Source organism: Aphis gossypii, unplaced genomic scaffold, assembly GCF_020184175.1.
Source record: "Aphis gossypii isolate Hap1 unplaced genomic scaffold, ASM2018417v2 Contig00357, whole genome shotgun sequence".
In the NCBI taxonomy this organism is placed as follows: Eukaryota; Metazoa; Arthropoda; class Insecta; order Hemiptera; family Aphididae; genus Aphis; species Aphis gossypii.
In genome coordinates this window covers 28255-100343 of record NW_026083077.1, presented here as the reverse complement: position 1 = coordinate 100343, position 72089 = coordinate 28255, and the positions used below count along the sequence as shown (strand labels likewise).

The window sequence follows — 72089 nt, the reverse complement described above, 5'->3', positions numbered from 1 at the left end:
ATTACACTTACAATCGAATTACTATCGATTGTTTTACATTTTTCTATTACTACGTTAAATTTACAGTTTATAGACACTATGACACTATGATTATTATGTAATTGTTATTTTAACCCGATTAATAAATTATTAAGCAAATTTATTTACATTTCTTATTATTATATCTTGCTTACTATGCTAACTGTAATATAAAGTTTACTGACACTGAATTGCACAATTGTTATTTTAACCTATTTGTGTGAATAATTAAGTATTGCTTAACTTATTGAATTTTGATGTTTTACTTATTATCTATAGTTTTTCTTAACTTATTTCTTACGTACTAACATCTCTTATAAAATATTCATACATATAATACAACACTATAGAGCCTATATATTTGCTACATCGTCAAGCCGGTCCTAATATTTTATCACGCCCGTGAACAGTGTCGACTCGGATCGACCCGCTACCGGAATCAGGTCTATTTTTGTTTATATATTGTATTTCATCTGATGACATAATGTTTATAGGTATTAGTTATAATTTGGTAATATTATTATTTGTATTATTTCACTTATTTATTTATACTAAATTATTATTATTATTCCGGGGCCCTGTGTTATTAGTTATTATATATTATATTTGTAACCTTGTGTGACAGTGTCATATTAATATATATATATACTAAAACATAATATATTATTATAATTATTTTGGTCACCAAATTATCTGTCCACGCGAGTCGCGGCAAACAACTGCCCTATATTGTAAGATTTGTCGCGGCGACAAAACAATATTAATTATAAATAATGTATATATGTTATTGCACAATTTATATTATAATATTTAAAAAAAAAATATTAATAATTAATCAACACGAATGTATAAATAATCGTACCTACTTAGTATTTAATATTTTAATAATATTAACTTTGTACTTTTGTAGTTAAAAGTGACTACCTCGGTGACTACTGATTGACTAGAGAATAGAGATGTATTTTTAAATATTTTAATCTTTTTTTTAATAAAATAATTTGTGATAATTTATTATCCCTATTAAAATCAGTAACCACACGTTGAAAAGTTGAATATATTCAACTTCACGGTATACGAGGTTATCTCATGGTAATCGTAGTTGAAATCGTAAAAATGGTAGTATACACCACATAATACCGCATGGTTGAACCAATCAGAGAATGGCAACATTTCACGACACGGCACGACACGGTGTAGTGTGAACCCGGTTTTACACTAAAAGACTTAATGTTAATTATGATAATTAATAACAATAACGTTTTCTATTTTTCATAGTTTCGTACAATATAATATAAATTAGATTATCGGAACAACGCAGTCAAGTGGTCAGTCTAATTGCAGTGTTCTATGCAAGATAAGGTCGAGAGTCAACGATTTTTGTACAACTCTGGAGTGTATCGTAATTTCAAAATTCATCGGGCAATTACCAACTCAGTTTCCTACAACGCCATTAAAAATACCGAAGGACATACAGCTAGCTGATCCTCAATTTTGGGCTCCTGATCGCGTGGAAATATTAAATGGTGCAGGAACATTCTACAAACGGATTTGCCCAGGCCAACTTCGACAAATTTCAATTCCGCCTCTACTATTTCAAGAAACGGTTCTCGGCTGGGTCGCATCAGGAAAGGGCAACGACTTCAATGTTAAGGGATCAACGGCTGCATCAACACCAGCTCATGTCGATAATCGCTTGGAACAGACTATCCAGAGTTTGGGAACTGGAAGAAGTAAACCCAGCTCAAAACCTACTCGGAATCGGATCACGGTGCGAAGAAGAATATACAACGCATACAAGGTGCAGTCCGGACGAGCGCTACACCCGCATCAACCTTTAAGGATTTTCACATTGCAAACGGTCACCTACGGCAACTCTTCAGCCTCATACTTAGCAACTCGGACTCTCGCTCAGCTCACCCAGGATGACGGAATCAAGTATCCATTAGCCGCCGAAGTCATCAACAAGGATTCCTATGTGGACAATGTGCTAACCGGTGCTGATACTTCAACTGGAACTCTGGAACCGTGTAATCAATTAATCCAATTAGGTAATGGTGGCAAGTTCAAACTCTGCAAATGGTGCGCCAACCATCTGGCTCTTCTCAACAATCTTCCACCGGAGGATCTTGGAGAAATCCACAAGTACACGCACGAAGGGAACAACGGCTTAACAAAAATATTGGGAACATATTGGCAACCCCGCGATGATTTCACCGAGCGACCATTCAATATCACCAACACTAGGACTAAACCTAGCATGGTATCTGAAGGGAAGACCATCAACCATCACTGACGTGGCACTTGGACAGGATTATCCAGCTACATCAGGGATCTTATGGATTAGTTCGAGTTGTTACCATCAAAACAAGGAGTGGTACCATAAAGCGACCAAGTACGAAACTCGTAATGCTGCCTACCCAAGGGGAACCGCAGTCCTAAAGCATTTGCCGGGGGGGAATATGTTCGCGCCACACGTCGACGTATTCTCCGATTATTATTATGTTTTTCTACAAATAAAAAGGTATATTTTCTGTTTAACATTTATATTATTTTGTACGGGGCCGTTGGCCAAAATACGTTGCACAACAGCATGAGATTCGGAATACAGTCGGTCGGCACACTGTGGTCGATCGTCGCGAATAAAACGCTGCAACGGGCACGTTTGACGTCGGGAGGCGTACAGGTGAGCTACTAACCTCCCGCCGACTGTAAATGGCCGAATCTATGTACTGTGTCATAAATGTTCATTACACCAGTAACGGCATAAGGGCTCATGGGCGAGCAAGGACAAAGCGTTCGGCGACCCGCGCGCTCTGCGCCGGAGGAGCCCGGGTCTGCACGCTGGCTACGGTGTCACACGTTACAAAACGGCCGGTCCCGCGTTCTATGATAAAACGGAGACGCGCCCACGCGCTTTAGCCAATCACAAGCCAGAGCACGCGTATCAAGCCAGATTACGCGTATCTCACGCGCTTTAGCCAATCATAGACCAGAGTACGCGTATCTCACGCGCTTTAGCCAATCACAGGCCGGGGATTGCGTATCTTCAGGTGTCAACGAATCACAGGCCACGGAGGGCGTAGTTACGACCACAATCGAAGACAAGCTCGGGTGACTTCGGCAGCTTCAGCGATTACACAGCGCCGCCGTCTATAAATACCAGTGCGGAGCACAAAATCATTCAGTATTCAGCCTACCTCAACCGTAGCAAGACCTACCCAGGCAGTCTTGCGCGGTTTTGGGAACTCTGAAAATACACGGCACCTAGCTGTGGCAAGACCCACCCAGGGCAGACTTGCGCAGCTCAGGAACCATTGCCTACGTGACGACTGTAGTAAGACCCACCAAGGGCAGACTTGCGCAGTCGGACCGTAGGCAATAACACGGCCGAACCAACAAGAGCGAACGCACGGCAACTAATAGGATACAGTCCACTCAACCACTTGGCACGGTACACAACAAAAACTGTTGATGAAGAAAATTCTAAGAAAAGTGTAGGTACCGTTAATATATCTAGCCAAATTTAAAATCTTCAACAATTGAAAAAAAACACAACAGTTTTAATTTGTTAACATCAGTTAAATTTTTAAAAAGCCTTCTGCCTTTGTTTTATTATCTTTATCATGTTTTTTTAAAATAAAGTATTTAACAAGGATTCTCCAATTCCTTAATATGTTCAGTAATAAATATAAGTAAACTCTGTCCACCTGACATCAAAATACTTAGGAAGTGTGTACATAGTTTTTTGTTCATCAAGAGCAACTTGTTTCAATTCATAAGTTCTTAGTCCCGATTGGTGAAAGTAGGATGAAATCGAAGAGCATATTTGAATAATTTTATTTAATTCATCTACTTCAGAAGTTAGTTATTCCCAAACTAATGCACTCCTATGAACTGCACACCAAATTTTGATAAATGGACCAGTATTATTAAACATTTTGTTTCTTTCTTGTTCAAAAATAGATCATAAGCCATTTTTCTTACCTATATTAACGCTATTAACGCTAGCTCCATCGGTTACAATAGATGAAACTAATGGTAAAACTCTTTTGTTGGAATTTGCATCATTGTCCAATCTCCATTATTCTTTGTCATATTTTAATAAAATATAGTACTTAATACTTTGTAGTATTTGAATTGTATATTTTATTTTGCACTTGTAATTTGTTATGGTTAATAGTACAGTGAAATAAAGTACATTTATATTAAATTATTTAAATTACATTTACTACATAAATTATATTATTTACATTACATTTGTTGCATAAATTAAAATATTTATTTGCCAAAATTATGGTTCGAAAGTGTAGTGTACCTGGTTGCAACCAAAAATATTTTAAGGCCTGGGTTTGTTCAAGTAAGTACTTCAATTAAATATTTTTTATTATTATGTTTTTTTTTTTTTTATTATTATTTTTATTTATTAAGAGATTTTAACTTAAAATTATTATATCTCGACAATTATGTACATGAGACTAAAATAAATATAATTTAGTAAAGCTCACACTTTTAAACGGTATTATGTGCTTATATAAAATTATTTAGAGTTCCATTTCATGATGTTATACGGTCAGAACAATGGTTAAATGTTATTGGCATCAATGAAACTAGTAATAAAAATTACTTTGTTTGCGAAAAACATTTTAAAAGTTGTGATTTTGATCACAACGGAATTAATGTTAATGTAAGGAAATTGAAATTGTCTGCTGTGCCCAGTTTGTTTTTGCCGGTACTAAACAATTTATTTAAAAATGTATAACAACAATTATTTTAATAATATTACCTACATAAAAAAATAAAAAACAAAAACACTTAGCGAAGCAGTCTAAACTCTTATAATTGTATACATAACATTGTTAAAACATATAACTATACCGTGTGTCCCAAGAAACAGGGTACACTTTATCACTCATTACCCTTTTAATATTTTTCAATTCTGTTTGCGAGATATTAAATTAGACTTATAGATCCTACATTTCTATGATTTAAAATTTTTTTAACTTAAGTATTTTACGCATGCGCAACAAAACTTTATTTTTTTTTTAATGGCAACCCCTATTTTAAATATAATTTTTGGATTGTACTATTTTTTTTAAGTAATTTTGATGTATCAACTTGTATTGTAAACTAAAAATTGGCTAAATTAGAGTTAAAAATATAATTTAAAAAAAATCTTATTAAATTTGATTTTTTTTTTTTTTTTAAGCATATTCTTCTAACCCTATTATATTTAAACGCTTTTAAGGTTATTATTATTATTATTATAATTATACGCTTTATACATATAAAAATTGTTAATATAATTCTTATAAGATATTATATTTTAATTACTACCTACAAAATGTTGTATAAATTTCAAATAATGTATTATATTTCGTAAAATTAACAGTTATAAACGTAAAAAATAACGATAACGAATGTTTCAAGTATTCAATACTAAGTAAGTACGATAATCGTTTGAATAAATCTCGGTTTAACAAAAAATATATTGGTATGTTAGAACAAAAAAGTGGGTTTAATTTTAAATGCATCAATTTTCCAACACCTATAACTCAGTTTAAAAAAATTGAAAAAATAAACAATGTATCAATAAATATTTACAGCTTAGATGATAAAAATGTAATTTACCCAGTACATATAACCAATATTGAAAAAAAAATCATTTTGACCTTTTTCTATTTGATGATAATAATACAGCTCATTATTGTTATAATTGTTGTATTAACAACTTCTCAAGGTTCATTAGAAGCCAAAGAACTAAAAATTGTTCAAAATTGATTATATGTAAGAAATGTTTTACAAGTTTTGGAAATAAACCGTGTAAAAGCAAACTTTGGGGTGAAACAGGATTAATTAGACATAAAGAAATGTGTATTAAAAATAAATTAGGAAGACCTATAATGTTTGAAAAAGGAGATGACGATTTCATATACCATTTCAAAAACTATAAAAATACTCAACGAATCCCAATTGTTATATACGCTGACTTCAAATGTATTTTAAACCCTAAATAACCTGATAAATTCTTTCAAAATGGTGTTATATGCCCACCACTATAGACTATTGAGACGCTTGTACTAGGTACAGAATATAATAACACCTGTATGTAGGCGTCTTATCTTAGATATTTTTGCTTATGCGCGACAAGACTATAGTATCGGTCTTGTCGACAAGTTAGTCTTGAACCCGACTCATTCGAGTTAAGTAATGTGCTTATAGAATAAATTATATTATTTTAATAACTAATTAAGTGTAATATTCTTATTTAAATCCAAAAACGTCTATTCTTTTAATAATAATTATTCCGCAACATTTAATTAACACCCGCTACACAGAAAACGGTTTCAACAAATTGTCGTCTTCGGATACAACCAGAGACACAATATAAAAATATAACAGAACATCACAGGCTCACGCGATGGCGTTCATAACAATGGTAAAAAAAAAAAACCATAAACTCTTTTACACATTTACATAAACTTATAAGTTACGGGTTTTATGTAAAAGTTGACTATAATATTATTCCGAAAAAATTAATAAAAAAGTTTGAAATTCCTAGAAAAGTAGTAATATACAGAGGTAAAAACGCCGCAAAAAATGTATGAATAGTATGATAACTGTAGGCAATAAAATTAATGATATTTATAAAACTAATTTACCAATTAACAAATTAACTTTAAAAGAAGAAAAACATTTTCAAAAAGCTAAGGTTTGTGAAAAATGTTTATTAACTTTTAAAGATAATAATTTGTTAAAAGTTCGAGATCACTGCCATCCCACATATAGCAATATTATATTTTTGTAACATTATTAAAATGTTTTAAAAATATTCATTCATAATCGTCAAAAAGTTTTAAAATATTGTCACAATATTGTTAGATCATCATTTGTCCAATGATTATTTAATTATGAACATATCTAACAACAATATTTACTAAAAATATTGATGATATTATTTTGCATACAATATTTAGCAAATATATTGATGATATTATTTTGGGAATATTTCACTACCATATTAATCAAATATTATTAATAATATTTTGAAAATAATTTTCCAACAGCATTGATCAAATATTAGTTTTCAAATATTTTCAAAATATTTGTATAATAAAATCATAAAAACAATTATACAAATTTACTTATTATAATAAATTAAATAATTTAAAGCAATATAGTAAAAAAAAAAAATAACAAAAATATCTTTTTGAATCCTTCTTTTAAATTTATTTATTATAACATCATGAAAAAATTATACAAATTTATTTATTTTAAATAATTTTAAAAAACACAATAAAAAAAAATTAACAAAAACATCTCTTTGAGTCCTTCTTTTTTTCAGGTGTATAAATATATTAAAATGAAAAAATAAAAGTTATATAATAATAGAATAATCATACTAGAAATAATAAAAAAAAATTTTAAGTATACAATTTTTAATTTAACATTTTTTTTTATTCTTGAAGGAGCTTGTGCCATCCAACTTTTAAATGGTTTTTCAATTTCTTTGATTGTTACATCTTTAAATTTTTTCATTTTTAAAATCGCTTCTGAAAGAAAAATATGAGAATACAATATACATAGAATAAGTGCATAATATAATATTATTCCCATACATTTTCTGATATATAATGATTTTTTTTTAGTTATTTTTATACAAAAATGAATTTTTATTAAAACTGTTTACACTTATGTATATTACTATCAATTTATGTAATTTACAATCTAAAGATTGTACAATTGTAAATATTAACATCAAACATTTTATTATACTTACTGGAAACAAAAATTAGGTATTATAAGATATTAATTATATAATACTAGTACCTACATACATTATACACATAATTAAATAGGTACATAAAAAAAAAAAATACTTGCCTATTATAACTGTACAATGTTGAAGATTTGAAAATGTTAGTTTGCCTTTAAAACCTATGAAGAAGTAGTAGGTATGCCAAAAAATTATCTGTAAATAATTTGCACATGTTTTTCTCAGTCTCCCATCAACCGTGTTAATAGAACAATCTAGAAGATAAACTTAATTAATAAAATAAATATAACTTGCAGTATATTATAATTTAGATTAAATCAAGGTGATTTAATTTAAGACCTATATTTAAGGTTTTCTTGCAAAGTCATTTGTAATACACGACTTTATTTTTAAAAGATTGGTTGTAATTTTTTTTGATTTCCAACTTGGTAAGCGGACATTATTTGTCCCTTTATTTAACCATAAGGTAATCAGCCGTTTTGTGACACCCAGACACACCAAGTGTATAGGTTACCGTAAATGCCCGATCACTAGGTAAAAACCTAGGTTTTACTGTTTGTACTCAGTAAATGCTGAAATTCTTAATTTTATTCGGGCTTTTAATAAACACGTTGTGTACATCCTAGGATATACAAATTGACTTAGTAAAAGCTGATCAATACACGACACATAACATTTAAGCTGCGTAAAAATTATAATTATATATTATTAAAACAAATTACTGACAGTTATTTAAATTCTTTATACAAAATAAAAATAATTTAAAAACAGAATTATTATTTATTCTTCATAAAAATTAGTAAAACTGGCGGGTAGTTAGAAATAATTATTTAAAAATTTTATTTAATTGCACATGTTGTGCTATTATGGCACCTGCTATTACATAATACATTTGACTGGCGGCATTTGCATTTTTTAGTTGTACATTTTTTCTGGCAATCACCTCAAAAATCCTTGCCCACCTGATAGTGAAAGTTGAGCAACAGCTTGGCGTATGCTTGTTGTTGTATTTGGAACATCGGATATTGAAATAAATTTTTCTTCGCATAAAGTAAATTGATTTCTAGTGAATAATTGATTCAATGTACCAGCTTTAGATCCTAATCGATAAAATTCTTCGTCAATAATTTCAACAACTATAGCCAATAATGTGCAAGAATCAATTTTACATCGGTCGAAATCTGGAATTTTCACTCGCACTGTTTGACCAATTAATGCAGCAGGAAATTTTTTATTAAATATTTTTTTCATTTTTTTTGCTTGTTTTTCCAGAGATTGAAGTGACTCTACTCGTTGTCGTTTAATTTGAGTAGAACGTTCAAGTAATATTTTTTCATTAACTTTTTCATTTTTATCTTTCTTTGATAAAATTGTTTTTTCATCGTTGTCTATATTTGTTTCTATATCTACCCCTGTATTTTTATTGATCTCAATATCGATTTTTTTTCCTCGGTTATGATCAATATCTATGTCCTTATTGATTTTTTCAGTATTATTCTTCTCTTCATTCTCATTGGAAATAGTAATTTTAGAGTCTTCAAGGACAGATATAAGGTCATCTTCATTAATGAGTTCTTTTTTTTTTTTTTTTTTTTTTTTTTATTAGAAGAACAAAAGACCGCGGCAGCTATGGCCATTGGTCAGACAGTGACTAAAATAAATTACAAAATAAATTACATAGCTACATATTTACATACATTTTTACAATATACAGGTTATATTTCTATGAATAAGGTAGATTTTTTTAGAAAAATAAATAATTTTTGAGTTGCGGTTGGTTCCGGGCTGAGGATTTCGTGTAAGTGGGTTGCTCCAAGGGTTTCCATACGTTCTTGTTGGTTATTTCTGCATTCTGTGAAGATGTGCTTGATGGTGAGTTGGACACCACAGGTAGTACAGTTGGGGGGGTCCTCTCTTGTCATAAGATAGCGGTGGGTGAGTAATGTATGGCCTATTCTTAGGCGGTTTAGAATTGTTTCTTGTCTTCTGGAACAACCGGGGGGAGGAGGCCATGGGAGTATTGATTTTTTTACTTCATTGAGTTTGGTTGATTGATTTGACCAATATTGTTGCCACTTTACGGCATAAAAGTTTTTTATGTATTTTTTTGCATCGCAGTAGGTAAAACCTGGTACATTGATAGCTTTAAGTGATGTGTATGAAAGTTTTGCGACCTCGTCAGCTTTTTCATTACCTGTTATATTACAATGTCCTGGAATCCACATGAAGGATATGTGTTTCCCGGCAGAATGTGCAATGTGACAAAGGTTGTGGATGTTTCTAGCTATATCGGTAGGGTTATTTATATTTTTGAGGCTTGTTATTGCACTGAGTGAATCGCTTAGTATAATACAGCGTTTGTCGTCGACGGATTGTATGAAATATTTGATTGCTTCTAGTATAGCCATGGCTTCAGCGGTATATATTGAGCATTTGTCAGATAGTTTAAGTTGGATTTCGGTGTCACCACATATGATTGCAGCCCCAACTCTTTGATTTGTTATAGATGCGTCTGTGTATATCTGTATATGAGGTTCGGCATTGGCTATGATTTCATTAAAATGATATTTATATATTTTAGGATTTGTGTCCTTTTTGGGGAGCTGATGTAGTTCGAGGTTGATATCTAGGGTGATTGTCCAAGTTGGCTGAAGGCTAGTAGTTGATGGTAAGATCTGATCTAGGTTCAATTTGTCTTGTAAATTTGTGAATAGATTATTGGGAGATGTGGAGATTCCTTGTGGAGATCTATGGATTCTGGCTGCCAGTAGTGATTTTTGTTCGGCCCATCTTAGTGATAGGGAGGGTATTCCTGCTATATTGGATATGCTATCTATTGGGCTGGATCGGAAAGCGCCTATTGCCAGGCGCATTCCTGAGTTGTGAATATTTTCGAGCTTTTTTAGGTGAGATTGGATTGCTGACGAGAATAGAGGAGATCCATAATCTATTTTGGAAAGAATTAGGGATTTGTGGATCTTGAGAAGTACAGATGAATGGGCTCCCCATGAGGTATAAGAAAGCATTTTGATTATATTGAGACGATTGGTGCAGGCTTGTTTTAGTTGTCGGATGTGAGGTGCTCATGAACATTTTGAATCAAAAGTTATACCGAGGATTTTAATATATTTGTCATTTTTAATTATATAGTTGCCCAAGCTAATTGACATTTTATTTTTGTTTTTGTTGTTGAATATAATGAGTTTAGTTTTTTCAGCTGAAAATCTAAACCCAGCTGAATTTGACCAATTTCTTAGTAAGTCAGTGGCATCTTGTAGGATATGTTTTATTGTTATTAGACTGCTGCTATGACATAAAATGGAGAAGTCATCAGCATACAGTATGGGGATGATTGGTTTTGGTATTAGCTTGGATATGTCATTAATGGCTAGCAGAAAAAGGGTTACGGAAATTGATGAACCCTGAGGAACTCCGTTTTCTTGTATGTATGTATCCGACAGGCAGTTTGATGATTTAACTTGGAATGAACGTTCAAGTAGTAGGTTTTGGATGAAGTTAAGTAGGTTCCCTTTACAAACTATTTTGTTAAGTATGTACAATATTCTTGGTCTCCAAGTGGTGTCGTAGGCCTTGGCAATATCGAAGCTGATCATGCCTAAACTTTGTTTGTTGTTATTAGCTATCTCGATTTCTCTTTTGATACTTAGGAGATTGTTTAGAGTGCTTCTATTTTGTCTGAAGCCATTTTGTTCGGGAGTTATATATTTAATTTTTTCAAGGAACCAGATGAGTCGACGATTAATGATTTTTTCTAGTAGCTTACATAGTGTGTTAAGTAAAGTTATAGGGCGATAGCTTTCGGTGAGATATTTATTCTTATTGGGCTTGAGAATTGGGATCACAAAACCATGTCTCCAGTATTTTGGAAATACGTTATTTGCCCATATAGTGTTATAGATGTCAAGTAGGTGTTTTATACCGTTGAAAGGTAGATTTTGGATAAAAATATAAGGGATACCATCTGGTCCAGGGCTTTTACTTTTGTTGGTTTTCAATACCATTTCCAATTCTTCAATGGTTATATGGGAGTTGATTAGGATTTGTGTAGTATTATTGGGATCGATTGTGTTTGGTGGAGAGTAGTATCGATGGCGATTTATGAGGAATTCGTTTTCATAGTTGGAATTGCTTGAATTTTTTTGAAAATATTCTCCAATAGAATTGACCACTTCTTTTGGTGTCGATATGAGTTTTGAGTTGTATAAAAGTTGAATATTGCTGTGTCGGTTGGTTCCTTTGAGGGATTTAATTTTGCTCCACACTACTGAGGGATCGGTCTGGTTATCTAAGCTGGATGTGGAGGTTTTCCAGGATGTGGCTTTACTGAGTTTAACTAAAAATCTAGTGCGCGCTCTATTTCGTTTTAATTCTAAGAAGTCATTTGGGTTGTGTGTGTTTTGGTATTTTTTAAGGGATTTGTTTTTATTTATAATAGATGTTTTTATTTCGTTGTTCCACCATGGAACCCGCGGTCGTTTTGGTTTGTTGTTGGCTATTCCTATGGAAATTTTTGCAGTGTCAGTGATGAGTTTTGAGAATTGGTTTACATCATCATCGATATTTTCTTTAGTAGGGGGTTCAAGTGTAGATATACTGTTTTCGATTAATGAGTAGAAGAGGTTCCAATTAGCTTCTTTAACTTTCCATCTTGGCGGATAGAATAAGTCTTTTTTGTTTGACGAGTAAGTGAATGTTATTTGGATGGGAATGTGGTCGCTGCTGAAGATATCAGGTAGTACTTTCCATTCGAGATTGTGTGCAAGGGAGGTATTGGATATAGAAAGGTCGATAGTGGAAAATTTCCCGTCAGAGGGATTTATTCTGGTGGGCTGTCCGGTGTTTAATAATACTAGATTGTCTTGAGTTAGGAGCTCTTCAATTATTTTCCCTCTTGTGTCAGTTTTATGTGATCCCCAGATTGGGCTGTGGCTGTTGAAGTCCCCGACTATTATGAACGGCTGTTGGAGTTGATGGATGATATTTTCTATATCGGTGAGTGTGAAATTTTTTTGATTGGGGAGGTAAAGGTTGCAGATAGTTATTTTATTGTGGGGTAGAGTTATGGATACCGCAACTGCTTCTATGTCAGTAGTTAAATGAATTTCTTCACTAGGGTATTCTTGGCTGGCAAAAATTGCTACCCCGCCGCTGGCTCGGTTGCACGTATTGCGGTTTTTTTTATAAATGTTGTATTGATATAACGAAGGATTGTTCTTGTCTGTGAGGTTTGTCTCTTGTAGGCATATTATGGTAGGCATGTAATCTTTAGTAAGTAATTGGAGTTCTGCATATTTTGAGTAGAACCCGTTCATATTCCATTGTATAATGTTTATCATAATGTATTAGGTGTATTATAGATGTTAGTAATAATGCTAAACTAAGGTTGTTTATTCTATTATAGTGTATTTGTTAGGTGGAGGTTTAGCTTGATAGAGACGGTTGGGCTTGGAAGAGGAGGTTTGACAGTTTAGTGAGACGGCTTTTTATTGATCGATCAGAAACAAGGGGTCTGATTTGATCTATTAAATCCATTAGAGGAGGTATACCAATATTAACTTCTTCGGTAAGTGAATGGATGTTGATAGATTTATTAGTAAAATTTTCTAGTATGTATAAAAATTGTAGATAAGAGATAGGTAGATTGTCATTTTCTGTAAAGAATTTTTCTATAGGTTTTTTATGTTCATCCAAGTTTGAGTTGTATGATCTGTTGGATGAATTTGATCTGGAACGAATTTTTGCTTTTTTTATTGTTTTTTCTTTTTTTACCGTGGTGTTTGCCGATATTTGATTATTAGGGGAGTCTGGTAATTTTAGAGACGATGAGTCGGAGATTGGCCTTTTGTGTGTATCGTCTTGTGTTTGTGTTGATAGGGGTTCTTCATTATGTTCGGATAAATGAGATGTATCTAATGACCAATCCGTGGTTGTAGGTACCTGTTTTTCATCAGGTTGGGAGTTGGAGGCAGGGAGGTGAGGATCATCTTCTGTAGACGTGGGTTGTATTTCGTTGGTGTTGTTGTGACCGTTGGTTGAATTTGTGTTAATTATGGGTTCGATTGAAACGTAGGTTTCAGGGTTTTTTTTGCAGTTATTGGACGTGTGGCCGACAGCTTTACATAGGAAACAAATTAACGTATCATCCGTGAGGAATATTCTAAATTGCTTATCGTTATGTGTGATTAGCATTGAGTTGGGCAGTTTTGGAATATCTTCATGTGTAATGTACACTTGCCTGCGAAAGCTCATGATATGCCCGTAGCCTTCCATGTTGATACCGGCTTTTAGATGGTTAATTTGTGAAGTGGGATTTATATTTATATGTTTTAATGCGTCAAGTATTGCTCGGTTTGGGATTGACGGACATACATTAGATATAACAATGCGTTTAGTCGGGTTAACAAGTCTACGTATTTGAATTAATTGATCATTAATTTTAATAGTCTGTGTTTGTTGCATTAAATTATCGAGAACTTGTTTACTGGATAAAAATACACAGAAACGGTGGTTGGAAATACCTGATACAAAGATAATGTTGATAGGTTTGACTATTTTGCCGATAGCGATTATGTACTCAATTTGAGATATTCCGTCGATAGAATTAAACACTATCGCTTGCTCTCTGCTCGGAGTGTTTTCCGTGGCAGTCGCCGTAGCGAAGTTCATGTTGGTGTTTGTGTAGATAGATGCGGGTTGAGTAGAGTGTTCCGTTAACGATAGAGAGTCATTAGTTAATTGGTTTGCGATAGCGGAGGAGACTAATGTGTTATCGATGGGACGGGAAGGTGTAGTCTGGTGTGTATTCACTGGCGGCGTGACGGGAGGGGAATGGTTGATAGACGAGTTCGACAGTCGCAAATTTTTATCGTACGGAGACAGGTTTGTTTTTGAGCTGGCTTTGTTGTGTTGATATTGGTTCGTAGATGGTAAATTGCGGCTTTTTTTTGTAGGTAAAGCACTTGGTTTATTTGACATGTTGGTGGTGGAGGATTTAGTTTGTAGAGTAGTTTTGGTGTTGGGCGAGACGCCCGAGGAGTTTTTATTCATTTTAAATGAATATGGTGACCGCGTTATATAACGTGATTAAATGGGTGAATAATCATATTACCTGATAACGCCAGCCGTGGAGTATGTACGTGATATCGAGAGCTATAAAACGTAGTCAGAGAGCACACGTGTTGTACGATCGGTGGTAGAACACGAACTGATTAATGAGTTCTGTTATCACATTTTTCGGTATACTCGAAGTAGCAAGTCCCATTTTCATTGTACATCCAAACATTGCCTCATAGGGAGATCGTTTTATACCCAATTCAAAAAATAGTAATCATTTATAGCTATTTTTTTATTATATTATACTTTATTTCAAAACTTATATTAAAATTGTAGGATTATTTTAATACAAATAATAATTCTTCAATGTTATATTATACATGGGTGTACCACGAAAATCTGTGTTTGTTCTGTTGTATATTTTTTCTTGTTTTTATAATAATTACTAAATACTTTTTAACCTAAAACTGTATGATATAATTAAATTGATAAAAATACCTTTTAAATATACAACAGAACAAAAGTTAATAATAATTATAACTAACCTGAATGAAATGCTGAATTTTTCATTGCTTGAACAAATCGTAAAGATTCAGACCATTTTGCATTGTGATTAGTTTCCATCCAAGTTGCTATCATACTTTCGATGTCTTGATTAGCTCGTTCAACCGATCCTTGAGATTGGCTGTGACGAGCTTTGCCATGAACTATTTTAACTTGAGGCCACATTTCACATACACTGGTAACAATTTTATTTACAAATTCTCGCCCATTATCAGAGTGTACTAGGAGCTCCAAAAAGAGTGAATATATCTAGAAGTTGATATGCAATTTCTTCTGCGCGTTTACACCGTAGAGGCCGTATAATCACAAATTTTGTCAGGTGATCTTGATAAAACATAATGTATTTAAAACCATTATCTGGGTTTGATTGCATACCAATCAAATCAATTTGACATTGAGAATTCATTTCATTGTGCAATATCGGTTTAACAACGAGTCCTTTTTTTGGCATACTATGCTTTTCTGGCATGTTTTACACATTTTCAAGTACACATTTATAGCTTCCACATTAATATTTTTGAATTTTTTTTTTAGCATATGATTTATCCGATCCCTACCACCATGTCCTATTTCAATATGCGCTGCGTGTATAATATCAAAAAGTTCGTCATTACATACGTAGTATCGAATATCTTCAGATCCACTTTCCACTGGAACAATAAGTTTGTCTTCATTCCCAATATAAAGAACATCGAAGCGTTTTAATCTCCGATAGTGAATTGATTTTTTGACAGCGATTGTTTTTGCTTTCTTCACTTCTTGTAAATACGTATTGTACATTTCACGTGTTAAATAAAAAGTGTTACTAGAATATTTTTTTTTAATTATTGGATTTAAAACGTCATAAAACCTTTCTTTATTAGCCATATTTAAATCAAATCAACAATGAAAATTAATATAACTACGCTCACAACACAAATTACACTATTATACAAATGGATCTGTCTATCACGGAAAATCCAAACAGACAGAACATGTACCTAATAAAACCATATCTAACCTTTAAGCGATAAAGTATCCGTTAGTGATTTATATCAGCTATTACTAAGCTATATCATGATATAAGTTGTATAATATTAATCTTAAACCCGATAAAATGCAAGTCCTAAGGTAAATTATTAATATCTACACATATAATGTTGTAACAACACATTGCAATCGTAAATTTATCTTCGCCAAATAATTGTTATTAACCGTTGCAAGCAAAAATTTTTGAGGTGTGACATACATTTTTAAATAATTATTTCTAACTATCCGCCAGTTTTACTAATTTTTATGAAGAATAAATAATAATTCTGTTTTGAAATGATTTTTATTTTGTATAAAGAATTTAAATAACTGTCAGTAATTTGTTTTAATAATATATAATTATAATTTTTACGCAGCTTAGGTAAATGTTATGTGTCGTGTATTGATCAGCTTTTACTAAGTCAATTTGTATATCCTAGGATGTACACAACGTGTTTATTAAAGCCCGAATAAAATTAAGAATTTCAGCATTTACTGAGTACAAACAGTAAAACCTAACATTAACTAGTAAAACCTAGGTTTACCTAGTGATCTGGCATTTACGGTAACATATATAATCCAATGGAAACAGATCAACAATATTAACATTGGGAATCAATACAAGAACGTACATGTCCCCGGCCCCACCCAATAGAAAATTTAAAATTTTTTTCAACTCAACATTTAGCAGTCAATTAGCAACAATTTGCAAGACTGGTTTCACAATTTGCAAGCCATTAGTTGAATCATAAAATAAAAAAAACTAAGGGTGGGGCTGGAGACATGTGTCTCCAGCCCCACCCATCTCATCGAAAACACTTTTTTTAATTTTTCTTGAACCATCATTTAGCAGCCAATTAGCAACGATTTGCAAGGTAGTTGTCGAAATTTGCAAACCAATATTTCGTCTGTTATAAGCATTTTAGAAATTTGCACATGTCCCCAGCCCCACACCGTACCGATATAATGCGATTTTCGAGTTGCGATTCATGTCAACATTTAGCAGCCAATTAGCAACGATTTGCAAGGTAGTTGTCGAAATTTGCAAACCAATATTTCGTCTGTTATAAGCATTTCAGAAATTTGCACATGTCCCCAGCCCCACCCATATCATAAAAAAAAAACATTTTGAAAATTTTCTTGAACCATAATTTAGCAGTCAATTAGCAACAATTTGCAATGTAGTCGTGGAAATTTGCAAACAAATATTTCGTCCGTAAAAGAGGTTTCCGAAATTTGCACATGTCCCCAGCCCCACCCCGTATTTAAAAAATGCGAATTTCGACTTGAGTTTCATGTCAACATTTAGCAGCCAATTAGCAACAATTTGCAATGTAGTAATTTTCTTATTTTATTCTAATTCACAAACGAATATTTGTGGATATTTGAAATGTTCATCATATATGTATATGTTTATTACACCACTTACATACTTGATAAAGTTTTCAAAATAATTTTACTCCTTTTTAGCTGTTTATTGATATTTTCAATTTTTAATTTTTTAAATTTGTTTTGTCTCTTTACATCAGTAAAATGTTATTCGTTCTGCCATTAAGCTTAAAAATGTAATACAAGGGTGCCGATGTGTTTGTAAACAAGTGTTTTAAAAATATTAAAAATACAAATTCACTATTTTTTTTTTTATAAGTATTTAAAGTTCTAACGATTTTAGTTTTTTTTTTAATTTAAAAATATTATTTATTGGTACTCGAAATTTCTTAAGTATATTGTTGTATTATACAAATATGATAATACCTATGCAAATAATATTAAATCGACCTACTGGCTATCGTATTAATGCAAACAGTATTTAAAAATATAATATTAAATATTCAATTCCCTACAAACCGTCTCCGCTCAAAATCGTTTTTCTTATACAATGATATAAGTAATATCATTGAATTCAAATTTAAGTAATACCTTCCATTACAGCGACTCACTGGTCACTTGTGACTTATTGTACAGCTGAGAGTCACCCATTTGCCCGCTCTCATCCCAAAGCAGTGGTGACGGGAACTTAATGTAGGTATACTTTATAACTACTAACTAGCCTAAATTTATACATCCAATAACTACGACCTTTTATTCATTTTTTTTTTTAAGAAATTTATACCTTATTGGATATTACTAGGATTGCTAATTTTTTTACTTTCCGTTATTTTTCATGATAAGTATTGTTAATAGTCGTCAACCTGTAAATCAATTTAGATTTAGTATATGTTTTATATTATATATAATAAAATTGTATGTATAATATAATTTAACTAATAAAAAAAATGTACACTTAAATGTGACAATGAATGATAAGAGTCAAATAAGATTAAAAGAGATCTTGTCTTTTCAACTAATTTAACATATAAATCTTATAATAATTTTTAATATTAAGTAATTATACAGTATAAACTAAAAATTCACAATTTACAGTTGTCGTTTCTTTGACAGGTATTGGTTTTTTTTTTAAGTCGTCAAACAACTCCCAGTTTCGGCCATATCTTTTTGTGTATGCCGTATAGTGTCCCACTGAGCTTCTTAAACCACCTTTTCCTTTGTGAAAACATAGTACACCCCTCAGTTCATATTTTTTCGTACCGTGTGTAAGTATTTGAGGAATATCACACAGTTTCAATTTCATTAGTGTAGCAGCTTCACTGCTTCGCTGACTTGAAATCATGTCTTCTCCTAAAATTAAAAATGTTAAAAAAAAGTTAGGTGTGTACCATGAATAAATATATATTTACAATAATAAATTATTACCTTCCCAAAATAAAACGTCAACGAATAGGTGCATTGGTGAAATTAAAAATTTTGTTTTTTTTATTCCATCACACTTTTCATTTGAACATTGTTGGTGTTCTTTAATACTCGTGCGGTCATTTAAATACTGCTGAAGTTGACTTATGTTTGTTTCTATGTCAGTTTGAAATGTTATAAAATTATAATTCATGTAAGATTTATTAAGGCACACGTTAGATGAACACTCAGTAATTTCTTTAAGTGATGGAAAATCAATAAATAATTTATCTATCACATAACCAGCAGTAGCGTCACAAATAGCCAGTGTGGTGTCATATTCTAATGAGCGAGTTTCTGGATTTAAATAGTGCATGATTATCTCAGATCGTGTCGAGTACGTTGCAGATGTTATGCCATTTTTAACGATACTCGAAATGAAACAAAAATAATCCGAATCTATTAAATCAATAATTTTGGAATAGTTTTGGCTATCACAATAAGATACCTATAAAAATATTTAGGTTATAATAAACGGAAATGGTTTTAATCGATCTAATTTTGAAATCAACATATTCAAGAAATGACTTAAATAAATGTATAAATTACTATAGGTTTTTTTGTACGTTATATATATAAGTTAATATTTAGTAACAGTTTACAGTAGTTAATAGTATTTTATTTTATTGTAGTACTATTACTTATCATTCATTAAAATAATATTAGTACAATGATATGAATGATCATAAAAACTAATATTTTTATTCAATGTCAATAATTACCATAAGAATTGATGTAATAGAATCAATTGCACAGGTGTTGCTGAAAATAACTTTTCCCTGAATATTTTTTGTTTTACTGCTTTTTAATTCTTCAAATCGAGACCCATTTTTTAAAATTGGTAAGGACTTCATACTTCGTGAATTACTTATGTCCAGGTATCGTAAATGAGGATTGGGCACCAGGTATGATTTTGATTTTCTAGGTTTTTTACGGTTCCAATTTTCAAGGGCCAAGCTCTCTTCATTTAAATCACTTTTTTCTAATATAAAAAAAAAATAAAAAAATAACCAAAAATAAAATAGAAAGTCAATATAATAAATACTTATTTATTTTTATTACACGATTAAAACAATTGCTAAGATAATGAATACATTATACTTTTAATATTTCAATATAGTTTAAGGATATTTTTTTATATTTTGTTTTTTCTACTTTAAAGTTAAATTTTATAAATGTATACATAATTTTTTTAGCTTGTTATAATGTAAATATAAGTAAATATGTGAAATCAATAGAATAAGATTAGCTTGGCGTAGTGCGGTTGCTGCAATTAATGACGGGGCGAGAGTGAAAGTAAGATCTGCCCGCTGCCACTAGTTCCCGGATGGGTGACTATCTGGGTTTTTAGTGACAAAAACCTTGCCACACATACACGTGTTGCTAACCAACCTCTACAAAAACTTATGGCCATAGGTAACCGGGTTCAAAATCAAATAAAAAAAAATTAATAAGATATTTGTTTAATTATAGAACAAATATTAATTTTGGCAACCGGGCGGCATTATTCTTCGGGCAAGTCACGGTGTCCGGAGAATAAGTGCCACCATCCCCCACCCGGGCATGGCAGATACCTACGGGTGCCCACTTGAAAATTCTACCAAACCAACACACACGTGTTACCAACTTTCAATACCAACCATACAAATCAATCCACCGTACCACCCATACCCCCATAACAGTACATAATCCTACGATAGCTAATGGCCTAGTCGCCGGGCTTAATTTCAATAAAAAAAAAAAAAAATATATTAATTTGTATAATTTTACATAAGGTATACGCTATTTGTATTATTATTAACTATGCCTACATAATAATTAGTGTCAAATAATTGTTTAATAATTGTTTTCTATCCTTATCCTGATCGCGGCAGGTATTAATGAATAATAAATTTAAAAACATTTTTTGGATAGGATTATCATTCTCTGATTGTTACCTGTGATAATTGTATTGCTACTAAAATGATTTATTGTTTCAAAATTTGTGTTAGATTATTAAGTGTTAAAAACAAACAATTTAAAATTTAAAGTACATTTATCAATCGTTTATGATTTTCAAAATAAATATTGTACCTACCTACGTTACATAGCGGATAAGTTGTATGCTTAATATTTCTTTCTTCTGCTATTTCATCATTCAATGTTGCTATCAAAGTGTCATCAACCATAATATTTTCAGAATCATCACTTTTATGACTATATATGTTGACTTTACGACTTTCAATTCCATTACAGGACCTCTCTTCACTATTTATTCCACTAGCACCTTCTTCTAAAACTCCACACATCGTTTGAGGCGTAGAGTTGTTGTCGTTATTTACAGATGGTAAATGATGAATTTCATTTTTTGCATAACGTATCAGTGAGTATCCTTTGAGCGCTTGAATGTGGTTTTCCAAAAATATTTCGATGTTCGTTGGTAAATTTATGTGTTTCATGGTAATATTTTTAAGTTTCTTGAAACTTGATTCTACAGCAGCAGAACTAGAAATGTCTTCTCCATAATCAAAAATTGGTATCATTACGGCAGACCATAAAGGTATATTTTTCGTTGTTTTTATAAGAACAGAAACCAATTCAGGGCAATAGAATGGATTGATACCTGTTCCATCTTTAATTAATGTTTTACTTTCTAACAAAATGGCATCAGCCCATGCTTGAAATGGATTCTCGTATAAATCCAAAGCTTCGTTCTGGCGTTCGTACTCATTTTCTATCAATATTCGAGCATCATCTTCAGTTTCAGCTAATGATACTATATCATCAAACTCTATTTGTAAATCAACAAAACCGGTTGATGTGGCTTCAGTTAAAAAACGTTTTTGTTGTTCGCAGGGAGTTTCTTCACCATTCTCAATATCTGTTCCATTTGTTTCATTAGTCAGCAATACAAATAAAGATAATAGCAACACACGAATTTCATTCATTGTTTTGCACTTGATTAACAACCCAATCGCACGAAGTATCATTTCTCTAGCCAATCGCGTGATTGATTTTAACGGTGTCCATTTGCTAGCTATTTTGATGAAATGCGCGACGTCGATTCTAACAAAACAGCGAGGAAGTGCTTGATAGTCAAATACAGTCTCCTTAAGTAATCCAGCACAAGCTCTCCGATAGTCTTGTAGAGTTGAGTACTGGGTGAAACTCTTAACAATAGCTGATAATAGGGCTATAGAATGGTCACACACTGCCTCTCTTGGTTTCGGAACATCACAATTTAACCAATTTTGTAACCAATTCGATATTGAAATATTTGAATGACTCTCACTTATCATATTGGTTACCGTAAAATTTTGGTGTTTTTGAGCATCATATAATAGAGCTTCATACAATAAAAGGGATTTAGTTTTGTTTTCTTCTATGCCACATTTTGAAAAACTTTTTACCACTGAACCTGTTGCATCAATAACTATCTTAGGATATTTAGTGGTCTGACAGTAACTCCTATAAATAGCTATTTGTTCAGCAGCATGATAATGAATGTAAAAAGGTTCATATCCCATATCATGTAAAATGTTTTTAAAGTAAGATTCTTTTATCATTATTGCCAATGAAATAAACGTATCTTCATTTCTACGATTAGAAGCTAATTTCCGAGACTTTAAAAGTCGTAATGAATTCGATGATGGAATTATTGCAGGTTCAGTGTCCCCTAATACAAACAGAGTAACCAAGATTTACTGATATTCCATATCAAAATGTCAAATAAATAAAATGTTGGATTCTGATGGAGCATTGTATGTATTTAATTTAAATATAATATATGTTATTTTGTGTGTGTGTGTGTGTGTGTGTGTGTGTGTGTGTGTGTGTGTGTGTGTGTGTGTGTGTGTGTGTATGCGAATTTTGATAGGAACAACAACGAATCATAGAGCTCAAGAAATGTATAAATTATAATAAGTGAAGCATACCTAATTTCATTAGACGATGTGCTTCCTTTTCCCTGTAAGTTTCGCAAGCAATATTGTTGTCAATAATTGACGTTAAAGCCTTTTCTCTCGCTGGACCAATCAATCTTCTTTTTTTATTGCATTTACTATGGGGCTCATTGAAATTACCGATGTACAAACAGTGCATTAAAACTCTGTTAAATAATTAAAAGTAATTATATGACATGAAAATATCACTTTCAAGGTTATTAATGAAGCTAATTCCATATATTATATATTATACCTATATAAGTTTTTTATAGGGCTGTAAAACGATCAACAGCGGATATAATGGTCATGTAGTTAACCCCCTCTTTCATAGAAATTATCTAAACTAGTGCAAATAATTTCAAAGTGATTTTTAGAATTTTGAAATCAAAATTATAATTTGACGAATTCTTCAAAAATTTTTGTCAGCTCTCCCCTATCCCATTTTTACAACCATGTCAAAGCGTTGCATATTATATTAAGTAAATTAATCGTTATAAAAAATAGTTCAATATTTATATATTTATTAGATTTCTAAAAATAATAATCAAAGTTGTGTCTATTAATAATTAATAAAATAGGTCCATGTCGATGGCAACCCCCATTTCGAATTTCGGGTCCAATCAAATTGTATTCGTTAGTGCTTCGTTAATGCACGTTAGTAATTTATCCTTTCCAAAGTTATTAGCATTTGGACAGGAGATAGTTAAGTGTAATTTTAATAAAAAATGTATTTTGAATTACAAAGGGTAGTCAAAGACAAAAAAAAAAAAATTAAACAAACAAATACTACTTGACTAAAAAATGTAATTTGAATAAAAATCTAATTAGAACCATAATATAAAAAACTCCATTATAGGTAGGTACTAACTCTATTACTTCATACTATTTAATTGTAACTATATGTACCTTGAATTTTCTAGTGGCATATCCCTTACAAATCCTGAAAATTTCGAATTGCATGATGTACATCGACCAACAACATTAATATAGTTGTTCCGCTAGGATTAACTTTTGCTCTACGAAAAGACAAGGTACAAGGAAGCTGAGTGTGAATCCAAAAATGCTCAGCAAGCACAGGACTCCATGAGTTTTTAGGTAAAGCCATGTAAGATTTGGAACTTGATAGCGGTCGATTTTTATCGTTCATTCTATAAACGTATTCTCGTGGTTGTATTTCTTTCCATTCTTCGGGAGAAAATGTAAAAACTATTTTTTTTTTTTGGTAAATTTTCTTCATCACTTGTACTAAAAGAAGTATCTAATAAACAAATATAAATTAATATTATTATAACAATTTGTACAGATGGATTGAATATAATATTTGCTTAAAATAAATAGGTACAAACCGGACTCATAGTTAGTAACATGAGGTTCCCATACCTCAGGTGTTTCTACAGTAACATTTTTAATTACCAATCCAAGCTTTTCTTTTATTTGATGTCGTCCTTTAAAAACTAGAGTATAAATGTCCATTTTACTCATGGCATCATTCAAATAAGAACTTATATCGGACCAAACAATGTCTGAAGGTGCAGCAATTCCTTAAAATAAATGTAGGAAATAAAGTCTTAATTTAATAACATTTTCAAAATATTTTGACTCATGTTGAACTAATAATTATACCCATACGACATTTTCGATAAAATAATTTTGGCTAGGTCAAAACACTTAAGAAATTAATACAAGGTTCTTGGTAAGTTTTTATTAATTTACATTAAAAAAAAAGTTAATCGTAAATCAAAAATAATTTTTTATGAGCGTTTAACTTCAAATTTTGACAAAATACGTAAAAATCGCGAAAATTTAAAAACTATTTTTAATTCATACAATTTTACTTTTTATATCTATGATTTTAAAATTTAATAAATGATTTCTTAAAAGTTTGTATACTTTTATCAAAAAAAAAAAAAAAAATGCACACCAGAAAGTCAAATCAAACTGTTTAAGTGTTTTAAGTTAAATTTTTTACAACATTGGTTATTCTTTCGATTTCCTTATTTTGCTGTAATTCAAAAAAATACATTAAATTTTTGAAATTTACACTGAATGACTATTTTATCATGTACGTGTCCCCAACCCCCAATACAAAGAAAATTTCGAAAATTTTTATCCAAATATAATTATACGTCATTTGTATGAATTTGTATGACCCTTTTTGGAATTTCTATGCGAACGTTTATTAAATCGAACATTACAAATTAATTTTGAATCATTTCAATTATTATGTTTAATATACATATATCTTTAGTCATTTTAATTTTTAGTTTTTATTAGGTAATATAGATATTTTTATTAAATATACATTTTTTATTACAGATTTTTTTTTTAATATAGATCTTTTCATCAAGTATACATTTTTTACTTTATACAGATTTTTAATTAAATACTGAATTTTTTTTAATTTAAATAGTTTTATCAAATATTGATTTTTTATTTAATACACATTTTTTCTTCAAACAGAAATTTTATTAGTATTTTCTCAACTATGGTTTTTTAAATTATGAATTTTTTGATACAATAGATTTTATTCAATTACCATTTTTTAAAATGTACGAATTTTGAAATGCGTGAAATGTAAGAAATATAGATATGTTTTAATGATTTTATATTTAATTATAAGTTTCTTATTGATTTTTATCGAATAGAATTTTTTTAAGAATTTAATTAAAAACATATTTTATAAAAAATCTTTACATTGAAATCTTAAAAAATTCTGTATTATAAAATTACAATAAAAAATATGTAATGAAAATCACAAAATTTATAAAAAAAAAAAAAAATGGAAATTGAATTAAAATCTAAATGGCCAAAAATTCATAATTTAAAAAATCTAGTTTAATAAATTAGTATTTATTAAAAAATATTAATCGAACATTTTTTTTTAAAAACTATTAATTTACAATCATAAAAAATGATGGTTCATACAAAATCAATAAAAAAAAGCGGGCAAGTGAGTACCGCTCTGCTGTACATTAGGTGCCGTATGGATCATTATTATATATTATAGGAGTGTTAAATTTGAATCAAATGATAGTTATCATTGTATACAAAAAACGATTCTGAACGAAGATGATTTGTCAGCCTAGGATATAATTTATAGTGGTTGGTGAAAAAGGTGGTTTATGTTTTAATGGCCTGAATACAACAAAATTTAAGTTCTTTTATAATAATTGTAAGCTAAACTAATGAAAAACCTTGTATTAAATTTTCAACTCTTAGCTACTTATACAAAAATATTTATGAAATATATCTACAAAATAATTTCCAAGTATTCATAGTTTTAACGAATTTTTGTTAATATTTGAACTTCAAATGCTAATAAAAAAAAATTGTGCTATGTATTCTTATAATTTTTTAATCACTATAATAATAACTTATGAGGAACTTTGCATTAAATTTTCAAGTATTTTGATAGGGCTAGAAATATTTTATCGACACATAAAAAAAAAATTTTCAGAAAAATTGAAAATTTCAGTTGTCTATAAATAGCTCAAAAAAAGTCAAAATATTTTGAAAATTAAATCACGTAAAGAAAACGCGAATTTTAATAACTGGTAAAATTTTCAAGTATCTACGACTTATACTTTTTGAATAATAACAAATATTTAAAATCGTTTGAGGATAAACTGTTATTTAACGCGGTTTTATAAAAATTTAAATTTCAAACACTCATAAAAATTTTTTGTCTGAATTCGGTAGAGTTTTTTTTACAGATATTTGAAGAAAAATTTATGGAGAACCTTGTACCAAATTTTCAAAACTTAGTTATAAAAGAAAAAAATTTTATGATTTTTCAACTTTAAAATTACTTGCAAATTTTCGCGTTTTCGACAGATTTCGTAAAAATTTGAACTAAAAACGCTTATAAAAAAAAATTGTGACTAACGATTTTTAATTTTTCTTAGCTACATTAAAAACAACTCATAAGGAACCTTGTATTAAATTTTCAAAACTTTTTGGTCATCCAAAAATTTTTTATCGACACTTTAAAAAAAATTTCTCAAAAAAATCGAAAATTTCAGTGGTCTATAAATAACTCAAAAAAAGTCAAAAATTTTTGAAAATTTAACTATATACGGATACCACTGACATTAACATTTGGTGAAAATTTCAAGTATTTTCAGTGATTAGTTTTTGAATTACAACCATAAAAAAAAAATCGATTTGGTCGAAAACTGGTTTTGCGTAAAAATTGCCGTTTTTCCGTAATTTTTTTTTTGTTTTTCTCGATTTTTTGAAAACTGTTGGAAAATGTTAACTTTTTACCTCTATAATAAGGATATTCACTTTTACATCGGAAACCACCCCCATTATTTGAAATTGGAGCATTAATTCGACTAGTTATGCTGTACACAGAAACAAAAAAAACAAAAAAAAAAAAAAAAACACACATCATTGTAAAATCAATACATTCATCACTTCGTTCAGAATCTAATATGTATATTGGGAAAAATTAATAAAAAAAATCGATTTTTGATAAAAAATAATTCGTACATTTTAAAAAAAATTGATTTTTGTCGATTTCTTTAACAGATTTTTTGTCAACCACAATTTTTATTCTACTTGGCTTTTTTGTATTTAAATACAAATTATGAAAAAAATGTATATTTGATAAAAAAAAACCTTGATTGAAAATATAGAAATAGAAATATAAATAATAAAAACTTAATAAAAAATCTATGTTCATTGAATAACCTAACCCATTTATAAATAAATTCATATAAATAGATAATTCCGTCTAGATTCGTTAGAAACACCGAGGCGATAAAACCCGTTCGGACCTGTAAGGCGACAATATCTCAATGTGGCGTAAATTAAAAAGACACAATTGCTTGACACACCATAGGCGGAGATTTGATCAAATTTGAGGGGGGGCTTAAATGTTGCTTAGCAAAGTAAGCCGTGGGGGCTTCGCCCCCACACCCCCACTCTATTATCTATCATACCTTCACTCTTCAGTACACATCAACTACTAAATTACTTTATTACACAACTACTAAATATGAATTACTAACTATATAATAATATAATGCACTTTAAAAATTATTAATTTATAATATAATAAATATTTTATTATTTTAATACAATAAATCTATTTTTATTAGCAAATATATCAATGACTTTCTCAATATTGATATTGATATCTTTTTCAATGTACAATATTGAAGAGTTATTGAATTTTTCTTGCAGCATACTCGTGCGTAGCCATGTCTTGACTTTGCGCATTGCAGAAAAGCTTCTCTCACATGTAGCCGAGCTGATTGGAATAGTTATGGCTATCTGTAGTAGCTTGTATAAGTTGGGAAACACATTTTTAGAAATATTTTGTTTCATTGTATTATAATTTATTTCATTTCCTGATTGCAAGATGCTGTTTTTAGCTACGGTCATCTCTGATTGAATATTGGACTTGGAAAAATTTAATAATCCCTGAAAACAGTTAAAATGTACTAATGATTTTTATCATAAAACTAAAAACTGAAGATTTACTTGATAATGATCAATAAAAAATTGACTTTCTTCAAATTTTAGTTGAAAAAAATTATCAACAGATATGCCCATTTGTAAACTATCATTCGAAAATCTTTCTTTCAACTTTGTAACTAGTGTGTCAATAATCACATAGTACGCATTTATTCTGTAGAAATCTTCAGTTGTCTGTACGTTACTTTGTGTAGATTCTGTGTACTGTGCACTAGTGCTAGCAGTGACAATGAAATTTTTAAGATCATTTGGTTCTTTCCTTTTTCTTTTATTTCCTAAATTTTAAATTAAAATATAATTAATACATTAATCATTTTTATTAATAACGTAGTTAAATAATCAATCAATTAAAGTATACCTTGGAATGGATTTTCAATAGATATATTATTGGCTGTTGCAAATTTATTTATATCCGACCAAATTTCAGCAAAACATTCAATGGTTTTATAATCCTCTAAGGATTTGATTATAGATTTAATAATAACTGCTGAATTTCCAAGAGTTGAAGATTTTTCTTGCAATTTGCATGTTAAAATATTAATTATTGTTAAAAATTTATGTAAAAGAAACAAATATACATAAAATTGTCCTTTCCTCATATTGGTTAAAATTCCTGAAAAATAATAATGAAGAGGTACACATTAACTTCAAATTAACAAAATGTATCAATAATCTATATATTAAAACATTAAATACAATAATCAAAATATTTACCTATTGCTTCATTTACATCTTTATCAGATTCATTTTCAATCTCATTTATTAATGTATCTACTATTGCTTTAAAACTTGACATTACAGCTTCACAATTTCTGTAACGGCAATTCCACCTGGTGTTGCTTAACCTTGTAATTGACTTTTTTTTAACACCCAACTTATTTTGAATATCGATTAATTTTTTATTATTAGTCGGATATGAAAAGTGAATATGAATGGCCTCTAATGTGTTAAAAACGTTTCTGGTTTCCTGTAATTTAATATTTTAAATATTATTAAATTGGTTTTTATTTTAAAACAAAACACATTTATTTAAAAATAAAAATATAAAAAAGCAATTTAAAATAATTAATTCATACCTTTACTATTTTACACATGTCTAGAACTACTAAATTAACTTTGTGTGCCATGCAGTGTGTAAAAATCGCATACGGATGTTTTTCTTTAATCTTTGCTTGGACACCATTAAATCGTCCAGACATAACGCTGGCCCCATCGTACGACTGGGCTACAATTGCCAATTGAGGGTTTAAATTACATTGCTTGAGGTAATCTAACATAGTTTTACTTAAAGTCTCTGCATCTTGTTTATATGAACAATCAATGAAACCAATTAATCTTTCTTTGATTTCTAACCCTTTGCAGTATCTCAAACATAAAGCCATTTGCTCATCTTTAAAACACCTTAAAAATTCAAATTAAATTTTAATTAATCAAATTTCCAAATAAAATTTTTAATTTATTACCTAGCTTCATCGCACATTATTCCAAATATGCCCACATCTTCAACTTCTTGTATTATGGTATCAATTGATAAACCTGCACAAATATTAATAAGCTCATCTTGAACTCCATGGCTAGTATAATTTGTTTTCTCTTTATATTTCTGGGCAAATTCAGGATATAATTTAGATATCATATTACAGGCTTCTTTAAAATTTCCTAAATACAATTATAAATTTAATTTAATTATTAATAAAAAAAATTACTTTCCACTTCATACCTTGATTCATGGAGCTGGGAGCTTCATTATGGCCTCTAAATGCTAGGCCTTGTCTGCACAGAAACAGTGTCACTTCACACAAAGTTCTTATATATCTACGATTACTTTCAATAAGTAGCTTATGTTGAGAAGAAACTTGTGACATTACACTACCAGTTTTTTCAATGTCTTTATGTGACTGCCATTTTTCCATATTAGTCAGATGATATTTTGTTGTTGCATGAGAATGAAGTCTACTTTGATGGCCTTTTTTAGATCCTCTTGAACCACTTAGCTGTATTAAATTTAAACATAATAAATAAAACAAATGTATTCAATAAGATTGTTTAATTGTTAAAATGTTTACTTTATTCCATTTTTTAAAACCAATTTTGGTGAATGTATCTTCAGTATTGTTCCCAGAACCATAAATACGACAAGCAAAACAGTACAAAGCGTCATTGATGATACTATATTCAAGCCATTCAAAGTATTCGTAATATGATGCATTAAAACTACGGTTTTGTTGACCAAATTTTGTCATTGGATAAGACTGGAACATAATTTAAAAGTAGTAGTCACTATAGTCACTCCATACATTTTTGCATGCTAATAACTTTAATAAAAAATAAGCTACCTAAGCAATATTGCTAATATTTATCTCAAATACATAATATCTACCTTCATAATTGGACGTGATGGACCAGAGTTAATATTACCCAAATCATTTACATCACTAATTTGAAGCCGCGGAGAATCAAAATCAATATTCGATGATGAGTTGCCGTCGGAGTGTACTGTAGTTTTTTCAGGAATTTCCGGCAACACGTTTTCAGATTTTACAATTTCTTTAGGTTTTTTTTTAATATTAAATAATTCAAAATATTTCGACATTTTAATAAATAAATAAAACACTTATAAAATTACTGAAGTACTACAGGTTACAGTAATACACAGTTATACAAAGTTATACACAGTTTTACAAAATACAAATAGGTATATAACAACAACGAAAAGTACAACGTGACACGTGTAGCCGTGTATTTACAATATAATATTACACTCGAGTATTCGACCGAAATTACGATTTATAACAACAGTGAACAACGCAACACGCAAAACGAAAGACAAAACGGTCGAAAAAGCAATCGGCACATTAATATTTAATAATGTTCATCAGTCTGATTATTGGAAATTTCTATTTTTGTCATTGCGATAATGCAACAATACATCGCGACGGTCAGCCGGTGCGTACCGATGACGATTAGGTATAATATGATATAATAATTATTAATATATTGACAATTATTTTGACAACATTTCGGGAAAAAAAATATTTTGTAAAGTTCCAAGATTTTGTTAATCGTTGTAAAATAAGTACCTATTTTAATATTATATACTATGAAAAATGTTTGATAATTTTGGGGGGGCTAAGCCCCCCCAAGCACCCCCCAATCTCCGCCTATGTGACACACACTAGTACACTAGTCCAGTGTTGTAAAAAATACTTTTATTAAGTATTTAAAATACCATCCAAATACTATCTATTATAAAATATTTGAAATAATCTTCAAATACAAAAATAAATTCAATTTATTTCAAATAGTGTACAACACTGTACAGTGTACCTACACTACACACACAAATATTTATTATTTTCGATGAGCTCTCCCTACGTACGGTCTGATGTCAAATAATATATAAACTATATAACAAGTAACAGCCAACGGGTAATCAATATTCATATATTTTGTTTAGTAAATTTGTACATAATATTTTGGTTTCTTATTTGCGCTACTACGTTTGATTTTAATTAATTAATTAAAAAAAAAACAAACCAAATAGGAAAACAAAATTAATTACTAGTGAGGTATGTAGTACGTACGAGTATAGTAAATTAAATTATTTAAAATAATACTTTTCACTTACTTTTTTCACCATTGTCGGTAATGACGACTCTGTCTTTGAACTGGAGCACTGTTTCTACAACAACATGAGGAGGAATAGCTGGCTTTCGTCCTTTCATGTTGCACAAAATATGCACACCGCACAGATAATTAAAATTAAAATATAATTGCAAGAAAAAAATATTCTTGTAATCACTGAACGGAATTAAAACGGACTTAAAACGGAATTAAAACGGACGAAAACGAATTAATCACAAGTGACAATTCCTAAATAATTGTTTACAAAAAATCGAAAACATCACTGATAACTCTAAAGTGATTGTTTCAACAAAATGATTATTCTACAAACATCGATATATAATTAATATTGATAACAGTAATATATATATATAGCAGTTATTATTATCTAGTCCGTTTATGGCAATATTTTATTTTTAGAATCAGTAAAAGAAACAACATTTACCAAAATAACATTTGATTACACACAAGGCGTACTTATACAGTAGTGTACGAGTACGACATTAATAAATAATTATTATGGTTATAAATTTATAATAAACGTATAGGTAACTTAAAAATATATACGACATACGTATTTAGATTAAGAAATGAAATATTATTTGATTGGTATATCTACATACAATACAAAAAAAACAAGGTTGTCTGAATAATATAATCATGAAAACGTTTATTAAATCTTAATTGATTTATAGATAGACTCTTAATAATATTTATAATTAAAACCAACAGGAAGTAAAAAAAATAACGATCTAAGCGTATTATCTAATATATTGGTTTGCAAATTGCGACAACTACCTTGTAAATCGTTGCTAATTGGCTGCTAAATGTTGACATGAATCGCAACTCGAAAATCGCATTATATCGGTACGGTGTGGGGCTGGGGACATGTGCAAATTTCTGAAATGCTTATAACAGACGAAATATTGGTTTGCAAATGTCGACAACTACCTTGCAAATCGTTGCTAATTGGCTGCTAAATGTTGACATGAATCGCAACTCGAAAATCGCATTATATCGGTACGGTGTGGGGCTGGGGACATGTGCAAATTTCTGAAATGCTTATAACAGACGAAATATTGGTTTGCAAATGTCGACAACTACCTTGCAAATCGTTGCTAATTGGCTGCTAAATGTTGACATGAATCGCAACTCGAAAATCGCATTATATCGGTACGGTGTGGGGCTGGGGACATGTGCAAATTTCTGAAATGCTTATACAGACGAAATATTGGTTTGCAAATGTCGACAACTACCTTGCAAATCGTTGCTAATTGGCTGCTAAATGTTGACATGAATCGCAACTCGAAAATCGCATTATATCGGTACGGTGTGGGGCTGGGGACATGTGCAAATTTCTGAAATGCTTATAACAGACGAAATATTGGTTTGCAAATTTCGACAACTACCTTGCAAATCGTTGCTAATTGGCTGCTAAATGATGGTTCAAGAAAAATTAAAAAAAGTGTTTTCGATGAGATGGGTGGGGCTGGAGACACATGTCTCCAGCCCCACCCTTAGTTTTTTTTATTTTATGATTCAACTAATGGCTTGCAAATTGTGAAACCAGTCTTGCAAATTGTTGCTAATTGACTGCTAAATGTTGAGTTGAAAAAAATTTCAAATTTCAGAATGGGTGGGGTTGGGGACATGTACGTAATGCAAGACATGATATTGCTAATTTTTCATCAAAATATAATCTTCATGACTTCTTTTTTCATTGCCTTTTCCTTGTAGGGAAAACAAACATTATTTAGGTAATATTTACCTTCATGTGAACATTTAGTGCAAGAAAAGTAACCTGAATGTCCTTTTACTCTTAATATAAAGGCTTTGGCAGGGGAATATCACAACAAATAATTTTAATTTCAATTTTTTTAAGCTTAATGGTCACCCACAATCTACTCCTACTTAGTTCTAACACTTCAGCAATAAAATCAGAAAGATAATTATTACTATCTGATGGTTTTTTATGGCCATGAAATATTCCAACAGGAAAAACATATTTATGATAGGGCATAATATAGGCTAAAATAGGCTAAAATTGACTGGAGCTGCTTTTCAATATTGGTAACCCATCAATCCCAATTGCAATTTGAATACACTCTTACAAAGGTAAAATTGTTGAAAACCTTAGTATTCCATTACGTAAGTCAAAATTATAATATAAACCATCTGGGTCTACTTTTTTTAAATTTAATAATTTTGTAGAGTTAGAATGAAGAAGTGTTCGACTATCTTTAGGTATAAATGAAAGTTTAGCTTTATACTTCAAAATTTCTAATAGTTTATTAATTGTATTTTGAGGGACATTGTAATCTACAGCCCAATGAGCCAATGATTGTAAAATATCTTCTTGTTTATTATATTTACTTTTGTAAATATTTATAAATTCATCATTGCTGGATTCTAATAGGTACATTTTCAATAGCTAGATTTGAAATTAGAATATTATTATGTTTTACTATTTGCTGATCAGACTGGTCTATATCAGAACCAACAGTGTTTAATAGACTATTAACAGTACTTGAAATAGAAGTTGTATAGGATTAGGTAATGTTTCTTATACAGGTAAAATGGCATGAGTACTATTTGAAACATCTGGTAAACAACCTACATACCAATCACCTAAAGCATCCAACTCCCTTTGCACTTTTCTTTTTTTTGTTCGATTACAAAATACCTTTTTCATCTTATCCAACCTAAAACCATTAATTTTAGAATACTTAATATAAAAATCAAATGTGTGAATAACACTTAGTTATGTACATATATATATTTTGATTGGGCCAAAAAATTTTTATCGACACTTCAAAAAAAAATTTTCAGAAAAATTGAAAATTTCAGTTGTCTATAAATAACTCAAAAAAACTCAAATATTTTGAATGTAAAGGCAATGCCAATCTAAATAACTGGTAAAATTTTCAAGTATCTACAACTTATACTTTTTGAATAATAACAAATATTTATAATCGTTCGAGGATAAATCGTTATCGTTACACGATTTCGTAAAAATTTAAAATTCAACGCACTTAAAATTTTTTCTATGATGATGCTTCGAGTTTTCTCTATAACTACTTGAAGAAAAACCTATGGAAAACTTTTTTGGAAAAGTTTTTGAGGACATTGTAGCTGTTGAACCAACGTAAGTAATTTACCTTGTTTATTTTTTCATAGGTAAATTATATTAAATGTAAATTACAGCCAGGTGCGGATTCAGTAGGGGGTGGAGGGGGCGGCCGCCCCCCCCGTAAACTGTGTTTTGTTTAGGAAAAATGCCCAGTAAAAAGATTTAAAACTAATTTTAATACGTTAAGTGCCGCAGTCGACGGGTAGTAGACAATTGTCAATTTGTATAGGCTTATTTTTGGCCTTATAATTTACTCGGTTATCAGAGCAATTCTTCCGTTTATATACGTGGTTATTCAGTGAAACGTCTTCTTTTCAACGATGGATTCGGATTTTATTTTCGTTCATTTTTAACAAGTAATCGTTATTTTTTCCCAGAAAACTGTCGATGACGGCGATCACGACAATCATTGTATACATAAATATATTATATTTATGTATTATTCTTATAATATACAGTTGTAATCTTGTAAAGTTATAGTATAGTTTTATTTCAAATACTAAATAATAATAATAAGAATTAGGTATGTTGACGTAATACGTTCAGAGCTATTCTTGGAATTAGCGATAACGATAGTCGATGGACAACGCCATAGCATTACCACGGTGCGGGCGGTACGGCAAATAGCTATCAGTAATGAACAAAACATCATCGCGTCGTGATATTTTCTTAAATATTTTTTCGTAATTTTATCTCATAATTTTTACAGTCTCGTCTAATTACCGACTTGATTTATTTATCAAGTTTTGAATATTTTTTCAATTAAGTTTACGCTTCGCCTGTATTTAATTCAAATAATATTACCATGTCCAAAAGAAGTACGGATTCCATGTTAAATTATTTAAAAAAAAATAAAAGTGACCCCAACAAAATTATTGAAAATGATGTAGCGAGTAAACCAAGTAAAGGTAATCAATCATCATCAAATAATGAGTATGAAAAAATATCTGCCGATGTTGACAATAGTTCTATCATAGATACTTTAATTAGTGTGGAACTGCAACCACGTGAGTTAAAACAAGACGTTAATTATGTTTATGATGTACTAGATATAGGCTTTGTTTTAAAATCAAAAACAATTATTACGGATTTAGTAAAAAAAGAATTATTAGAAAATCATTGGAAACCACCAAGTTGTTATAACTATCCTTTTTCTACACATAAAAAAAATGGTTGTATTGAAAAAAGATATGTGAAAAAAGAGCATTTAGATAAATATGAATGGCTTGTTTTATCAAAATCAGAAGGAGGTTTATTTTGTATTTACTGTGCAATTTTTAATCACACGAAAACTGGCACTGGGTCAAATAACGTAATGCCCTTAAAATGTCTTGTATCTAATCCTTTAATCAAATTCGCAAAATTACTTGGGAAAGATGGGTACCTCGAAACACATAATAAAAATATTTATCATAAGAACTCCATTCAAGATGGAAAAGCATTTTTAAATAATTATTACAATCCTAAAAATGAAGTAATTAATATACTTAATAGTGCACGTCATCAACAAGTTCTAGAAAATAGGGCTAGATTAAACCCTATTATTGAAACCATAGCATTTCTTGGTCGACAGAATATTGCTATTAGGGGGCATCGTGATGATGGTAGTTTATTTGACGATTCTGATACTCCGTCGGAAAATAAAGGAAATTTCAGAGAGTTGTTAAATTTCAGAATATCAGCTGGAGACGAAACTTTAAAAAATCATCTTTTAACTACTCAATCTAGAGCTACATATATAAGTAAAACTACACAAAATGAACTAATATTTATCATGGGAAATTTGATTTTGAAAAAAGTTTTAGACAGAGTGAAACAATCTAAGTGTTACAGCGTTATTTTCGATGAAACAACCGATTTGTCAAAAATTTCTCAACTAGTTACAGTTATTCGGTATGTTTATGAAAATGAAGTATTTGAGGATTTTATTGGTTTTTTAGATTGCCACCAGGATAATTATAGTAATACTGGAAGAGAAGTTGAACCAAAAATCACCGGTGAATTAATTAGTAAATCAGTAATAAATATTTTAGATAAATTTGGTTTACCTCTTGATAAATGTGTTGGAATAGCAACAGACGGTTGTTCTGTCATGCTATCAGAAAAATGTGGAGCTGTAAATATGTTAAGAGTAAAAATGAAAAACGCAATAAAATGTTCATGTTATAGTCATGCGCTAAATTTATCGATTATGAAAGGATGTAAAATCAAATTCATAAGAAACGCTTTTGGTTTGATAAAAGAAGTTATACATTTTTTCAGTTCTTCAGCTAAAAAAAATTTTGTTTTGAAAAAAACTTTGAATTCCTCATTGCAATCTTTATGTGAAACTAGGTGGGTAGAAAAACACGATTGTATATTACAGTTCTCTTCAGGACTAGGTTCAATAATTGATGCTTTAGATGAAATATCAGACTGGGATGATATTAGCACCGCATCTAAGGCATCTTGTTTATCTAAGTCAGTAACTACTCCTGAGTTTCTTTTAACGCTAAATATTGTTTCTGAAATGTTTATAATAACATCACCAATTGCTAAATTGTTACAATCTAAAAGTCAAGATAAATTATCAGCTACGACATTAATTAAATCTGTAATTTCCGTTTTGAAAAAGAAGCGTTTGAACAGTGATGAATGTTTCAATAAAATATTTGAAAACACAAAACAAAAGCTAGTCAATTTAGGACTATCAGACATAAATATGCCAAGATTAACAAGCTCGATGAAAAATAGAGAAAATCCTCAAGTAGAAACAGCTGAAAAATACTATAAAATTGTCCTTTTTATTCCTTTTTTGGATGAATTATTAGCTGATTTAGAATCAAGATTTGACGAAGCTTCACTATCAGTATATGATCTTGATGTAGTCCTGCCAAATATAATTGAGAAAAAAGATATTTTTAACGATAAGACTAAAATAGAAAATAAGATTTTAAACGTGGTTAATCAATTTGGTGATGTAGTATCAAATTATTTAAATATATCTCATGATATATTTGAAAAACGCATAACTGGAGAATTAACCCTTTGGCACGAATATTGGCTCAACGAAAAGCAACTACCTGTGACTCATATTGATGCTTTAAAACGTTGTGACTACGACTGTTTTCCTGAAATCAATATTCTATTAAATTTACTTGTGACATTACCAGCGACCACTGCATCAGCAGAACGCAATTTTTCATCTCTGAGGCGGATAAAGACATGGATGAGAACAAGAATTTCGGAAGATCGATTGAATGGACTGGCTTTACTACATGCTCATCGTGATATAACAATAAACTCTGAGGATGTGATTGATGTATTTGCAAAATCTAATAGAAGACTTGATTTTGTAATTTAAATTTAGTGACTATGTATGTTTTTTATCTTTTTAATATTTATATTCATGGCTCATGTTTTAGTTTTAAGTTCACTATTTGGAATTTATCAATTGATTAAAAAGTTGTATTAACGATAACTGTTTCGTGTAAGTTATTTTTGAACACAAATATGTGCGCTTGCCCACATATTATATTTTACTAGATATTTTATTTTGTATGTAAAATATTCGCCCCCTCCCTAATCTCGGGCTGGATCCGCGCCTGCGTGGGTATTGAAAATTTAAGTAAATTTAATGTTTTAAAAATTATATAGAATTTTCTGAAAAAAAAGATGACATATCGACTATCGAAAGAATTAATGAAACAGGTACTTAAAATGGTATATCCTTACATTGAACCTCCAGCAACATCAAGAGGCATAACAATTGAACGAAAAGTTTGTTAATTCATATTTTTATAGCATATAGGTACATAAACTGAATTTACCACAATAACAATTATAATATAGGTATTGACTGCTATTCGATTTTTTGCGTCAGGAAGCTATCAGAACGATATAGGCGTATGTAGGTACTCTGAATTAAGTCAGGCTTCAATCAGCAACTGCACCAGAGAAGTTACATCAGCGCTGAATAATCAGCAAATGCAGTACGAAAAGGGTAAGGTATGCTTTAAAACTTTATATTATTTTAATATTAAAATAATATAATATAATAAAATAAAAGTCTACAACTGAAATGTTTGTAATCGCGTTATTAGATAATTACACATAGAATATATATAAACAATAAACATATAAATTGTTATTAAATAATATCACTAGCTGGCTCCGTGCACTTCGTTGCCCGTTAAAAATGCCAATTCTATATAATATGATTCGAATTTTGATTAATTTGTTATTTAATATTTGGTTTAACGGTGTTCAAAACTTAGACATTTTCATTGACCGTTTTGATTCTCAAAAATCTTGTAAAACCACCACTTTAATATGCGAATTTTGTAAAATGCTTTCTTATTGCACACTAAATTTTTGGTACGATTTTAAGCATCGATCTATCATTGTTCAGGCTCTACGTTTATTAGTCAGTGAGTTACTCAAGTCATAATGTTATAGTCATTCTGCTTGCCGTTGCCGTGAGACTCTCTTATGATTATGCGAGCAGTATATTATCATGTAGGCAATCCACACGTGGTGGATTGCGGACCCCGCGAGATGTTTACGCAAGCTTATAATTTCTAACACTTAAGTTTCAAAGTTATATCATTTTTTTTATTTTACTACGGTGGGTAAAATACAATAATTTGCCATCTCGTGGTTTTTATATTGTTGCCTGTTGGTAAAACAATAAAACTTGGTATAACTTGTTATGTTAGTTTATTGCTGTGAATTTGAAATTTACCGTAGACATTGACTTATTTTGCTAATTCTTATTGGTTATTATTATCATTTTGGGTTAAAAGAAGGAATTATTAGACATGCATCTTTATATAATTTGTTAGAAATAAAACTTATGATTGGTATTGACGGATTGCCTATTGCAAAAAGCAGTAATAGTCAATTGTGGCCCATTTTAGCTTATATTGAAAATACAACTAAAATTGTTTTCCCTGTTGGTATTTACCCTGGTTATTCTAAGCCAAAAAACAGTAATATTTTCCTAGATGATTTTATATCAGAAATAAAAAATCTTATAGTAAACGGTATTGTTTTAAATAATTGTACAAAAAAAGTATCAATAAGTGGGTTCATTTGTGACAGTCCTGCTAAAGCATTTATATTACAATTAAAAGGCCATTCAGGATTTTCTTCATGTACTCGTTGTATCCAAGTAGGCGAATACTATAAAAACCGTGTCTGTTATCCTTATTGTAATTTTTCTCTTAAAAGAACACATGAAACATATGTAAAAAAAATATACGAGGAACACCATATTGGAGATACTTTATAAGACTTATAGAAATACCTGGTATAGATATTGTTAAAATGTTTCCACTCGATTATATGCATCTAGTGGCACTTGGAGTTGTAAAAAAATTGATTTTACTTTGGTTGCATACAGGTCCAGTACAAGTTCGCATCCCCGGCCGTAGGATAAATGCGTTAAGTTCTTCACTATTGAACATTAAATCATGCATTCCCTCTGATTTTCCTAGAAAAACTAGAGTAATACAAGATTTTGGAAGGTATAAAGCTAGTGAATTAAGATTTTTTATACTTTATATTGGACCTATTGTGCTTAAAAATATTATTACTGAAGATTCATAAACAAACTTTATGGCTTTACATGTGGCAATAATTATATTAATTAGTCCTGATTATTCTTGTTATTTAAATTATGCTAAAGAATTACTGAATTACTTTGTTAAGTCATTTGAAATAATTTATGGCCGTCAAAATATTTCACAAAATATCCATTGCCTTTTACATTTAACAGATGACTATGAACACTTTGGCCCTCTAGACAATTGCAGTGTGTTTCCGTTTGAAAATTTTATGAAGGAATTAAAAAGTAAAGTTAGGAAACATGAGAAACCACTTGAACAATTAATAAATAGATATAAAGAAATGTATGAATTGCCTGTGACTTTACCAAATGTATCTATAGTACTATCAATTATGACTAAAAAACATAAAAATGGACCATTAGTTGACAATATTAAAGGAATACAGTTTAAAAAAATTATTTTCGATAAATTTAAAATTGATACTACAGTTGTTAAGAATAGTTACATAATGACTGTGAGATTGTTCAATGTTTGAATATTATAAAAACAGATCATAGTATTAAATTAATTGGAAAAACATTTGAAAAGAAAATGGCTTTATATGATAATCCTGCAGATTCTTCAATTTTTGATATTTATACTGTTGATGCACTTAGTAATGTGATAAACTGCTGGGACTATTTGGAAATAAAAAAAAAAAATGATGATCATTAAACATGATAATATATTAGTTGCAATGCCAATACTCCACACATCATTGTAATTTGTAAATACCTACCTAGTTATATATATATTCTGTAAATACTATTTTTTTTGTTATAAAATGTGTTAATTATTATTTTGTGTAATATTATAATTTTTAATTTTAAGACAAATTATAAAATACTATTATATTTTTATTAAAATAGTATTAATTTAAATTGTATTCAGCTTAAGACAAATATTGTTAATCATTAATTCATATACTTATATAGCATAAAAATATTTATGTACCTACATACTAAGTAATTACCTACCTAATTTTGACGCGGTGACGACGGTCGTACTGTTGTTGGTGACCGCGGTTCACCGGTCCCGGTTCTATGCAGGACAGAACACAATGCGAAAAAGGAAAAAGAAAAACTAACACACGATTTCTGGTACACGGACGTGTGGGGGGTTTGTTTTATTAAAAACACAAAAAAACAAGAGAAAACAAAAAAAAAGGAAACAAAGCCAATAACGTGGCTGTACCGTTTCGGTGGGTGGTCGAAACTTTTGGTCTACGCTGTTCGACGGTTAACGCAAGAGCCAAGAGAGCCCGACCGCCGGCGGCCAGTACTCGTTCGGCACGACCTGTCTTCCCGTCCTGCCTAGCCTTTGGGGCGTTGGTGGGAGAGTCGACAGAACCGTCTTGTCGTCGTCCGTGATGGCGGTTGATAAAGGTGCAGACCGGTCGCTGCGATGCCTGTACTTTGTACTGGCAGCCGTTGCGTACCGTGTCAATTTGTTGTCTAGTATCAGAGGTTTTTAAATGCTACTACTTGTAAATTATTTAGTTATTATTTATTTGATATTAATATTATTTAGATTATTTGGATTTCAAATCATGGGGGTAGTTGTTCATTTTGTTAATGACAATGCTGTAGAGGCGGTGCCTGAAACATGGTATAAAAAAAAAAATAATACATGTGCTTGGCCAATCATATTAAAAAATTCTAAAAAACACATTGTAAAACAAGTGTTAACTTCTCCAAATATAATATATTTTATAACTTAAACTTTCAACAACAACGCAACTATTCGCTAGCTTAACATCCACGAGTCTCCGCCACTCGGCCAGTACTGACACTAGATGACAGGAAGGGGGCGAACACCTCCGCCGACCGTCCTGACATCTAGGGGAGTTTACAGGCGACCATCCTGGCGCTCTGTCGTCCTCGACAGATGTCGTTACTCATACAGTAGTAAACAACACATTAAATATAATTATTATACATCCAAAACAAAAAAAAAAAAAAGCTACTTCCATCTAATACATAATTTTTTTTTTCTCACGGTTACAATATAAAGAAACAATGGACAATACAAATTCTTAATAACAATAAACAGACATATTTAATAAAAATTTTAAAAGGAATCATCTTGACATTTATCATCATAATTAACAATATAGTATTTATTAACAACAAAACAAAAAATTAAAATCAGTTCTCAACAAATTACTTAATATTAACCACAATTACAGTATAAAGGAACTACTTGGCAGTACAAGTTTTTAATTAACAATAACAGACATAAAAGAACTACTTGTTAATACAAATTTACGATTACCTTACCATGAGTAATCCCTCAACCAGTCAGGTCTACGTACCACTCGCTGTGAGCGTCTGCCTACAGTCTCAGGTACTTCGGGTATTTGTGGATCGGGCGGGTCTTGGTCCTCAGTCTCTGATGGCTCTCCCTCTGGCTTTCCAGCTCCCCTACAGCTTCGTCATCAACCGGTAACCTCCAACACTTCAACTGGGAGACGTGAGCCGTCGTGGCTAAGCGACTTTTCTTGCTCGCGTCTAGCTCTGCAACTCGGTACACGTCTGAGGACAACACCTCAGTTACCACCAATTTCCCTCGGTATTTGTCCTGCAACTTCGCAGACTCACCAGTTGAATTGGGAGCCCTTCTCATGACCACCACTTCTCCTACAGCATAATGAGTATTGTCATGTCTATGTGAATCATAAGCAGCCTTCCTTCGACCACTTATGAGTTCCATATTCTCACGGACCAACTCTGCTGTCGGTGTCCAGTTATCCTCGGTGGCTGACAGAACACGTAGAGCACCTTGTAGGAACCTTGGACGGTACCCATGTAACATCTCAAAGGGGGTCTTTCCAGTTACCTTAGTCTCACTGTTGTTCAGCAGTCGTTGTACCTCTGGCAACAGCGTAGCCCACTGATTCTCAGTTCCTCCCATGGTCATCAGTGTGGCCATCACCACACTATGCGTTCCACCTGGCCGTTGGCCTGAGGGTGTCGTGAAGACGTCCACGCCAACTTGATCCCTTGGCTAGCGCAGAACTGCTCAAATATACCAGACGTATAACAAGTACCACGGTCAGTTATGAACCTACCAGGCAGTCCATACTCCTGGACAAAATGTTCCACACATTTGATCAGAGGCCTTGTCCTAGTGTCAGTTACAGCATATAACGACACATATTTCGTCAAGTTGTCCACCAGTACTAATATGTACCTAAATCCACCGGGAGCCGTGACAAAGGGTCCCACGTGATCCATATGCACGGTATCAAAAGGCCTCTTCCCGACAGGTATCGGGTTCAACAGCCCGGGTCGTTTGCCCCTAGGCACTCGAGTCAGCAAACATTCGAAACATGACCGGATGTGCAATTTTACATGCCGCCTCATACCCGGAAACCAAAAGTCCTGTAACACATTAGCCATTGTACGATCTACAGAAGGATGCCCACTCAAATCATGAGCGGTCACCACCAAGCTCTTCCTCATCGACTTAGGCATCACGAACAACAGTTTGTCCTGGTACCGCCTGTACAACAGCAAATTTTTCACCACGTAGAGCTTCCCTAGATCTTCAGTGGGACTCTCTTCAACCCTCTTTTTGATATGGGCTACTTCTGCATCAGCGGCTTGGCACATCATTACACGCTCATCTTGGGATATCAATTGACATACAGTCTGCCGTTCCATCAGGGCTTCGTCAAGTGATTTCTCTTTCCCCACCGGAGCTCTCGACAACGCGTCTACATGTGCCATCCTGACTCCAGGTCGATATTTCACATCGAACTCATACTCCTGCAACGAATCGTACCACCTGGCAAGCTGGGAGTTTACACTCTTGCCACTATTTAAATAAGTGAGTGCCTGACAATCTGTATATACGGTAAACCTTATCCCGAGAAGGAACTGCCTCAATTTGTTGATAGCCCATACTACACACAACAACTCGAGCTTGCTGGAGTGGTAGCGAGTTTCAGCATCACTTGTCTTCCTGCTTGCACAAAACACTAATCGCAGAGGGCCACCTTCCTCCGACAACTGCAACAACATGGCCCCAAGACCTAGTGCACTGGCATCAGTATGGAGTTCAGTGACGGAAGCTTCCTTCCTGAACATGGTCTGTACAGTGTCACCCGTCAATGCTCGGCGTAGTAAATCAAAAGCTGTCTGCTGCTCTTCCGACCACTTGAACTCCTGCTTCCCTCGCATTAGGCTTGTTAAGGGCTCAGCAACCACAGCATATTTTTCAACAAACCGCCGGAAGAATCCAGTCAGGCCAAGAAACCTTCGTACCTCATGCTGATCCTTAGGGACTGGGTACCCTTCAATTGCGCTCAGCTTCTCTGCGCCTGGTCGAATCTCACTATTCCCAACAATAAAACCAAGGAACTGGATCTGTGTCGCTCCAAACGAGCACTTTGACGGCTTCAGAGTCAGATGTGCATCGCGTATTCTCCCCAATACAGCGCGCAAGTTCAACAACATTTCAGCCCAATCCTTCCCGTCCACGACCATATCATCGAGGTAATTTCTAACATACAGACCTCGCAACGATACTAACACTCGTTGCATAAGTCGAGTGAATTCGGCGACAGCCCAAACGGCATTCGGTTGAATTCACCAGTTGTATCCGCAGTAATAAACGCTGTCTTTTGGGACGCCTCCTTGGTCAGTGGAATTTGTAAATACCCGATCGCCAAATCAAGCTGAGCGAATAACTTACTGTCAGCCAACGACTCTAATTGCTCCATCATATCGGGAAGAGGATAATGCTGACGCACAGTTTGTTTGTTAAGGCGGCGGTAGTCCACACACAACCGGCTCTTACCGGCCTGCTTGACTAACAGTACAGGACTTGCATACGGTGAAGTAGTCTCGCTGACCACACCACACCTCTTCCAGTCCGAGACAATCTTATGTATTTCCTCGCGGTCACCTTGGGTTGTCTTGTAAGGTCGACAGACAACAGGAAAACTTCCCGGTACTTCCTTGATGTCAACCTTCATCATCGGCGTACAGCCGAGCTCATCTAAACTCTTAGCGAAACAATCCCGGAACTCATTGACGAGGGTTAAAAGGTTATCTCTCTCTTCCGGCGTGACCTCAGGGTTAACAAATTCAAAGTCGCTCAGCTCTAATGACTGCTGAACTGGCGGATCACAGCTCACTTCTACAACGTGTAGGTAGTCAGCTTCCTTAGCGTGGCTAGTGACCCCTACCGGAAAACTACTATTACTTGATTCCGCGGCGTAAATATACAGGTGTCCATGCGCCTTATGGTAGGCTACCGATGGCAGGTCCAACCACGACCTACCAACAATCACATCAGAGGCCTGGACAGCATCGGGTACTACTAGTAACAACACCTTCCTTGGTTGACACCATACAGTACAACATCGGACTCAATTTCTCCAACCGAATTTACAGACGGCACAGTCGTACTACCAATCCCATAAAGTGGACGCCCGGAGGGCCTCACATGTAAGCCGCACGCTAAAGCAACACTAGCCTTAATGAGAGAGTGATGACTTCCAGTATCCAACAATACTTCCACCTCTCTACCATTGACTAGACTAACCTTCTTATAAGGATGACTCAATGTCGCTGGTCTTGTTTCGGCCACATTCGTCTGGTCCTTTTCTGGACAGTTGTTTCGTATGTGTCCCTCAACCCCACAACCGAAACACACGGGTTTCCGTTTCAACTTGTCAGGACAGTCATGCGACAAATGACCCTTCTTCTTGCATACCCAGCAGCTGGCGGGGGAAGCATCCTCGCGGGTCCCGCTCGACCCGTCGGCCGTCTTATCAACTTTCTTCCATCTGCCGGACTCATCAGCCTTCTTCTTAGGAAGTGGACGGGCAGGTATTGCCTTCGCTAATTGCGGGGCGACATACTTTGACGCAGTCGTGGGCGCATGCAATGCACACATGCGTTCCCAATTCAATAAGTCACTCAGTAATTCTTCCTCACCTGCGTGAACCCTTCCGACAGCGCACAAAGCCATGTCTTTAGACCTCAGCCAGCGAAGAACATAATCTTTGGACACTTCGAATGAATGTCCTATACCCCTGCACATTCGGAGTTTAGGTTGTAAATAAGCGATTAACGATTCGGTCGGCCCTTGCTTCCGAGCACGCATTTCGTCCACACGGTCAGCCGCACACGCGTCACGCACGAAAACTAACCTGAATTTCTGTTCGAACAGCCAGTCAGTCAGCAAACTCACGACCCGAAAACCAATCTTTCGCCGGACCGGTCAAGTGCATTCGGACGTACTGCAGCACGTACTCGAACGGCCAACGATTTAGAGTTGTCATACCTACGATTTCCTCTAACCAATCGTCCACCTCGAGGGGAGTCTCATTCCCGGAGAACGACGTCATCGCCCGACTCAAGTCGGGAACTACCCGATACTCGGGACGCATCGTCGGAGTAACCGCTACGGTCACGGGCGTTTCAACCGGCTCAGATACATTCGCAGCGGCTATCACCTGCCGTAGGGATTCAACTTCAGCCTGTAACGTCGACGATCGTGCACTCTGCTCTCTGAGTAAAGCCACGAGCTTGACTAATTCCACGTATGTCGGGGCTTTGATACCCGCCGCTTCGTCGTATTTTTCGCCGTCCATACCGACTTATCAATACCGAACCACAACACCACAGTCTCTGATAAAACACTTTCAGGCATCAGTGTTACCAACCAGGTATTGTCACCTCGGAACTTTGGTTACACGCACGAACGGTTACGGTACGTCAACAAAGAAAAAACATAACCTCAACACGCCGCGTAACTTGAGACGGTAGCCAACAACACGCGATGTCTTCCACGTTTTTTTTTTTTACTACTCAGGAATTCCGAATTTGGTTCAGCACTACGAAACAAAACTTGTCGTACGGACAGGAACGATCGTTTTCGCACTACGTTCTACGGAACAAATCCCACTTCTGATATAATATTTATGTTAACTTCTCCAAATATAATATATTTTATAACTTAAACTTTCAACAACAACGCAACTATTCGCTAGCTTAACATCCGCGAGTCTCCGCCACTCGGCCAGTACTGACACTAGATGACAGGAAGGGGGCGAACACCTCCGCCGACCGTCCTGACATCTAGGGGAGTTTACACAAGATTATCCAGACGAAAATAATTATAAGTGGTATCCTGCGAGGATTCTTGGAAGGAAATATGGTATTTATATAATTGAGAAATATCTATAATCTTCAATATCTACCTATCTAAATTTATATTTTATTTTATTAAATTATTGTTGGTTATGTAGCAACTTTAGAAGAAGCTCGAAGCAAGACAAATGTTGCCCAGTTTCAGTCTGAACTATCTGCAAATGATGAAGATTTAATTTTACAAAATAAATCCAAATGTATTGGAAGTCCACCTTCGTTAAAGCCAAGTAAATTTTTTTTTCTAACTTTTAGTAGTTTTTAATTCAATTTTAAAGATATTTATAATTTATAAATAATAAAATATTGTTTTCTTTGTAGGTAAAATGAAAAAAACGGATACTCAATCAAAAAAACGTGTGTTTGACGAAATTGATCATAATGATTCAGATATTGATAAATCCGACGATGATCCTGACTATACCCAACCTATGTTTATAGATGGTATGTATTAATATTGTTGATATACTATTATAAGAATAGCCGTACCTATAATTTTTAAAAATAAAAACGCTGTAGGTAAAATGAAAAAAACTGGTACTCAATTAAAAAAACGTGTGTTTGAAAATAATGAACCAAATATAATGAATAACTCTGATTCTGACATAAGTAAACAATGATTTTAAATTTATTTATATTGTATACATTATAGTACTCATTTTGTATAATGATCAATTGATTAATATAGTTCTAGATGAAATGAAACCAAACACTCTGCTCAGTCATAGAAAAACACCAACACAGTTGTTATCTACCTTTGAAGTACAAACCCTGGACCATTGTGAATTTACAAAAGTAGATGGTATACATAAATATTATTATTTTACCACATGTTTCAATTATAATAAAGAATAACTATGTATAAGTACTAATATATACAATTATATTTATCAACAGATCCTGCAGTAGTACATCATAGTGTCACAAAACAAAAGTTAATTTTGCACTCCCCAATAAGTGATGTATCGGGTGAAAAAAAAAAAATGATAAGATCTTCTTCACAAATTCAACAACAGCAGACCCCTTTAACTAGTATGAGCAGTGAACAGTACATGCCAACTAATATAAAAAAGAATTTGTTTCCATTACACAATTCAGATGGATCGAAAGGTAAAACTAACAACTATATTGAACTATTTTTATATTTATTGTACTTTAATTTATGTAATAATTAATAATTATAGGATCAGATACCGTGTCTCGAATTGGTACAAATAAAAAATATGATTTTGGGATGACTGATTCAGGTAAACAGGTTAAGCGTTTAATTTAGTTAGTCTGCATATATATTCTTTAGGATTTAGGATAAACTTTATAACCTATTTATAGATTTATATTTAGTTAAATTTTTTTTTACAGCATTCAAAAATGTTGTTGTTAATACATTAACTAAATTAAAAAATGAAATAGCTGCAATACACTCAACTATCAATTCAACACATCTAAAAATAGATGCATTTTTAAATGATTCTGGTCAAAAAACAGCTAATCAACTAGCATCTCATTTTGCAGATAGTTATAGTTTGGATGATGTATTTCCAATAACTGATGAAAAAGAATTGGAAATGTTCAATAATAAAATATGTCATGATAAACAGTTTAAAATAGTAACGGTAAATTTATATTAAACAGATATCTTATCTATCTTATCTATCTATTCTTCAGACATATATACAGTAGAAATTTGTTATATAATTGGATCTGAACTCTTAAAAAATAAAATATTTTGTGCCATTATATATATTTATAACCAAAATCTATATTAACTAAATTCACAACAAATTAAAAGACTAATTAGCTTGAAAATAGTATATACCTTAAAATAACTCGTTTTAAAATAAAAATATCATTAAAAGCCCATGAGATGCCCTGGATAATATATTACCTTTAAGTTTGATAAAAGTAGGTTGAGATTGACTCTAAAATTAAAGCTAACAATATAAAATGGGTTCTGCTGAAAGCAAATTTGTTATGTTGTATGTTAGTAAAGCCGCAGAGACAACGTAGACAGGTTTGACATCCTCTTTAAAGTGTATTTAAAGAATATTAAAAAAAGATGTATATTCAAATCAAATTTCCCTTATAAACTGATAAACTATAAATAATTTGTGCTGTATAATATGTATGATATTATTAATTTTCTTTGTCACCGAGTAAATATATTGCCATGCATATAATATTATTTTTAAATTGTATTTTATACAGGTGTCAAAGTTATCCTTATTAGTAGGAAATGAAGATATTGGAGATAGTGTACGTCGTCTTGTTAGTCGCATGTTTACTGATGATATTCTGACATTTTATTCTTTACAAGGAAAAAAACAGAAAAAGAATTTTTCAAAATTACCTGTTTATCAACTTATAATCGGTATGTATTATAAATGAATGAAAATAAAAATGTATGAATGTCTAAAACTGTTTTATATGCTACAGATGCATTAAGAATTCACCCAAAGTTCAAAGATAAAATTGACAAAGAATTTAATGACCCTTTGGCAAATTGGATAAATCATTCAAAATTTAGAATTATAAACAAAATTAAAGCAGCAGAAAAAACTACTTAATGATTAATTATTTTTTTTTTTCAATGTTCATTAAATGAACATTAAAAAATATGATTATATTAAATATATAATAAAAATATTTTGTTTTAATCATTTTGTATCCAAAAATATAAAGTAAAAATTAAATTGTGTTTTTGTATTAAAACATCGGCTTTATAACTGCATTGTGTTACCCTTGGTTTCTAAATAAGTATAAACAAAAAGTAATTAGTATAGTCATAGGCGCCAATAGGTAAAATTTTAGGGGGGTTTTTTTAATTCTCATGTAAGTTAATAAAGATTATGATAATATTATGGTTATGTTTATTGAGCTACAAGTTTTTAATAATTTTGTGGGGCAAGTGCCCTATCTTGCCCCCCCCCCAATGAGCGCCCATGGCTATAGTAGTAAAAGTAAATACATATGAAGAACACTTTAAAGTAATATTTCAATAACATTACTTCAAATAAATTTAAATGTTATATAAAACACAAAATACAAATATTGAAACATTATTACAACGTTATTGCTGTAATGTTTTAGAAATTTTAGAAATTTCAATTTAATTTAATATTTAAAAAGTGGACAAAACATGAATATGTAACATTATAATAACATTCCAGTAATATTATTCTAATTAAATTAAAACATTTCTGTAACATTATATGTTACTTTTGAAATTTTACAGAAATGTTTCAATAACTTTATTTGGCTGTCTGGGAATAATAATAATAATAGTAATAGTAGTCATCGGTATTTTTTATTTTTCATTGTATTTTTTCTTAATTTTCCGTGCAATTTTCTTAACTTTTTCTTACATATTTAGAACCTTCTCCTGGAAATTACGACCCAAACAAAATAAGAATGAGCGAAATCGATCCAGCCGTTCTCAATTGATGAAATGTTATATTGTTATAATGTTTTAATGTTATTTTTATATATATAAAGATAGAAGATAGATAGATTATTGTGAACTAAAAAAAAATTCACTCAACAAATTTCAAATTTCCAAACTAAAATAACTATAGAAACCATAGATTATATTGATTGTACATCGAGCTGATGTTTAGATGTCTACGTCTACCATAGAGTAAATAAAGACAATGGTATCGAGTTTAAATCCCAGACATCAATGAATAGATTTTGCACTTTTTCTACTTATTCGGTTGACTTTTTAAAAATTTTCTTTCGTAAAAACTTTCTCCAGACAATAACAAATACAACTAAAAAATAATTAGCGAAATCGGTTCAGCTGTTCTCAATTGATGAATTTTTTATATTTTTGTCTCCATTTTTATATATATAGATTTTTAATTTCTTTTTTTACCGTGACAACGATTTAAGTTTGTATGTCTATTTGCATGCATTTTTAAAAACATTATAAATAAATGATTTATTTTATTTGAATGGTTGCCATTGACTACCAAAAATAATTTAGTTGACTATTTGCTGGATAGATGGCGCTTCTGTAATTTCATCACCACCTCGTCATATTTCTCTAACCCGATAACTTTCTCAAATTTTTCGTCCGTAAGAACCTTCTCCTGGCAATTACGACCCAAACAAAAAAAGCGGGCAAGTGAGTACCGCTCTGCTGTACATTAGGTGCCGTATGGATCATTATTATGTATTATAGGAGTGTTAAATTTGAATCCAATGATATCATTGTATACGAAAAACGATTCTGAACGAAGATGATTTGTCAGCCTAGGATATAATTTCTAGTGGTTGGTGAAAAAGGTGGTTTATGTTTTAATGGCCTGAATACAACAAAATTTAAGTTCTTTTAAAATAATTGTAAGCTAAACTTATGAAAAACCTTGTATTAAATTTTCAACTCTTAGCTACTTATACAAAAATTTTTATGAAATAAACCTACAAAATAATTTACAAGTATTCATAGTTTTGACGAATTTTTGTCAATATTTGAACTTCAAATGCTAATAAAAAAAAATTGTGCCTATGTATTCTTATAATTTTTTAATCACTATAAGAATAACATGTGAGGAACTTTGTATTAAATTTTATAATATCACTCAGTTCAATTTTTATGTCTCCTGGACTTATAATATTTCTCACAGTTTAATTTATTAAATCATTTGGACTTAGAATATTTTTCAATAAAAAACACTTAGAAAATATTTCGACAGTCTTCATTTTTTACAATTAATCCATTCTACACTTCATCATTCAATTGCTTGTGCGTGCCACGTTACACCAATATGAAGTTCTAATTTCAGAATTAAATTATAATGAGTACTATATGTATAGATATTTTAATTTTTGTTTTCAGATAAAAATTTAAATATGTATGTTATTTAATAATTTGTTGTAGTTACCTATTTATTTTAATATTATGCAATAGATACATTATATTATCTTAAGTTTAAATGTAAATAATACAATATTTTTTATAGAATATAATATATTAGTTTAGTGTTTTTATAGTAAGTTAAGACTACCACCATAATTAGTTTAAAATATATACGAAAAATCCGTACATACGACTATACGATTTCATAGGATATACGTATTTAAAAATGTTCATATTCGTTTGAAATTATAATACGGATAAACGTCATCACATAATGACGTCATACGTACATAAATGCATAAATGCAGTACGAAAAACATCCGTATATCCAATGATTCGTATATCTAAGTTTCGTATGGTTGTACAAAATACCAAATCATATTCATATACGAATAAAATGTGTATGAACGATCGTATGTTCGAATACTATTCATATGGCGTACAAAATAGATCCTCTGGTTAGTGACTAATACTTGAAAATTTTATACAAAGTTCCTCATATGTTATTCTTATAGTGATTAAAAAATTATAAGAATACATAGGCACAATTTTTTTTTATTAGCATTTGAAGTTCAAAATTCATAAAATTGTTTATATTTATATCTAACGTTAAATATTCTAGGCTGACAAATCATCTTCGTTCAGAATCGTTTTTCGTATACAATGATACCTAGCATTGAATTCAAATTTAACCTACCCTAGTCCGAAGGTCCACCCCACCCCCTAATGTACGGTACCCACTTGCCCGCTTTTTTTTATTATTAGTTGATTATTACTTAAATTAATTAATTTTTATGTTTTATACGTACAGTAGATTCTCGTTCTGTCGAATCTCAAGGGGAACAGAAACAATTTGAAATAGGTATCGAGTTTTATTTAAAAATAAAAAATTATAATATAAATGTATGCCGTATAATGTATATGAATAATAAATATTACGAATGCTTAAAACACATCATTTGAATAATTAAAAATACTGAAATGACTGAATAAATTTTTTTTTTTTTTTAATCTGTCATTAAAGTTTGCTTAATATTACTTCTTTCTGCTACGACGTCTTCCAAATTAGATAATGCGGAAAAAGCCTTATCATCCATACTTTTAGTAGTCCCGACAAAATTCCTTAGTGTTTTTAAAGTAACTTTAGCTTGTTGAATTGTTAATTGGGTAAAAACGACTTCCTCCTAATTTTGTGATTCGTCTTCACTATCGCTGGTATTTTCAATGGTTTCTGATAAAATTTCGTCATCTGTTCATGTTCCATGTACGTGTACATTATTGTCCATTTCCACATAATGTGAAAAATTTCTGTCGTCTAAATTAAGATGATCAGCTATAAAATTCCATTTAACATTAGAAATAGTAGTTGAGTTATCTTATGCAATTATATCACCATCTTTAAAACCGGTTTTTATGAAGCAATTTAATATAGACTGTGGTGTTACACTTCTCCAAGCCTTATCAGATATTCTTATAGCTTCGAGCATGTTTATAGAAAATGATTCGTTGTTATCGATATTATCGAAGAACCGTCTGATTATTTATTTACTATAAAACATTTTGAAATTCTGTATAACGCCCTGGTCCATGAGCTGAAGTATAAATGATGTATTAGGTGGTAAAAAATGTACTTCAATAGAACTTAATTCAATATCGTGATTATGAGCTGTACAATCATCTGAATAGTAGAAATTTTCGATTTTCTAGTTTCATTTTTCTATCAAAATTTAAAAGTCACTTACTAAATAATAATGAAGTCATCCAAGCCTTTTTAATTGACTATAGTCAACTAGTAAAGATTTTATTCCTTTAAAACACCTAGCCTTCTTTGATTTACCAATGACAAATAATTTTAGTTTTTCAGTTCCAGACATATTTATGTTTTATTTGGTAAGCATTTGAAAAATAAGCCTGTTTCATTGACGTTAAAAATATCATTAGAAGAATAACCTGCTAAGACATTATAAAAATTTTTAATCAAATTTGAACAATGTGTGTCTACTGAAGTTTCTTCTCCGCAAACAGTTTGAAAAACTACATCATGTCTTTTTTTCCAATTTGTAAGCCATCCACTACTCGTTTTAAAATAAGTGTGTCCTAGTTATTGTGCATATTTGTTTGCTTTTGCAAGTAAAATTGTTCTATTTAATGGTATATTTTTACTTAGACACTGAGTAAACTATTATAACAAACATCTATCAATGTCCAAATAAGGTCATCCTCATTTTTTTCATATTTTCACAATTGAACTTCATTATTTACTCTTTCTGTTTAATAATTGACGATAATGTATTTGTTCCACCATTAAATTCATCATTGAATTCATTGGAAAATTCATATTTTTTACGGTCATCTTTTTCATCTAACTGTATTGAACGAACTTTGTCCTAAATTGAAAGCACATTTAATTTATGCATCTTTTCCATTTCACTACAAACGAACAAACGAACTAAGGAAGACTACAGACGTAACTACTAACGCGCTAAATCACAATCGCTATACTGCACAATGTATGCAATGTACTGCACTAATGTACTGCACAATTCTTGTTTTAACCGTAATTAAAATATTATTTGTGAACTCGAGATAACGAAAAACGATTTTTTTATCGAGTTATCGAGAGAAAAACTTTATTAAGTGTAATAATAGTTTCAAGGAAAATTCAAAGTAGTTTGGGATAACGAAAAATTCGAGGTAGCGACGTTTGACATAAAAATAAAAAACCGTTAGTCACAATTTTTTTTATAAGAATTTATAGGTCAAATCTTTACGAAAATCATACAAAAATCGCGACAATTTGTAAGTTATTTTGTAGCTGAATAATCATAAAAGGTTGTATGTTTATATTGTCGTATACTCCGATTACTCGGACGTATACCAAAATAAAGTAAAACCAAAAATGATGTGAAATACTTTATTTAACTTGACGTCCAGTGGTAATCGAGTCACACGATCACCACCAATCACCCCTTTTCTGCCTAAACCATATCTCTTATACACTAAATTTACAATTGAGTAATTATCGATTGTATTATACTAATTTACATTTCATACACCTTAACTTACGTAATTATTATTTTAACCTAATTAATAACTAATTTTATTTACATTTCTTACTACTATGTTTTGATTACTATGCTAACTAAAATATAAAAGTTTAACAACACTATATTTCATAATTGTTATCTTAACCTATTTAAATTCTATTTTTTATTATTGCTTAATTATTAAAATTCATTAAATCATAATACAACAATATTAAAGGTTAAAAAATCCAACACAAAGTTTTCCATAAGTTTTCCTTCAAATATCTATAAAGAAAACTCGAAACATCATTAACCTTTGATAACGCGCGTGGTTTTTAGAAACGTAACTACGCGCGTGGGGTAATTTTATACCCCATATGAAAATCAATTGAAAATTTACGCAATTTACAAAAATAATTTACTTAACAAAGATACATTACATATGAACTTTTATATATTTTATTTCAATTAATATTATATACATATTGTATAAATAGAATATAATTTATATTAAAAAATGAATCTGAAAATAATATTAACTAGATCCTCTATGTTAATTTTAAACTAACAAAAACTAAAATTATTAAATTAAATTGGTTATTTTATTACATATCTATAAAGACATCCGGACATGTTTCTATTAAATGATCACGACAAATTAATCTCGCACAGTTCGTACAAACTTTAGTGGTTTTCCTATCTTAGGCCCTTTCACAAAATGCACATCTTCCTGATGCTCGAACTCGCTGACTGGTACCAGTGGCTTCATTAGTTTTTGTAGAGTATTGTTTTAGTCTGAACTTAATGGTCTTGGGCAATAAATCTATTGTCAAGCGATATTTTAACTGTTCTTCCATCAATTGTCGAGATAAAGTTTTCAAGAAATTTAGGCGTGACATTTTAATTTTTGTATTTTCTTGAAAGATTATTTGTGAATTAACTCCAGCAATATTCAGTATTGAATAAAATACAGTTAGTGGCCAACGACAACTTTTTGGGGCGACTGTATAATTTTCGGTTTTTTTGTCCATGGTGTCTACAGCACCTTTGGTGCAGTTATAAAAAGTGATTATTTCTGGTTTTTTTATTTCTTTTGTACTTTCATCAATCGTTGAGCTGTGATGCATAGTAGACAATAGCAAAGCAATTTTATTTTTTTTAGGTGTATATGATACTATTGTAACTTTATCTTCACTAAAACCAAAATAAGACGTGTAAATAGGACGATTTTTTGTAGATGTAAATTCAATTGGAAGCTGTCGTTTGTTTTTTCGAATTGTTCCTACTAGAGTAAGTTTGTAATTATTGAAGAGGTCAATTGCAAGTGGTACACTAGTGAACCAATTATCAGTTGTAATATTGCGTCCAGTATTTCTAAATGGTTGTACTAACCGGTTCACTACACTTGATGCTGAGTTATCAAGTTTGAATGGGCCATCTGGCTGAACTCCTGCTTATATCTCCAAGTTACTTGTATAAAAATTTATGGCGTCACATACGGCAAAAATTTTAATACCATATTTCGCTGGTTTGTTGGGAATATACATTTTAAAACTACAACGACCTCGAAAAGCTTGTAGTTTTTCGTCGATTGTTATATATTCCGAAACTGAATATGCGTTCTTACAATTATCAACAAAATGTTCAAATACCCACCTTATGTGTGTTATTTTATCCACCTTGATTCTTTCATCTCTACCACGAATATCATCAAAACGAATACATCTTAGTAAAAATTGAAATCGCTTTTCGGACATCACACATGGTAACAATTCAGCTCTGAGTCCGTCAGTTTTCCACAAATCTAATGTACTTCGATGTCTACCTTTGATAGCTCCTAAACACGAATTATTACAAGTAAAATTTTTGTCTCGAGAAAATACAAATAATCAAAAATATTATAATGTTAGGATAAATATGTTATAATTACCTATAATGTACAAGCAACCGATTAGTGCTTTTATTTCACGATTGTTGGTATCCAAGGCATCGCGATCTCGAGAAAAGTTAGAACGGACTTTAGCGATATATATATATGTACATTTTACAATTGTTTCAATTATTGGATTGGAAAAAAATATTTCCCAAGATTCCATTTCTGATTTCGCATTTTTGGCCACACCTTTTACGCCTGATTTTTCAGTTACTAAATTTTGTTTTATAGTGCGAATATTTTGAGTAGGGTTTTTACGAAACCATTTGGTACCATCTTTACCAACGAAATATTGAACTCTCATACTCAAAGGGACATCATCATCTGATTCATTATAACTGTTGTCGAAGTCCATCTCGTTTACCGTTATTTCATCATGTAGTGAGCCGGTCCTGGTGTAGATGGCTCAACACGATTTTACGACGAAGTCCACTTTGTCGTCTATCTTCTTCGGAAAGCGTAAGAAATTTGTAGTAAATAAACAGCTCGGTTTTAATAAGTTTGAAAATCAAGTTATTTATTAACTGAGACAGAGTAAAATAATAATATTAACGACTAGCCCGATGTGTTGTTAAGTATAGAACAACGCCACCGGTCCACGCGTACTTGAGGCTTAACTATGTCTGAATCTTAATACTACCACAACCTTTTTTATATAAAACTAATCATGGACGTAGTCCCCGAATATACGTGTGTGTCATGGTAAACCGGAACACAAGTTTCGTGTTTACTACGACACGATTATTAAATGCGTATTAGCTTTCTAAATATTCATATAACTAGCTCTATAAATAATATAAATAATATACGTATCTTAATTCTACGAATTCATATAACAAGAATATAATACTAGATCTATAAATTGGATATATGAAATTATTGCAAATAGTATCAGCTCAAAGGTAATAAAAAATAAAGTAATAAAATAGTAATATGGTCGGATTACTACAATCACGTTCATGATCATATTCTAAATCATAGACAGATTGTTCCGAGTCGGTATCATGATCAGATCGATTATCATTTTCAACGACATTTTCGTCACCGCTAGATTCACCTCCCCAAACTTCAGTAATTTGGTCAGTTTCTTCTAAGTAGAACTCAATACGTCTTTTTTCAAAATCATCCATGCCTAATACAATAACGAATAACACGTGCGTGCGGTAAAACTAAACTGTAATACTACTAATACGAACTACGAACTAATACAAAAAACATAACACAACTACGCGCGTGGGGTAAATAATTGCCGGATTCGGGTTTCACCTGTAACGGCTGACCGTAGCGGCGACACTAAAGACAATATAACAGTGGAATTATTTGATAACTATTGACAAACTATATTTAGGAAGGTATATGAAGTCATTAAGTGATATCTTTTGCGATAACGATGGTATTGCAATAGTTAACTTGTCTGGGGTCATTATTTACCCCGCGCCCGTTATCAAAGGAAACGATGGCGAACTTTTTTAATCTTTGAAGCATATTGTATATTTTAAATATGTTGACCACCACTCCCTCATTGAACCAAAATAAGTATCAAGTGTTAAGCTCCTGGTAGTTTAGTAGACTGTAATTTTGATAGGAATAATAAAAAACACTCTTCTTTAATTTTAAACGTGCTGAATGGCCTACTATTTATAATGAATAAAAAATAGTGATAACAATTGGTGAGACATGGGGGCTGGCCAGCCTAAGAAATCCGTCGTTCTGACTACGAATAGAATAAATCAAACAATAAATTAGAAATAATAGAAATAATAGAATAATAAAAATTAACGGAATCGATGGTGGGTGCTGGTGACTGGTATCTCGACGGGACGGTTGTGACGGTGTGTTAGGTGACAGTGCCGCTAACCATGAAAAAAACAAACTATAAAATTACTAAACACGAACAAATTTGGTGAATACAACATCACCCGCTACGTTATTGCGACTGAAGACGGTGTACGGCGGGTGGGACAGGTGGAATTGGTCTTATCGTCGTTATGATAGTAAAATTCTTACATAATTACCGAACATACAGCCCACCTTGAAGATTTTGTCTTCAATCTCTCAAGGGTATAGGACAGCGGTTCTCAACCTGTGGTACGCGAAGAAAATCTACCTATATAAAAAACATATACATATACAATATTAATAACCAAAAAAAAAAGCAAAAATATGGTCAGGTGGTACGTAAAAAATTTCAAACTGTGTTGGTGGTACGCGAATACAAAAAGGTTGAGAACCGCTGGTATAGGACATAGTTTTACTGCAGGGCGAGTAAGGACTTTAACGGTTGATGTTTTAACCTTAGCCACTCGTACAATGCCATCGATCAAAATCATTTCATACTCTTGAACCGGTTCATCTTGAGTGAAACGGTATAATAAATCTTTGGTACTGCCGGTGGGCTTCAGTTTCCATAATTTGACGAAACATCTGCTTAACATCGGCCGTGAATAATACGGAATGTAGTCTGAATCATAATACTATACTGGAAAAATCTTGTAGTAGTTTTGCTCCAAACAAAAGATTATTATTTAATGATAATCCCGAAAAAGATTTTGCCGATACGTCGAAGACAATACGCATTTTCGCAGTTGTGCTCTCCGGACATAGCACGGCCTGATGAGGGATGTAGTACACGTCCTTCTGACCATCAACTGATTGTAAATTTACTCGAGACATGTGTCCCAAAACCAAATAGTCTTCCATAGCATTGTTGTACTCTTCACGAAGGTTAGGAATCCGTTTGAAACGATTTTCTAATTGCTCTAACCGGCGTAATGCCACGTCGTTCGATTTTCCAAGAAGTGGTGGGTCTTGCTGAAATGGCAAACGTACTACATCAAGGGTTTTCAACCTTTTTATCATCGAGTACCATCAGAAACTTTTACAATCAATACACGTACCACCTCAATGATAAAACTAAATTAGAAGTCAAATTGTTTAACATAAATTTTTATGATTAATTAATTTCTTAACATTTTTATTATATGATATTTATGAAAGAAAGAAAAATAATTTTTTTGTTAAATCTTGAAGTTCAAATTTCTTTGCGAACCACTTACGAGCCTTCCACGTACTGCAACGTGCTCTGATACTTATATTAAATATAATATATAAATTACCTACTACATACTGTAGCCAACAATAACCATAACTCTAGGGACATAACAAACATCCCTATAATTATGCTAAGGGTAGGCAGCCAAACAAAGCAATAATCGAGTCTAGACAGAAATAATCGAGTCTAGACAACCAACAAGTCGGGACCTAAAATAAAAAGTAAAAGCTAATTGGAAAGTATCAAGTATCATCACACGTGTGCTTTCTACCCGCTAGAAAATAATGACTATATGGTTGCTATCTGGTGACATGTGTGGATGCGTAATTGTCCCGATAGAATATTATAGACACACAATTGACGCACACTGTCGCAGAGACGTGGGAAGAGCGGATGCAGGTGACGCTGACTATCAGGGACCTGAAGGTACTGCGGGGGTCCCTGGATGATATATAAGGGGGCCCAGATTAGGCACATTTCAGACGTGATTTACCAGAGCGAGCACCTTCATGTCACCCAGTTCAATATTTATGTCTCCTGGACTTAGAATAACTTTCACAGTTTAGTTAAATTAATTATTTGGACTTAGAATATTTTTCTAATAAAAAACACTTAGAAAATATTTCAACTGCGTTCACATTTATTTCAAATCCCTGCACTACATTACGACCGTCTTATTGGTGTGTGGTAGTCAATTGGTATATTCACTCACATTTCAAGTGTTCTGGGCTGGTTTTCTTAGTGGTTAGCACATCTTCGTTTTTCAAAAACTAATGTGATAATTAGTATACCGAATTCATAGTTTAACACAAAGTGACTATGTTCCTGTGGGCTAGACGTTTTTCTCATAAGCACCCAGCCAAAAACCGTGGATAGAAAAATCGGTTGTCCAGCAATGTCACCTAGGAGAAGATGCGGAAAAACATCAGCTCCAAGTAAGACGTCAATTGGTAGCGTCTCGAAATATTGAGGGTCGGCTAAATGTAATCCCTGTTTGAGCGGTCAGTCTCCTACCCACACACGTTCTGACGGCACGGGTCCTGTTATACGAGATAAAATTAAAACGTCTACATTAAATTTCGGATTTTCTTGGTCGACAGGTCGTATGATTATGTTGGCGGTTCCTTTAATCGACAGTACTTAGGTGCCAGATAGAGCCTGTACCATTATATCACATTTTTTCTAGTTAAATTCAATAGGTGTGCACAACGTTCAGTTATGAAACTAATTTGACTAGCACTATCTAATAATGCTCGTACGGCGACTTGACTTCCTTCTTCATTAAAGAATTCATGAATTACCACACGGACAGTTGCTAACAAAATAGAAGCGCGATATTCTCTGGTAGAAGTTGCTGCTACGGTTAAGTGTGCAGAAGTGACAATCGGTTTGAGGTTAACAAAATTAAGTAAAGTATAATGTTTTCCACCACATTCTGAACATTTTCTTTAGTTGGTACAGTCGCTCGCTCTATGCGCACTGAAGCTGTTAAAACAACGTTTCAGATCTTTTATTATTTGATAATGTTTGGTTGGGATTTTCCATTAAATAACGGACAATGTATTAACAAGTATCCTGGTTGACTGCTACACACTTGTCAAGTGTAAATTTTCTCTGGTCGATTAATACTCTTTTCCTTCTGCATTGATGTGAATCGTGGTTCTGATCGGTCTCTAAATAAAGAGATGATTTTAGAAGGTTTGTTTCCTTTGCTCGTTGCTTGTTCATTTGTCTTGACTAACCGGTGGCTGATTTACAATACTTGGTGAAGAATACGACGAACTCTAATACCGTCTGATCTTCCGTAGTGTCTACCAATGTAGTGAGCCGGTCTTGGTGAAGATGGCTCAGCACGATTTAACGACGAAGTCCACTTTGTCGTATGTCTTCTTCAGAGAGTGTAGGAAGTTTGAAGTTAATAAAAAACTCGTTTGAATTAAAAGTTATTTATTCACTGAGACAATGTATATAATAAAAGCTAGCCCGATGTGTTGTTAAGTATAGAACAACGTCATCGGTCTATGCGTGAGTGAGGCTTAACTATGTCTAATTCTTAATACTACCACAACCCCTTTTATATTAAACTATTTGGGCGTAGTCCCCAAAATATACGTACGTGTCATGGTAAACAGGAAATTCGACTATAAGTTTCTATTTCATGTTTACTATGACCAATTATTTAAATACATAATTTTAATCTTAAAAATCTATATAAACGATTATTAAAACCATGTTCGTAATCCAATTATCTAATTATCTATTATTAAATATAATATATTAATATTCAGTATTCTAAATCTAAACAACTAATATCAGCTCAGGGTAACAGGAATGATGTAATTAAATAGTAATGTAATATGCCGGATTACTACACCAACAATTCCCACTGTATCCTGAGATTTTGGTCCAATTTTCTTTGAAATAAATATAACAGAAATGGATCCCACTGATCCACGGCGTATGTTAGGTTTCGTAAGGTTCCGGTGGATTCAAAAGTGTTTTTATTGAGCTACTGTCGCCGTACAAGGCTTTAGGTGCATCATATAAATATAACTCATCAAGATGGTTTTTGGCCATATACTGTGAAATACTGTGGTTTTATCTATGATAAAAACAAAAATATATAAATTAAAAAAATAATCAAATAACAATAAGAAACTTTAACTAATAAAATAGGTGTATACTGTTAATCATACTTTTTTAAATTAAGAGTTTTTTTAAGTATAAATGTAAAATTAACTGCCTTTAACTTTTTTTTCCAGAGACCCTAAATGAGAACTATACCTATTATAATGAACAGTCATTGACTAGTATTTGAAAAAAATAAAAAAATACTTTTTTTTACACAAATTAATTTTATCTATGTAATTTTTATTCTATATATTGTCTACTTATAGACGTTACTTATACTTGTCACGACGCACAATATAATATAATAAATTTATAATATAAATTAATAATAGGAAAGACAAAGAAAAGAAACAGCGAAAGAAAGAAAAACAACAAATGTATGTGACGACAGAAACGAGCTTCTATAATAATAATAATAATAATAATAATAATCGTACGCGCACTGTGCGTCCGAATAACACGTATAAGATATATAATGTATACCTCGGAAGTACGGATAGGCAGAATAGGGGAAAAAGTATATATATGTATATATGGTAGTATATATATATAGATAATAGTTAAGACTAGTAAAAAAAGAGAACAACTCAAATATACAACTCAGTCGCGGAAGCGCATAAAGAAAAGCACGGACTTTGAATTGAACGGCGGCGGGCGGGTATCGATCGTAACGACGGTTAACGATAGACAAAAACGCCGCCGAAGCTCTCGGTGGTCGTCACCCACGCCGCGGGAGCTTCGGGGCTCATCGCCGACCCAGAAACTGGTTCGATTAATCGCTCGGGTGTCCCGATTGATTATCGAACGAGTGGTGATACCTAGGCAAGGGGGTCTAGCGGGTGAGATCGCGGTATTCGTGCGACACGACCGTGTCATACTTTTTGATATAAACTATTTCAATTATAAAAACTACAAAAAAAATCATATCACTTAACTAAATAAAAAATAAAAAATACATAGCTATCTACCTAATTACAAATTGATGAATAATATGTATACTTAAAATTAATACCTGACACCGATGATTAAAAATTTAAATTTGATGATTTAGTTTCGGTACAAGTTTTCCTTGGCATTAAAAGACTTAAATCTTAAAAATTTAAAACACATTTTGAATAAACCAATATTGAGTTTTATGACAGTGTTCTGAACAATATTTTACTTTATTATTTATATAAGTATGAACATAATTGAATTGATAGAACATTGTTTTTATTGTTACAAAGAATAAAAATTAAAACACAATATTATCCCACTAAATGAAGTGCCTGTCAACTCAAATAGCAACATCATAATAATGTTGGTATATCATTAATAAAAAATGATTAGGTAGCAAAAATATTTAAAATACAAACATTTTATTTTTATATAAAAAAAAAAAATGCATTTGCTAGTTTAAGATTATAAAACAATTAATTAAAGTTAATGCTGTAAAATTAAGTTTTAACTAGCTATTAATAATATTTATTATCTATATATACCTAATTCATAAATAATTTTTACATCCACTATCTATTTGAAAGAAAACATCACAAACAATATTTTATTAATAAAAGGATATTGAAACAAAAAATTTAAAAAGGAAAATGTTTTGCCCTCCCCTAGACAAATTTCTGCGGAAGCACTTGAGTGCAGGTAATTCTAAGAAGATAATTGCACTATTTGCACTTCACTCTTTTTTTGTATAGAATTTAAAATGCTTCTTATAATTGTTTTTTACAACTTAACAATTAATGATGGGTTGCTTTACATTAATATATAAATGTATACCATTCATTTTATACTTAATCTAATCTTAAAAATGAGTTAAAATCCAATTACATTAAAATATATTTGTTGGCTCGCCTTCAGATTTAATAATAATAGATTAATGGGCCTTAGCGGCCGGGAGGGTAGGCAACTTATTGTACTACCGTCCCATGAATATAATAAAAGACAATGGTTGTATTGGATTACATAATTTGTATAATAGTAATTTGACCACTTGGTCCAACAAATGAATAAAATAGTTACAATATATCACAGACCAGTAGAGGTAATATCAGTCAAACTTATTAATATCATATAACAATGGTATACTAAAATAATACTAATAATAATAATAATGACCCGTCGGTCAAATGACTAGTTATAATAAAATATGATTGAATATGGTGCACCACATACCCTTGGGGTTATGGCGTCTTGAGGTGCCGGGATCCGTATAATAATAATCAGATTAAATACAATAAAAGGTACAAGATTGAGCCCGCACACACTCAAGAACGCCGCTAACCTCAACACGAAGAAACGAAGAACACTTACAATACACACTGCTACAGCGGACACACAACTCAACAAACCACGAGAAACACAATCTTCTTAATGACCGCCCTAAACTAGGGGAAAAACAATTAAATGATTGGCAATAAATGCGCGAACGATATTTACCAGACAGAAGAAATCACAAAACACAAGAAAAACGTGGTTTGACAGCTGCAGCAGGAACAAGAAAAACAGTATGGCACGGGCGCACGGCTTGCTGGATCATGGACAGCGGACAAAGGTAAAATGCACGAATTTACATATAACGGACAGGAGAACGAAGAAACTCAAAAGAACGGTCTTTCAGTGTCACCACACTAAAACAATAAACAATGGAAAAACTAGAAACTTTGTGACACTGAAAGCACGACTAGATGAAAAACTTAAAGTTTTGAATATAACCGAATATAAGAAAACATTGATAATGATTCTACAGCTGGCCGGTCGCACACTAACGCCTGATAAGCGTCAGCCGACGAAGGCTGCAACTGTGGAACGCACCGTTACGTGCACACGAAAACGATAACAAAACGATACGAAACGGAACATGCTACATTGAATACCAACAATATTTCTATTAAATATATTTTTATTAAATTTTGGAAATAAAACAAAAATATACTTTGTGTATTATTAATCGAAGTAGAAGATGTACCGTCTGAAGTATTACATTTTTAAGATCAACTTAGTAATTGTTTTTTCATACACACCAACACAACTCTTTGGTTTTTTATTAAAAATTCTATCCAAGTCTTCTTTCTGTGTTTTATTGCACATTTGTGCTTTTTTTTTTTTACAAGATTCAATAAATCGATTCCAGTTGGTATCATTTTGTTTAACACATTCACTTTTACAATAATCACATAATACAAGTTTCATATTTTAAAAAAAAATTGACCAAAAAATTGCATATTTTGTAAGAATCTTATAAATTATGAGAAATTTAATATAAAATACTTACCTATAAACTGCAATTCTGCACAAAACCACAGAATAATATACAAAAAAGCTCTGAATCCACATTATCAAATACAGAACAAAACGTTATGACTATCCATTAAGAGGCCGTTCTGGTAAAACTGAAACGTATACTACGGCCAAGAAAACGCGCTGTTAGGTGTTTTCGGGATCCGCAACCACGCGACGTTTTAACCACGCCCACTATACTAGTATTCGGCGCCTGGAGGCCGGCCGACGATTTTGTTTGTTCGGGAGCGATGTTTATTACATGATAAATTAATTATAGGTATGTCAGCAACTCGTGATACGCATGTCCGTGACGTAAGCATTTCTCCATCTCTTATCAAACGTTATGATATTTTGACGAGTCGCCGCATTGGTCGCAATATCTCCTTCTCGCGCTGCGCAACACCATCAAGCCAGACACCGGTTCGACCCCCGCTGAGCTAGTGTACGGAACATCGCTGCGGTTACCTGGCGAGCTTTTCCACGCGGCACCTCCGGAGGCAAGGACCCACGATTTCGTCACGACACTCAAAGCGTCCATGGCTAATCTTCGACTCTCACCCGGGGCCAACTACGATCCGGCTCGACGCGTCTTCATACCGACGCAAATGGATACCGTCAGCCACGTTTTTGTTCGCATCGACGCGCAGCGCGCGCCGCTTCAGCCTCGTTACGAAGGGCCTTACGCTGTACTTCAACGTCGAGACAAGGTTTTCAAGTTACAGCTGGACAATCGGACAGCATGGATTTCGGTAGATCGTCTCAAACCGGCATTCGTCCTACGTGACGATCCGATCGTCGATCACTCCTACGCCATGCAGCCAATCGACGGGCTTTCGACACCGACAACGGGTACCATTGTCTCCTTTGGCGGGGGGGAGTAATGTGGCGAGCCACCGCCACATAATTTCCCTCCAACATCGGCAACATTGTAAGGCGGTTGGTCACAGTGGTTTCTTGGCTCAGAACGGCGACCGCCTTCCGACCTTACCTTCTTCTCATTCTTCCTCTAGACATCTCAAACAGCGCGTTCTCCCACCTACCTCCATAAAATCGTCCTGTTTTCGTTCGACCCAAAAGAAGAAACCACGTGACCGACCGTCAAGTTCTTTTTCTGTTGTTTCTCTTTCGTTTCATAAGTAAGCAAACTACTTTTTGTTTTTCTTTAATAAATAAAAACTGCGCTACATTTCAAACATCGAGTCGTGTTGTTCTTTCACCCCCAAACGCCCTCGTTCTAATCTAGCAGTATCGTTGGAGGAGCTCCGGTGATAACCTGGGACCTCCACAATATTATAAAATCAAACATATTTGTCAACTTAATGCATGTGAAATACTACTTTTTTTTCGTAATTTAGTTATGTCTATTGTTTTAAAACTTAAAACTTAGATATAGTCAATATTGATTGTATATGTTAGCGTTAATGTATGAAATTCGGTAATTCTATAAAATAACTAGTTATTCAATAGAATTACGGGTACTTTCAGTTAATGTATTGAATGAATCCATAAATACATACTTCAACTAGTTATTCTACATACTAACTAGATATTTTATAAACTAACAATAAGGGTTTAGTTAATGTATTAAAAACTATTATTGAATAAAAGTTTTAATCAAATTTAATCAAATCTTAAACAAATTACAAATTACAAAAAAAAAAAAAATCAAATGTTGTAGTATTAAGTCAAACGCCTTACATTATTATATAAAATATTAATATTAATTTTTTTTTTTACAAATTAAAACAAAAAATCTATTATTATAGTTATAATTATTAAATTATTTTTTTTTTTACAATTTACAATTTATTTATTAGTACAGGAACTTTTTGGGTGGCATTTAGAATTACAAAGTAAATTATTTTTTTAAACATATGCACCATTTTGTGGTGCACTTTTGTTGGCATGTACATTTAAAAAACCCTTGTCAATTACCAATTGATTGGGATTCGGATGCTTTTCGAAGACAAATAACTACAGCTGGAACGTCACTAAGCGTAGTAAACTTTTCCGTGCATAAATTAAATTGTGACCTCGCGTAAAGTTGTTTTAGTATACCATATTTAGTTTCTAAAACAAAATTATTTGGATTATTAGTAAATAAATAAAAAAAAATTATTAATAAAAAAAAATTACCTAAGCGATAAAATCCGTCGGTTGTTTTTTCTAATACAATTGAAATTATAGATTATGGATCACATTTTGACCTGTCAACATCTGGAATTTTGACTCGTACATTACATCCTTGAAGAGCAGGTGGATGAGACATATCTGATTGTAGTTTCATTCTTTTAGCCTGACGTTCTAAGCATTCTTTTGCTTCTTCTCTTTTATTGGAAATATTTTCTTTATTTATGCAAAGTTGACACAATTCTTCCTCGGTATTCCCTTCATTTTCCATAAATATATGATTGCATATTTTACAGTTATTTTTCTCTAAATCGTCGTTAATTTTATTATTTACACTTTTGTCTGTATTCAAAACTTTAAAAAAAAAAGTCTGGAGTACCTATTTGAAGAAATGGTATTCGTTTAGTATGTGACCTACCGTATAGGGTGAACGTTTTGTATGCGTGACCTACCGGTCCGGTAATTAATTTAAAAACATACAAATTAAAAATTATATAACTAGACGTTATTTTATTATTACAGATAACGGATTATATTCAATACCAGTCAAAATATATTATTATTACAAATTACGGATTATATTTAATATCAGTCAAAATTAATTTAAAAATAGTTACAATTAAAAGTTATATAACTAGGTTATTTCACTATTACAGAATATCAGTATAAAAAAAAAAATGCATAAAATTAAATTATGTTTGGCAATACACTTTTTGTACATAGCTTAAAAATTTAAAAAAAATTGTATCTTGCCTGTTGATAGATCGATACCATGCCTCAATTAAATGACGTGGCAACATTTCAGCTGATGTTCCATGCATTTTTCAAAGGATTTTAATTTTTAATACTCCCCATGAACATTCAATTGCTTGTGTTTGAGCTCCAGTAGTTGGATCAACAAAATTTTTTGAATGGTTTACTGTTCTATGATCATAGCCTATATTTTTTAAACAAGAATATGCTCTCCATACATCTGACATTATAATAGAACCAGGTAATATTTCTTTTTCGATAATCGGAATTAAAGTTTCTCTATCACGTTTTTCTACAACAAAAAATCTTCGTTCCAAATTATCTCCGATTTTACTACATAATCCAAATACCCAGAGTCCTTCTAGTCGACGATCATAATTTCTGTTTGATGTAGGTGAATTAGCTAGGTTTATTTGATTTTCTTGATCACTGTCAGAATGGAAGTCTGCTGAGTTGGCTGTAATACGATTGCGCCCAGCTTACCTATTTCCATTCATAAAACGCATTACGATTGCGCTCGACCAATTAGCAATATTGCGCCCGTCTAACCTTTTTTACCTGTATAAAACGCAACACGATTGCGCTCTAATATATAAATGTTTGTCCCGTATAAGTATATGTTAAATGTATATAAATAATATATTCTAACAATTTTCTAGTACACTATTTAAAAATACAGCCGGACTTGGTTTTCCTTGGACTTGATTTCCCTGTATGTACAACCGAGTAATCGAGATAATGTTTTATTGTTAATTTATCTTATTATCCAAATATCCAAATATTTTGACAAAATTGTAATTTGTATTAGCATTGTTATTAAAAAAAAAAAAAATGTAACTCAAAATTTTTAACCAAGCCAACAATTTAATTTTGTTGTCAGTCCTAAGCCCTAAATAACAAATGTCTATTAACTAAGTCCGATTGTATTTTTAAATAGTGTATTGGAAAATTTTTTCAAATTTTTCAAATATATAATATATATTAATATTAGAGCGCCATCGTGTTGCGTTTATGCAGGTAAAAAAGGTAAGATGGGCGCGATAGTGCTAATTGGCCTAGCGCAATCGTATTGCGTTTTTTGAATGGAAAAAGGTAAGCTGGGCGCAATCGTGGTTCACCGGCTGAGTTATCTTGTACTTGTTCATGACGCAGATCACCTAGCAGCAGTCTTCCTCGGTTATACTTTCTTCTTCCTCTCAATAACGATTCATCAATTTGTACCACTATATTTTGTCCTCCCATCTTTTCACGTTTTTCAAATAATGAACAACACACGTCTCTACACAAATTAAACCAGTCAACAATGGTTGCATTTGAACGGCCCGTCAAATCAGAAACAGTTTTTATGGGTAAATCTTGTGACCAATAATAAATAAGTTCTAGTATTTGGCCCAAACTGAGATTAGAATTGCATCATGCATTAAGATCAGTGTATGTAAAAAATCCATTTGTTGATCGTATTGATTTATATGTCTGACATCCTTTTGTGAAACATCGTAAAGTGCTGATCTCTCGAATTTCACCCGTAGCCAATCTTTTTTTCCTCATGTACATCTTTGTTTCACCGTCATTTATGGCATAAATTAGTTTCGTTATTTTGTGGTAATAGTTTATTCTTTTGTAAAAATTCTAATACTGTTTTTTCAGAAGAAATAATCTCATACAATTCGACATTTTAAAGTTTTAAACACGCGATATCGGATTGACGACAGAACAGGTACTGACAATATTGTCGATAATGTTAGAATGACAAAATATCTATTGGTAAAAACCAGTAAATATAATATAATATAACTATAAAGATAAGCAAGCATAGATTGTCTATACCTATAATATAGATAATCGTCTAGGTAGGTCACACACTAAACCCAGTAATACAGGTAGGTCACATACTAAATTCGATTTTCATCCGGTACGTCACATACTAAACGAATACCGAAGAAATTCCTACATTTGGGGAACATCCGAACAGAGCTTCATAAGGACTTCGTCCTATCCCCTTATGAAAAGCTTTATTTTTCATAAATTGAATAAACCTTAGCCCTTCACTCCATTTTCCTGTGTTATTGTCCTTCATCTAGGTAATTATCATATTCTCTATATCTTGATTTGCCCTCTCCACTGATCCTTGGGATTGACTGTGGCGAGGTTTGCCATGAATAATAGATAATTCAGGCCACATTTCTTTTAATGAATCTATTGTTTGGTTTCTGAATTCACGACCGTTGTCACTTTGTAGTACACTTGGAGCACCGAACACCGTAAAAATATCTATGAGGCAATACGCTACTTC

At 31.9% G+C, this 72089-nt stretch overlaps 5 protein-coding genes across 5 annotated transcripts; all 5 read right to left on the bottom strand.

The window, feature by feature from the left end:
- Positions 1-8731: 8731 nt before the first annotated feature.
- On the bottom strand, positions 8732-10818 carry LOC126553875 (uncharacterized). The gene is made up of 2 exons (XM_050208989.1): positions 9921-10818; positions 8732-9132 (listed from the first exon to the last, which is right to left on the bottom strand). The coding sequence occupies exons 1-2, from the start codon at positions 10816-10818 to the stop codon at positions 8732-8734; spliced, it is 1299 nt and encodes a 432-aa protein (XP_050064946.1).
- An 8009-nt stretch (positions 10819-18827) lies between these two features.
- Positions 18828-19544, bottom strand: LOC126553870 (uncharacterized). Its single transcript, XM_050208983.1, has 2 exons — positions 19193-19544; positions 18828-19117 (listed from the first exon to the last, which is right to left on the bottom strand). Exons 1-2 carry the CDS (start codon positions 19542-19544, stop codon positions 18828-18830), a joined length of 642 nt encoding a protein of 213 aa, XP_050064940.1.
- Positions 19545-28614: 9070 nt separating this feature from the next.
- LOC126553871 (uncharacterized) lies at positions 28615-29431 on the bottom strand. The gene is made up of 3 exons (XM_050208984.1): positions 29350-29431; positions 28994-29248; positions 28615-28910 (listed from the first exon to the last, which is right to left on the bottom strand). Exons 1-3 carry the CDS (start codon positions 29429-29431, stop codon positions 28615-28617), a joined length of 633 nt encoding a protein of 210 aa, XP_050064941.1.
- A 16077-nt stretch (positions 29432-45508) lies between these two features.
- Positions 45509-47338, bottom strand: LOC126553874 (uncharacterized). Its single transcript, XM_050208988.1, is given in 3 exon segments — positions 45509-46262; positions 46319-47169; positions 47171-47338. Coding segments are annotated over 3 exon segments (1773 nt in total).
- A 9387-nt stretch (positions 47339-56725) lies between these two features.
- LOC126553873 (piggyBac transposable element-derived protein 4-like) lies at positions 56726-59087 on the bottom strand. Its single transcript, XM_050208986.1, has 3 exons — positions 58904-59087; positions 57589-57861; positions 56726-57474 (listed from the first exon to the last, which is right to left on the bottom strand). Exons 1-3 carry the CDS (start codon positions 59085-59087, stop codon positions 56726-56728), a joined length of 1206 nt encoding a protein of 401 aa, XP_050064943.1.
- Between the last annotated feature and the right edge of the window lie 13002 nt (positions 59088-72089).

Excerpts from the sequence above, each read along its gene's own strand:
- LOC126553871 (XM_050208984.1), bottom strand. The coding sequence starts at position 29,431 with ATGTCAAGTTTTAAAGCAATAGTAGATACATTAATAAATGAGATTGAA. Across the intron at positions 29,249-29,349 it reads AGATGTAAATGAAGCAATAG|GAATTTTAACCAATATGAGG; the intron begins GTAAATATTTTG and ends ATTATTTTTCAG. Across the intron at positions 28,911-28,993 it reads TATTGAAAATCCATTCCAAG|GAAATAAAAGAAAAAGGAAA; the intron begins GTATACTTTAAT and ends TTTAAAATTTAG.
- LOC126553873 (XM_050208986.1), bottom strand. The coding sequence starts at position 59,087 with ATGGATGATTTTGAAAAAAGACGTATTGAGTTCTACTTAGAAGAAACT. Across the intron at positions 57,862-58,903 it reads TGATCATGAACGTGATTGTA|GAGCTATCAAAGGTAGACAT; the intron begins GTAATCCGACCA and ends ATTCGTGTTTAG. Across the intron at positions 57,475-57,588 it reads AAAACTACAAGCTTTTCGAG|GAGTTCAGCCAGATGGCCCA; the intron begins GTCGTTGTAGTT and ends AGATATAAGCAG.
- LOC126553870 (XM_050208983.1), bottom strand. The coding sequence starts at position 19,544 with ATGCACTATTTAAATCCAGAAACTCGCTCATTAGAATATGACACCACA. Across the intron at positions 19,118-19,192 it reads TGACGTTTTATTTTGGGAAG|GAGAAGACATGATTTCAAGT; the intron begins GTAATAATTTAT and ends TTTTAATTTTAG.
- LOC126553875 (XM_050208989.1), bottom strand. The coding sequence starts at position 10,818 with ATGCTTTCTTATACCTCATGGGGAGCCCATTCATCTGTACTTCTCAAG. Across the intron at positions 9,133-9,920 it reads TAAAGCTATCAATGTACCAG|TTAATGAAAAAATATTACTT; the intron begins GTTTTACCTACT and ends AAAATGAAAAAG.